General features: G+C 54.0%; 1 protein-coding gene and 1 long non-coding RNA gene across 9 annotated transcripts; one reads left to right on the forward strand and one right to left on the reverse strand.

Annotated features, from left to right (window-relative positions):
* Positions 1 to 7,678: 7,678 nt before the first annotated feature.
* Positions 7,679 to 10,286, reverse strand: LOC139008221 (uncharacterized). The gene is made up of 2 exons (XR_011471122.1): positions 10,173 to 10,286; positions 7,679 to 8,021 (listed from the first exon to the last, which is right to left on the reverse strand). It is a non-coding gene; the product is annotated as an uncharacterized lncRNA (long non-coding RNA).
* Positions 10,287 to 14,488: 4,202 nt separating this feature from the next.
* ELN (elastin) lies at positions 14,489 to 45,901 on the forward strand. Of its 8 annotated transcripts, XM_070412787.1 has the most exons (37): positions 14,489 to 14,661; positions 20,551 to 20,625; positions 21,741 to 21,770; positions 22,298 to 22,330; positions 24,638 to 24,667; positions 25,991 to 26,026; positions 26,506 to 26,595; positions 26,856 to 26,963; positions 27,046 to 27,105; positions 27,783 to 27,830; positions 28,651 to 28,722; positions 29,049 to 29,078; positions 29,588 to 29,659; positions 30,221 to 30,262; positions 30,686 to 30,745; positions 31,018 to 31,065; positions 32,472 to 32,567; positions 32,651 to 32,695; positions 33,203 to 33,406; positions 34,408 to 34,461; positions 34,975 to 35,097; positions 35,325 to 35,369; positions 35,792 to 35,896; positions 36,226 to 36,282; positions 37,334 to 37,435; positions 37,519 to 37,578; positions 38,089 to 38,226; positions 38,764 to 38,802; positions 40,422 to 40,502; positions 40,588 to 40,647; positions 40,919 to 41,005; positions 41,650 to 41,688; positions 41,897 to 41,950; positions 42,360 to 42,401; positions 42,790 to 42,831; positions 43,419 to 43,469; positions 44,885 to 45,901. In XM_070412787.1, the coding sequence occupies exons 1-37, from the start codon at positions 14,580 to 14,582 to the stop codon at positions 44,926 to 44,928; spliced, it is 2,484 nt and encodes an 827-aa protein (XP_070268888.1). In that variant the 5' UTR covers positions 14,489 to 14,579; the 3' UTR covers positions 44,929 to 45,901. The 8 variants fall into 8 exon arrangements, with proteins under 8 accessions (XP_070268888.1, XP_070268894.1, XP_070268893.1 ...); XM_070412793.1 differs by lacking the exon at positions 43,419 to 43,469; XM_070412792.1 differs by lacking the exon at positions 31,018 to 31,065.
* The last annotated feature ends 10,317 nt before the right edge of the window (positions 45,902 to 56,218 follow it).

The following is a 56,218-nucleotide window of genomic DNA, read 5'->3' on the forward strand; positions in this document are numbered from 1 at the left end:
GTGTCTGGGTGAGGCGTGTCGAGGCTATGCCCTCTGCCTGGCGTTCTAATCTGGGAGGTTCTGGGACTGTAAATCTACCAGAGAGTGACTTCTCAGGGCCAAGTGCCAGCTCCCAGGCTCAGGGCCTCAGCTGGGACCCCAGAGCCAAGAACCAGGCCAGGGTGGGCAGGGCCTTGGTCAGTCCTTGGATCCCTTGACCTGCCAGGCCCATCCTCCCCGTCTGCCCCTGTCCAGTCGGCGTTTGCCTTGGCCTGCCTCTCACCCAGCCCTGTGGAGACCCAAGCGCCTGCATTCGGTCACATCCGGCCCAGCCGTCTAAACAGGCCTTAGGGCCTAGAGCTTGCTGAGCCCAAGGGGTGCCCAAAATAACATCTGACTCAGCGTCCCTACAGACACCCCCACCCGCCGGGGCCCACAGGGAGGGGCCTAGAGGCAGCCCAGACAGGGGACTGGGCCAGGTCAGATGGCCACCTGCTCCAGTGAGGCCCTGCCAGCAATGGGCCCAGCCCAGAGGGCAGCAAGGCTATCAGGGTCAAGAGAGCGAGGCTGGGAACAGAGGGAAGAGGGGGCCCTGTCCTGGGGTTCCCGAGGGAGTCAGAGGTGTCTGCAGGTGGTGGCAGTGCGGTGTGGTCAATGTCACAGCAGAGGGAGAAATGGGGCTGGGGGGAGGGAGGAAGCCTGAGACCCAGCCTAGGGTCGGAGAACACTCCCAGAGGCAAGCAAGTCTGGAAGGATGGATTGGATCTGGACAGGACAGGGACTGAGGAACCACACTCCAGACAGGGAAGTAAAATGAGCAGGGGCCAGGCACTCAGGCCTCACACCAGAACAAGCTGGGTACCTCCACCCCTTGGCGGCAGACACTGACAGTCCAGGACAGCTCCAGCTCCAGCCCCTAAGGGCAACTCACCCTTCACACCATGGCTCAGGGCCCGGCCTAGGAACAGGGACATGGGGGAGGCTGCTGTCATCCAGGGTTTAGTCTGGAGTGGGGTCAGGGCTTGGCCTGTGGTGGGGGAGGGGTGCTCTAAGTTGTGAGACTTAGGCCTATAGGGGCAGGGGGCAGGGGGCATGTGGCCTTATCTCCCTGAATGTGGTCCTCCATCGATCCTGCCCAGGGGGTGCGGTGTTCCCACGCCCCTGGGTGGGTGGCTGGTGTCAGCCCCTTTGTTTCACAGCCCTTGGCTGCTGTGAGGTCATCCTGCCCCTCTACTCCAGGCTGGGGCAGGAGGCGGACACCTGAGTCCCCGCAGGCCTGCGGCTTAATCCCCCAGCTTTCCTGAGAACGGCTCTGCTGTTCTTGGCCAAGGGCCTCCACTGAGCCTGGCACGGCCCTGGCTTGGCCCTCACCAGCGAGTGAGGGCTTGGCAGGGGCCCAGCCAGGGCGTTGGACATGAAAAAAGCACAGAACATGGGTCCCAGGTGGGCAGCTGGGGCCCAGCTCGGCTCTGGTCAGAGGCTCTGTGGCAGGATTGGGGCTCACCTCCTGGGCCCCTCTAATCCAGTGGAGGCCCCAGCAGCCTTCTCCCAGCTTACTTGGTCCAGAAAACATTCAGACCCTGCTCCTCACGCCTCTGAAACAAATGAGGGCTTCCCCAGCGGGAAAGATGGAAGATTGAGGGCAAAATCCTGGTCCTCCCTGCATAATGGGTCTTGATTGCATCTTCCCATGTCCCCAGCCCAGTGCCAAGCTCTGGGTGGGGCACAGAGATACATTTTCTAAGGAGCCCTGAGGCCAGTCTGCACACCTCCTCTCTGCCCCGCTCTCTTGGTATAACCCCGAGCCAGTGCCCTCAGCGGGCCACAGGGAGGGCTGAGGGTGACATTTGTTGGGCAGCTACCCTAATCCCAACATGTGGAATGTGCTCCTTCACTCCTCCCCACGCCTCTCTCAGGGAGGGGGAAACCGAAGCTCAGAGAGGGTAACTGCCCAAGTCAAATAGCTCGAAGTGGGGCAAGAGGAACTTGAACCTTAGATGGTGAGCCCAGAACCTGGTGGTAGCAAGGGGGACAGGGGAGAGAGAGAGAGAGACTTGACACATGTTTGTGTTTATGTGTATTGTCCATGTCCGTGTTTGCATGTATGTGTGTGTCCTTTAGTGTGTGTGTGTGTGTGTGTACAGCGGGAAGGGGCAGGGAGAAAGGTCTGAGCGTGCGGAACAGCCCCTGAGCCGTCCCCTTTTAGAAATCCCAGAGCCCCCTGGTCCGTTTCATCAGCAATTAGGGTTTTTACATCCTTTGTTTACAGACCTCGTTTGTGACCCTCTTCCCTGAAAATTACTTGGAGAGAAACATTTCAACTCTGAAACCCCAGGTATCTACCAAGTTCTCTGTGTGTTTTTAAATTGTACAATAACCCCACTCCAGGGGCTGGGGCTGGAGGTGGATTAGCAACAGCAAGCTCAGCAGATGGCAAATGACCATCACGTGAGACCGCTGATTCACTCATTATATGTGTTGAATATGGGCATCAAGGAAGTCCTGCGGAACTCGGGATAGAACAGACTAGGCCTCACTCACCATCGTGCCTCTGTGCCCAGTGCTGAAATAGACTATGGCTGAAATGCAATAGGTGCTCAGTCAATATTTGCTGAATAAATGAATGAGTGCCTCTGTTGAATGGATGACACCTGAGCTTCTAAACCACCTCAATTAATTAATAGCTGAGTGCCCTTGAATGAGTCATTTAAACTCTACTTTGGATTAATGCTAATGAGGGACCTAGACTAGATCAGAAGCATTAAAGACACAACACGCAGGGCACAACGCCCACCTCCGCTCCCAGGCAGACGTTACCAAGCACCCGCTGTGCATGGAGATCCTCAGACTCCTTTCTAAAGCCACTTTGGGCGGCCATTGCTAGTCAAATGTGGTGGTGAAAGAACTTGTTTGCCATCCTGGGAGGGGACGAGATCCTCCAGTCTGCAAATCTATGAACGAATGGGTAGAAGTGAGGAGTGGGAAGGATGGGGTGAGGAGGCTCCTTGGAGAGTCCTTGTCCCAGGCTGAGGACCCTCAGAGTTGTATGAATGGAAGAGCTGGTCCCAAACAGGTGGGAAAAGAAGTACATACGGAGAGGGGATGGGGACCCCACTTGTTGCCTGAATGCTGACAGATTGGAACCGGCACAGCCTGAAAACCACAGGTAGCTCGGAGCTTTAACTAATTCTGGGGCTGGGAGGAAGGTCTGGGGCCAATAAAAGAGTCAGTTCCCCACCAAGCTTGGGGAGGGGGTGGGTGGCAGGCTGAAGTCTGGCTCTGCTGAGATTTAAAGTGCTCTTGCATCGCCCAGCCTGCGTGGCTCAGTGGTTGAGCATCGATCTATGAACCAGGAGGCCACAGTTCAATTCTCGGTCAGGGCACATGCCCTGGTTGCGGGCTCGATCCCCAGTAGGGCGTGTGCAGGAGGCAGCCGATCAATGATCCTCTCTCATCATTGATGTTTCTATCTCTCTCTCCCTCTCCCTTCCTCTGAAACCAATAAAAATACATTTTAAAAAATAATAAATAAATAAAGTGCTCTCGTATCAAAGTAGATCAGAAACTGAAAAGTGAAAGGTAAAACTACAAAGCTTCTAGAAGAATGTCTACCTGACCTTTTAGTAGACAAAGATGTCTTAAACAGGACAGAAAAAACACACTAACCAATAGAGAAAAGATTGATAAATTTGACTTATTTATTAAAATCAAGGATTTTTATTCATCAAAAGATAACATTAAAAGAAAGGCAAACCACAGAGCAAGATAAGATCTTTCTAACATATACAACTAACCACAGAATTGTATCAGCATAAAAAAAGAACTGCTACAGCCCTAGCTGGTTTGGCTCAGTGGATAGAGCATCGGCCTGTGGACTGAAGGGTCCTGGGTTCAATTCCAGTCAAGGGCACATGCCTGGGTTGCTGGCTTGATTCCTAGCAGTGGGTGTGCAGGAGGCAGCCGATCAATGATTCTCTCTCATCATTGATGTTTCCATCTCTCTCTCCCTCTCCTTTCCTCTCAGAAATCAATAAAAATATATTTGGGGGAGGGAGGGGGAGGAACTGCTACAAAACAATAGGAAAATATCAAACAACCAAATTTTCAACTATGGACAGAAGACTTGAATAGGCACTTCACAAAGTGCCCAAGAGGCATAGGAAAAGATGTTCGCCATCATTATTCATCAAGGAAATGAAAGTCAGAACAAAATGAGGAACCCCTATATACCCACCAGGATGGCTAAAATGTAAAGACTGACAGTTCTAAGTGTCAACAGGATGTGGAGCTACTGGAACGCTCATCCACTGCTGGTGGGGATGTAAAATGGTGCAACCACTTTAGAAACTGTCTGGAAGTTCCTCAAAAGGTTAAACACATACTTATCATAAAACCCAACAATTCCACTCCTGGCTCTATACCCATGAGAAATGAGATTATATGTCCACAAAAAGAACTATTCCTAGTAGCATTACTCATAAGAGCAACACAAAAAGAAACAACCCAAATGTACATTAACATTAAAACGGGTAAGTAAATTGTGGCACGGTTCTAAGATGGAATATTACACAGCGATGAAAAAGAATGAACACACAACATAATTACATTTCACAGACACAATATGAGTAAAAGAAACCAGACACAAAAGAGTACCTATATTGGAATTCCATTCATATGAAGTCTGTCTTAGTTTCCTGGTGCTACCATAACAAAGTATTGCAAACTCGGTGTTCAAATAAAACAGGTTTATTCTCTTCTGGTTCTGGAAACCAGAGTCCAAAACCAAGGTGTTTGGAAGGCTATGCTCCTTTGGAGGCTCTGTGCTTCTCTCTAGCTTTTGGTGGTTGATGGTCATCGTTGGTGTTCCTTGGCTGATAGGTGGTTCACTCCCATCTCGGCCTTCATCTTCACCTGGCCGTCTCCTCCCTGTGTGTCTCTGTGTTCCTGTGTGTTCCCATGGTCTTCTGATGATGACACCACTCATGGGATTTCGGACCCACTTTAATCCAATATGATGCCATCTTAATTGGATTATATCTTCAAAGACTCTATTTCCAGATAAGGTCACATTCACAGGTACGAGGGTGTAGGACCTGAACGTCCATCTTGGAAGACACAATTTAACCCACAACAGGGTTCAAGACTAAGCAACACTAATCTGTGGTGAGAGACATCAGCTGAGCGGTCATCTCCAGCAGGTACTGACTGGGAGGGGGCACAGAGGAGCCTGCGGGGCTGGAACTGTTCTACGTGTTGGAGTGGGTGTGATGCTACGGGTTACAGACCTGTAAGACTCAAACTGCACACCTAAGCTTTGTGCACTTCACTCATGTGTGTTATTCTTGCTTTAAAATGCTCTTGTGGAGTTGAGTTAGCTGTTGGGTAAGCAGATTTCACTGTGCAAATCAATATGACAACACACACACACACCACATACCCCAGACAGACTGAAACAGAGACACACACACAGACCCACTTGCCCTCACCCACACCCCCTCACCAACACCTCCCCACAGCCTCGGTCTCCTCCTCTCCTCCTCTGTGGTCAGCAGGGGTTGGAAGGAGGGCCATCCAGGCTGCCTGGTGATTTCGAGTGTGGAGTATGAGGCAGGCGAAGGATGCGTCTCCCCCAGAGTTGAAAGCTAAAACCCGTGTGGGGAACATGGAGACCACCCCATGGTCCCACTTCCTCCTCTGGGGCCTGGAATGAGAGTTCGGGCAGCTGGGTCTGCTTAGGATAAACAACGGAATGCAAACCCCAGGGACAGAGAGCCACAGGCCTGGAGCACTAGGTCCCGAGAGGCAGAGAAAGATGCCAGCAGGAACACGGAGACAGTGGAGGGAGAAAGAGACAGAAAAAGAGACAGAGACACACAGAGAAAGACAGAGAGAAGGGGACAGAGAGCAGGGAACATCTATCCAGTCACTTTCTTCCTACCCCCCAGTGTGTGTGGTGGGCTGGGCCATGGTGGTGCTGGGAACACAGAGGGGTTGAGACACAGCACCAGCCCCCAGGGAGCTCCTGGAAGTAGGAAACAGAGGCCCCAGCTATCCAGAAGGAGGGAGCCCAGCTTAGGGCAGGTCTGCCTCCTCCTCTTTCAAGGGAGTTTGTATCTCATTTGCTTCCAAGCCCCCTCAAGAATCCAGAGATGGAACAGAGCCCAGAGAACAGAAGTGATGCGCTAACCAGAGCGGGCCCTGGGCTCAGCGGGGGGAGGACCCCCATTGCAGTGGCCCAGCTCCAGGAGATGTACCTCAGCGACCTCTGAACCCCCACTTTTCTTCCTCCCAGGCCTGCTCTGGCTGAGGAGTGGGGCTAGGCAGATGCTGGACTTTGGATAAGATTCAAATCCTGACTCTGCTGTTACTGGCGGAGGGACCTTGGGTACATCACTTAACTTCTCTGGGCCTCAGTTTACTCTTTGAAAAATGGGAGAAGAATGTTTTAAAATATAGGCTTTATTATATTGGGAATGGTGGAGCCAACCCATCAGGAGACAACTGCCATTGGAAAGATAGCTTGTTAGGCGCAGCTCCCAAGTGAAGGTGGTAGCCACGTCACCACGGGCCCCACGGGGAAGCACAAGGATCGGTCAGGAGGAGAGGGAGGGGAACATGGGCAAGAGCCTTTGTTGTTGCTTCTGTGGGAAGGAACGGGCGAGGCAGGGTAAGCGGATTGCGGATTGGCTCGTCGAGATAATTTCAAACCCAGCAGGCTCTTTGGCACAGGGGCCATCTCTGGCTGGCTGATACCTGATCGTGGGGTGATTAGGGCAAGTAGGGAGTGGCCCCGAGTGTGAGAGCCCACATAGGAGGTGGTTTGGGTGTGGACTCTGGGGTGGCTGGTTTATGTATGAAAGGCATGCTCCCGGGCGAGTTGTCCGCTTTCTCCAGGGGTTAGCTAGCCCTGGGAGGGGACAGTCCCTCCAGAGGCAGCAAGACCCCAAGACATCCAGTCATCAAAACCACAGAATAAAAAGATATGATTAATACAGGGGAATAAAAGCACCTCTGCATTTGCTTGGAGGTTAAACCAGTTATTTTCATGGAAGCCCCCAGGATGGTGAGCAGGTGGCAGGAGCACAGTATAATCTGGACTCCAAAGCCACCTCTCACCTCCTCTGAGAAGCCTTCCCAGACTGACCCCACCTGGCACCTCTTCTGCTTAAAGCCCCCGTCAGGCCTGCCCACCTAGCAGCCCCTCCTCTGTCCTCAGGTTTCTGAGGAGCGTGCCCTGAAATCCCTGATCTCCCCTGAGATGTCCTCTCAGGAGCCCTGGGGAGTCTGAAGGGCTTTGGGGCTCAGGGTAGGCGCATGCTCCTCTCCAGAACAATGGCAACCAGAGCCTGGATGCCAGCACACCCCCACACCCCTGTTCTTACCAGCTTGGCAGAAGCATGACCCTGTGGCCAAGCCAAGGCAGGAGTCAGGGAAACTCACAGCAAAGGAGTCTCCCTTTCCCCAGTTCATTTGTTCACTTGTAATGGGCTCAGCCACACTGCGGGCGCCTACTTTAGAGCAGGCCTCCTCCCCACGAGTAGGACAGCAGTCCCCGTGGGAAGGTGAAAATCAACTCATGAAGAGTCATTGCAATCGTTTCTTTCAGACTTTCTGTGACGTGCAGAAAGAAAAGTTCATCATAATCCAGTGCTCACATGCAAATACATGTAATTCAGACAAAAGATTCAAGACACAAGGCTAATTTGGTCACATGTATTACACTTGCATCTATTTCATTCTGTTCCCTCGTTTTTAAATGCTGTTCCTTACCCACTACATCAGTTTTGGACCCCACCAATGGACCACATCCTGCAATATGAAAACGGCTTGAGGCATGTGGAAGGCTGAGCAGGAAGGGCTGACATCCTCCCAGAAGCAGTTACTGGTGGGCTGTAAGCAGGGCGGGGACAGCCGGGATCGGTGCTTTCAGGAGCTTGACAAGGAGCAGGCAGCCTGTGGGTGGCCTGAAGAGCAAAGGCCAGCCTCAGGCAGGGCTGCTTCAGCCTTCCTCCTTCTGCAAACATGACCTGGACACCTCTCCCCTTGAGAGAAGAGAACAGGAGTCAGCTCTGGCATCGTCTCCTCCAGGAAGCCTTCCTGACTGCCTTCTCTTGCCCAGAACACTGCAGGTGCCAGTGTCCTGTCGGTACCCCCTCCTCCCAAGGCTCGATTCCAAGCCAGACCAGGCAGCTCAGAAATGTGCAGAGTAGAATAAATGAGGGAGGAGATAACCCAGGCCCCGTGGGAGCCCCTGGCCCGGCCTCGCCTGCCTCCCACCCCGCATCCTGGCAGCTGCCCTGCCCGCCCGGTGGGACCCGCCCGGCGCCACAGGGATCAGGCCAGCTGAGGGTTCCGGGCATGGGTGGAGGGGTCTATCCAGGGCAGGGAGTGGCTGAACGTGGTGTAGGGATGGAGACCGGCTGAACCCTGGAGGAAGAGAGCTCCCTGCCCAGCCGTGTTCCCGGTTCAGGCTCTTGGAAGGGCTCCTGGGCACGGCAGGCTGGGGGAGGTGAGGTGATAAGAGAGAGCAGGAGGTTGCATGGCTGTGAACAAGGCAGCGGGAGCTTGGGCCAGGGCGGGGGCAGGGGGAGCATGGACAGCTCTGCCCATCAGGCCCCAGAGCCAGCACAGAAACCCCCGGGGTGCCTGCTCTCCAGGTGTTCGTGCACCTGAAGCTGGGGCTACTGCCCCATAGGAGGGCAGTGTGGTTGGCCAGGGTGAAGTACCCCAAAACCCTCAGCTCCAGCCACAGTGTCTTGGGGTGACCTGGGGTCAGTGTGTGTATTTCTACAGGACTGTTTCCTCACCGGGGAGCAGGGTGGTTTATTCCGTCATGAACACCTGCGTGTATCCATTCTGTATCCTGCTCCTCCTATAGCTCACCTGGCTGCAAGCCAAAGCAGTCTGAAGCCTTTGTTCTTTGAGAGACTATCCTAAAGGGGCAGGAGACTCGGGGAAGACGTCCCACCCTAGGGATGGGAGAACGCTCTGTGGTCCTGCGAGTGGATCTCTCCTCACAAGCGTCCGAGAGGCAGCCCAGGCTCCAGGCTCCCCAGCCTCGGCCCAGTCTCAGGGTACACAAAGGCACAGAGGCTCCAACAAGGGGGTCATGGAGGCCAGGGCCCTTCTGTCTCCAGACCCCACACTCTCGAGACGCCTGGATTTTGGTCCGAGATGGAGGCAGAGCCCCAGTAAACTGGGGTAGAATTTACTGCTGCCCGCCCATGTGACAGGGGCTCGGAGTTAAGATTAAATAGATCTAAGGGAGATACCGAGAGCGCTCTTTCTGGCGGCCAGAGTTTGTAGACAGGGCTCCTGACCCCGTGTTTATAAACCGGGATAATAATATCTGTGATCGCAAAGGGAGATGTGCTGTGTAAACTGTCAAGTGTCAAATGAGAGGCGTGTTCTGGCCTCCTCATCCCACGTCCCCTGGGGAGGGGTGGTCCGAGCACCCGGCTCACAATGTTCCCCCGAGACCGCAGCGGACAGCGAGAGGCGATGTGGGAATGGCACAGGGCAGGACGACCGGTCCAGGACACCCCCCCCCCCCCCCCGGCTTGCACCCGCCAAGGACCCAGACTGACAAATGACTCAGACACGCAAACACCAGGGCCTGAGCAGAGGCAGTGACTGCACAGAGGTCGCTGGATCAAAGGCAGCTCAGGGCAGGGTATCCCAGGGTGGTAGGGGCGCTGGTACTTGTGGGAGGGGCTGCCTCCCCCCTCCCCCAGCCTCAGTGGTTTGCTTCGGTTGCCTGAGATGGTGCCGTGGTCCTCATCCCACCTTTGAGCACTTGCTGTGTACCAGGCTTTTAAGACATGAGCCTTCAGTCTTGAAAAGCGTGTGCAAAGCCCTGTCTCCATTAGAGGAAACGGGGGCTTCCCTGGGTTAATGACTCTTTACACCACCATTATCAGGAACGACTAGGTGACCTGCTAATTATGTCAGTCAGTGTCAATCCCGGTCATATCACCGACCACTGGCGCCACACACCCCTGCCCCACTCTGCTCCCAGCACCCTAGCCTGGGGTTGCAGAAGCAGCCTGTCCTGGAATCCCAGCCCCCCTCGCAGCTGCTAAACCCCTCTCCACGTACAGCCTGTTCTCCCCTCAAGCCACGCCTGCATGAAGTGAGATTCAGGTGGCCCAGGCCGGCAGTGCCCCACCTCTTTTCGGCTGCAGGCCCTTTACCTCCAATGAAGTCTGACACCTGTCCTGTTGCAGGTCCCTTCTGTTCCTGCCTTCTTGCTGTCAGAGGGGTCCCGGCTGCCGCTGGGGAGACAAGAGCTACGCAGGCCTTTCTCATTTTCTAGCCAAAGTGTTGGCTCTGGGCCGATGCTGCTTGGTACCCTTCAGTAGGCGGTACCCGCTCTGGCTCGGTCACCAGCGTGAGGGCAGGGCCTCTCCCCTGAGGCTGCCTGTCGTGGGTGCGCCCAGGTCTTTCCCTGCCAGCCCTCAAGGCCATCCCTCCTGCCCGGGCTCTCTCCCTCATCCTCACACCCTTCTCACCTGTGAGCTGTGAGCAGCAGAAGTCACCATTTAGCTTTCCCTCCTCTCTTGTCCTAAGTCAGGCTCATTCTCACGAGTCCCCTCAGAGTCTCAACCTGTGCTGTCCGCCCCGGTGGCCACCGGCTACATGTGCCTTCTGAGCACTTGAAACTCAGCTAGTCCCAATTGAGATGTGTTCTAAGGGAGTACAAAACGAATGCAAAACATCTCATTAATACTTTCCCTATCAATGACATATTCAAATGATAGTACTTTAGATGTATTGGGTTAAAAATAACTTATTGCTAAAATTAATTTTATGTATCTTTTATGTTATATGACTACTAGAAAATTTTAAATCAGGGGATGAGAAGGTTCTGGCCATCTTCTTAATGCCTGCAGTTGGGTCTCAGGGATGAGGGCAGGTGGTTGAACCCATGCTACCCAATCCACATTCTTTTCTGTGGCAAACCTCACCTAGGTCCACATGAGAAAGTCACGCTCCTCCCTCCTGCACACAGAGCTGTGAATGACTGACAGCAGAGACTTTCACCTTGTAGGGAGCACAGCAGGGTCCTGGGTCTGCCTGACTCCAAGCTCTTCCCAGACTAGCCAGGCAGCCCGCGCTGATCTCTCTCTCTGGTTCAAGGTTTCATGCAGATAGAGCATCCTGCACTCAGTGGATAAAAGAACCATGTGTAGACAAGGGAAAAGACAAAAACTGCACCCCAGCATTCTGGTGGTGTCCCCATCTTCTGAAGAGCGCATCTCTGCCTATTATCAGACACGCTTGGACGACGCGGGAGACAGAAATGATTCCATCCTCTAGCTGGCTCCGCTGAAGGCCAGGCCAGCAGGGGATAAGATGAAATACTGAGTACCTATGGGCCCTCGTAGAGATCCAAGGGGCAAGGATGCTGAGGCCACAGACCTGCAGAGAGGGAAGCTGAGACCAGGGAACGTCGGCAACAATGGTCCCGTGTCCAGCCTCTAGGACAAGCCTGGCAGCTGGGAGCAGCGGCATCAACCAGAAGGGAGGCTGGCTGGCTGGCCAGGGGGAAGGAGAGTGACAGAGAAGTTGAGCTGAGTAGGGCCAAAGATTTGAAGACGATTCTCAGAGGTCTCGACTTTATCCGGAAGGCAACTGAGGGTTTCTGAGCAAAGCAGTGGCATGCTCAGGCTGGCGGCCCTGTTCTTCTGGAAGAGGTGAACCTGGAGGGGCTGTGTACAGAGACGGCTTGTCAGTGACTCACCTGGATGCCCCGCAGATGTGGCTTGTCAAGGATAATGGTGAAGCCAGGCTTACCCAGCATTTGGGGAGGCCTCTGTGGGAAGTTCATGACCTTATTTAATCCTTATAGCTATGCAGGGAGGTGGCCAGAGCAGCTGAGGGCTGTTGGCTTTCTTGAATATATGAGTGAATGAATGGATGAAAGTTGTTTGATAACTGTAACCCCTCGTCCTTACATTATGTATGGAATGCACTGGGCTAAACTGCACTGGATAATCCAGTTAATGGATGGGGTTCTGAACTGAGGCTCCCCTTTGGAGATGCACAGAGCCTTGGTGGATATGAGTTCATGGGGCTCCTGCAGTGAGTATGGGATGCTAAGAAGAAGGGGGAACACAGGTGGGGGGGGCAGGATATAGGGCCCTGGTCCCGCAGAGAGAGGCCTGGCCCAGCAGCCTCAAGTCTATCCCTGCAAGCGCCCCTCCACACCTCTCCTGGATCCCCCCACAGCAAGCTCTCTCCAGCTGGCTCCAGCTTCTCTCCCGGTCCTGGAATTAATAAAGACTCTGAGCAGACTGCGGTTTCTAAGTCTGAAAGCCGGTTCCTGCCCACGTCATTGCCCTGAAAAGAGTGGGGCCCCGCTCCGAACCAGCACCCCATCCTTCCCCCTCCTGAGAAGGGGCAGGCATGCAGAGGCACCCTCTGGTCTCCCCACCAGCGGGCACATCCCAGCACCGAGCCCCAAGCCCTGACCCTGAGCAGCCCCTACCTCCCCAAGGACTGGCTTGGGCTCATAATCTCCATCAGCTACCCCCAAAGCACCCCCAAATAACACACCCTGGAAGTAAGAGCTGCACATTTGCTGTGCAAACACAGCCCCAAGACAATTCTGCTGGCACACCCACCCCTTCCAAACTCCTGGAGCGCCACCGCCTAAGAGCGGGAAGAGGAAGGGATGGCCCAGGGTCCCGAGGTGGCCCAGCAGAGAGGCAGCCCAAGAGTTCCTCTACAGACTGGAGTGGAGCTTGCAGAACCTGTGGTAGTAACCTGGCATTATTACCAGGACTAGCACCAGGTGAGTACAGAGCATTTGGGATCTAGCCGGCACAGGACAGAAAGATATGACCACATTTTATTTATCTTTGCAATAACCCTCCCAGGTAGCCTTATTAATAACCATTTGACATGTGAGGAAACTGAAGCTCTACGAAGAGGTGACCCCACTAGGAAGTGCTAGAGCCAGATTTGAGGCCTAGGTCCCCCCGGAGTCCAGCGCCTGCCTCTGGCATCTCCACGCTGGGCCACCCCTGGTAGCCCTGCAGACTGCCGGGCGCTCCTGGCTGGAGGAGGGGTCCTTTCCCTCCTTCCCTGGAAGCTGTGGTGTGTCCTCCCCTCACTCTCCACCTGGGTGGGGAGAAGCTCTCAGACTTTGTGACCTCGACTTTTCCCCTCCAGGCTGTGATGGGGGCAAGTACCAGTGCCCCTCTCCTACCCTCTGGCTCTCAAATCCCCCCACCCCCTACCCCCAGCCCCCCAATCCCCCGGGTCCTCATCCTGCCCAGTTAGGCAGAAACAGTCCCAGTCCTGCTGGAAATGCTGGTCCCAGCTGTTTCAGCGCAGGGTCGCCCCCTCCTGGCCACCCGAGGAATGTCAGTCCTGGGTGTTCTGGGGCAGGGAGAGAACCGGCCGAAGCTCCTGTGTCTGGTCTGGGTGCTCCAGTGCTTCGTGTTGGGACAGGTGGGGGCCAAGTGATAAAGGGGGGCTGGGCCACCTATCAGTCTTGGTGGGCTCCCTAAACCCCTGTGCACCCACGGGGCACTGTCGGGGTCCAGACTGACCTTTGCCAGACACTTGGACCTGCACAAGCCTACGTGTGGGGCTGTGACCTTGATCCATGTAAATGGGACCCCTGTGGTGTGCCAGGGTCTCCCACATGTCCCCCAGATGCCCCAAGAAACAACACCAACATGGTCTTAACTCCCAGGCCATTCTCCCAGTGCAGCCCTTTGGCCTCTGCAGACATGGATCAAAGACCTGCCAACCACCGTCCCCCCCCTCCCCCCCCCGCCCCCCAGCTCCAGGCAGGAGGTTGTGACCTTAGCCCCTGCAGAATGGAGCTGTGTGGTGAGTCAGGGTCCCCCTTCCTGCTCCCAGGTGCCTCAGGGGACAATGACAACATGATTTTACCTTCCAGGCCATTCTGCCTGCAGCAACCTCCACCTCTGTAGACACTGGCCCTGGCCCAGCCCCCAGACCGGCCCAAAACCCCACTTCCCCAGATTTAAGCAGGGCCTGTCTGTGGCCAGGTCTGGGGGTGTTGGGGAAGTCTGGAGGGCCAGGGTGGGGGCAGAGGCGCGGGACAGCTGGCCTGTGTCCCCACACTGGGCCCGGGGCCCAGCCGGAGGGGCGGGGGCCTGGCCACTCAGGACTTGGCTAGGACTGGATTTTTGGCCGGGCTGCAGGGCCCTCCCTCCTGCTTCCTCTCCCGAGGGCTGTCCTGGCAGAGGCCCCCCTCACACTTTCTGGCGGGAACGGGGCCAGCAGTGAGAGAACAGCCACAGAGGGAAAGCGGGAGAGAGATGGGGAAAACTGTGTGTGTGTGTGTGTGTGTGTGTGTGTGTATGCGCACGCGTGAGCGACTATGTGTTTTAAGGAAAAAAGCCCACAGTCCAGTCCACTCAGACCCAGCCTGGGAGGATTGTGAGCCGGCCTTTCGTAATTGCCCCCCTCCCTGAGGCCCCCTCCCCCAGGCCTCCCCCTGCTCAGGCCCTCCTGCCCGCCCTCTCTCCCTCCCTTCTTCCCTCGCAGCCGAGGAGGCAGCAATTACGCTTTGGGGATAAAACGAGGCGCGGAGAGCAGGCTGGGCATTTCTCCCTGAGATGGCGGGTCCGACAGCTACAGCCCTGTGGCCTGGAGTCCTCCTGCTCCTGCTGTCCATCATCCACCCCTCGCAGCCTGGAGGTAGGCCTCACCCTGTTCCCTGAGCCGCCCGCAGCCCTCCATCCTCCCAGCCAGGTGTCTGGGCTAATAGATGAGAGGGTGCCCTTCACCCCCAGCATCCTCCAGGGTTCCCCGGCAGGAGCCCAGCAGTCACTGGATCCTTGGAGCTGCCCTTCCCAGGACCCAGCCCATGCTGAGGGGAACCTGTCACATAGATACCCCGCGATTTGGGATGGTCCCCAGAGTGTCTGGGTTCTGCCGCCCTGGGTGGAGGGAGGGCCCCCTGCTCCGTCCCTCGTGCTCTCCCGGTGGGGTGTTGGACGCATGCTGGGGAAGGACCGTTCCCATCGGGTCTGCAGGCACCTGCAGTTTGCACACCTGCGGACCCAGCCCAGTGGCACACGTGCCCTGTGGGTAGGGGACCTGAACTAGAGAGCAGCCAAAGTGACCTGTGTGGCTTCAGCAGGTTCCTTGTCCCCTGGGAAGGCAGGGACCCCTCTGAGGAAGGTCAGGGTTAGTTGATTATGGGGTTGTGGTTGGAAAGCTGCTACTGTGGTCTGTCCCTGGTGAGAAGGACTGGGACTTCTGAGTGTGTGTGTGAAGTATGCGTGTGCGTGTGCACGTGCGTACACATGCATACATGAATGAGTGTGTTGCATGCTCTTGCACAGGTGGGCATGGGTGTGTATGCCAAATATCTCATCAAATAGTGGAGAAGGTTTCCGGGATAAATGTCTGTTCACAAGTTCATCCTTGGACAGGTGTGTGTGTGTGTGTGTGTGTGTGTGTATTTGTGTGTTTGGGGGGAGGAAGGTTGTAGGGTATGTGAAATTGCCTGTTGGCATATGCAAAGGTCTGCCACCTGACAGGCTTATACACATGGGAGATCTGGTATCCAGGTGTGCATGTGAATGTGCATGTGAGTGTGTGTGTGTGTGTGTGTGTGTGTGTGTGTGTAACACAAGGAGGACAGGGAAGCTGGGTAAAGTGTCCATCTCCTGGCAGAGGGAGTGTGGCCATGGCAGAGGCTGGAGTAGACCTCAGGGCAGTCCTGGACCATCTAGGGTGTGTCCTGCACAGGTCCCAAGGGTACCCCTGTGGGGCTGCTACACACCCTGGGGACCCTGGGAATGACCCGCCTTGGTGCTCCCGGCTCTAGGAAAAGGGAAGTGAAGGTTCACAAGGCATCTGGTAGGGTGTGCTGGGTGGGGTGAGGTTCCTGTGAGAGTCCTCCTTGCCATGAGAACCAGACCTTCAGTGGGGACCGGCACGGGAGGTGCACAGGGTGGAGCAGGGCCAGGCAGGAGGGCTGGAGTGGGGGACCGGGGAGGAGCGGCAGCTGTTTCCGTGAGATTGACTTTCTGGACCAGCACTGCTGGGAATAGGAGCTTCCTGCACAGAGGTCACCGGCTCCTGGACCTGAACGGGGCTATGGGACGTGTGCACCATGAGGTGGAGCCCAGCGGGGGGAGCGAGACAGCCCAGAGGACCTGCTACCCAGCTGCCTGAGAGCAGCAGCTCTGGACCTGTCTGGGCCTCCCCTCTCCAAGGTGTGGCCCCTGAACACCTGCCTGCCTTCCCAGAACTCCTGCCTAGAGTGAGGCAGTTAATCCCCACAGGATCACCTTAACCCTGAGGGTTACCAATTACTGTCTTCACTTTACAACTGGGGAACTCTAGGTTCAGACAGGCTGAGGCACTCCCAGGGGCGTTAGTACCAGCCAGCTCTCTGCCCCGGGCCAAAGGATGAGGGGGCGGGGGCCAGGCAACACTTGGGGAAGATCTGGCCTGGGACTGAGCCCTCTAGGGTGGGCACGCCCTAGGGCAGCAGACAGCTTCTCCTTGTCCCCTCAGTGACACTGCAAAATGCTCCGCTGGCCTTGTTCTTTCCTTGCAAACATAAATCACAGCTCTGTCCCAGGTGGTGGAGGACTGGGTCCAAATAAGGGCTGTGTAAATTGATGAGGTATTCAGGGGCTTGTGCCCAGAGCCTACCAACAGCTAGAGAGGTCAAGCAATAGGGAGGCTGGACACACACACACACACACACACACACACAGCCACCGCACTCTGGCTACATTGGGGGAGCCCAGCTTCCCCCCCACCCCAAGACAGTGTCACCCCACGAGTTCCCCAGATCCAAAGAACCACGTTGTCAGTGGAGGCAAGAAGGAGAGGCTCCCCAGGATGGCTGTGCAATGGGAAGGGTTGTCTAGACCCAGTTAGGATGGGTCAAAAGCAACTTTGAGGACCAGCTGTCCCAGACCCCCAGTGCTATTTAAAGAGAGAGGGGAGTGGGGAGAAAAGAAAAAGAAATCAGGCATCTCCCCATCCCCCAGAAATATTATCACTTTTTTTCTGATTCCAGGACTGGGGACAATCTGGAAGAGGGTTTTTTTCTTTTTCTTTTTTTTGGGGGGGGGGGGGGGGGGGAGGGGTTTTCAACCCTGGCCGCACATTGGAGTTACCCGGGGAACTAGGAACAATTCTGATGTGGAGGTCCCAGCCAAGAATTCCTGCTTTGTTTGGTCTGTGGAGGGACCCTGACACGGAGGTTTTGTCAAGGGTGACTTTAGTGAGCCTCCAGGGCCCAGGACCTCTGGCTCAGGGGTTAATCCTGCTCTCTGTGTCCACTAAGGCCAAGGCAGGAGGGCAGACGTGCCCAGCGAGGGATCGAGTCACCCACTGGAGGACAGATGGTTTTTGAAAAGCCCTTGCAGCCCTTCTCCATGCCAACAACAAACAGCTTCGTGTGGTCTTATCTGCTCCCCAGGTTGGCCCTCTGGACTTGGGCTTGGCAAAGCCCCTACCGAGGACCGCGGGCTCACTGCTTGCTCCCAAACAACCTTCTCCCAGATCTTTGAACTTGGAGCCCAGGGCCCAGACAGAAGGCCCCGCGTGTGACTGGGTTCAGCTATAAGTCCCAGGCCAGGCACTTAATTTCACTGGCTCTTGGTTTCCCTGGCTGTAAAATGGGGCGAAACCTCCCTGCCCCACTATCTCCTAGGGCTGGTGGGCGGCTCCAGCAATGAAACAACTGCCAAGAATGTATCAAGGAAGAGGACTGTGGAAATGTGAATTTTTAAAACGATGTGTCTTCTTATTCAGAATTTGCCAACTTGAGCTGCTCAACCCTTGTAATTCGTGCACAGTTATAAGCTTTAATTTCCCTCCTGCTCTTCATGCCGTGGTTTGTCTAGTGGGGAGCAGAGTTCAATGGTGCAGAGAGCAGACGGGACGAAGGCAGGGGGTGCCTGGAGGAGTCCCAGGAAACTGAGGAAAGCTTCACAGCAGAGATGACATTTGAGTTAGACCTTTAAAGAAAGGTCAGTGTGTGGGGAGCTATCCTGGGATGACAGGTGAGCCTCGGTCTATAGGGCTGTGGGAGGCAGAATTAAAGAGATCGCTGGGCAGAGTCTATCTTGATAGGAGGAAGATCTCTCTGCAGGTAGAGCTGACAGCATCAGAGGTGGTGATGTTCCTGTCACTGGAGGCGTGCAAGCAGGAGTACCAGGGGATGCTTGCAGAAGGAACTTCAGCCCAGGCCCGAAGACCGTTATGATCCCTGACAGTCTAGGATCACAATTCTAAGATGCAAGAGACGAGTTCACCCTGGACTAGCCGGTGAAACAAGCCAAACCCACATAAAATAAGACAAGCGTGCTGCAGGCCAGCTAAGCAATGAGAGTCAAAGGCTGAGAGAAGGCAGGAGGGAGACTCTGAGCTCAGTCTTGGTGGAAGGGTAGGACTTGGGGAGAGGAGAAGGCATTTCTGGCAGGAAGGGCGACTGCCGCCTTTTTGAAGGCCCTCCTGTCTTATAGTCTCACCTCTCCTGCACTTGAAGAGAGAAGGCGGGGCAGGGCACCCTTTACACCCACTAACTCTTCTCCATTTCCTCAGGGCAAAATGGGGATCAAAATCCACAGCTCCCCAGGCTGTCATGGTTCAGGCCCGGGGTTTGGCACGTGCTGTTGGGATTTGAATCATGGGGGTGGGGAGTGGGAAGAGGAGATGGGGAGGCGCTGGGGAGAGAGGAAGCAGAGGAGGAGCTGGCAGGCCCGGGAGGGGCTTGGTCACAAGCGGGTGTGGGAGAGCAGAACCCCAAGAGAGGAAGTAGGGGGGTCAGCCAGGCCCAAGGTGGGAGACCCCCAGGTTGGTTGGGAATAGAACAGGATGAATCCGAGCCACAGGCAGCATCCTTGCCTCCCCTCCACCTAATTCACACATCATTTATTGGACATATCCTGTTTACCCGACCCCAAGCCGTGTGCTGCGCAGCGAGGTGGAGGCGAGGGGTCACCATCTTTCGTTTGAGCCGTCACTGTGTGCCAGGTCCAGGGCAGGACGGCTCTCTTACTTGAACCCGCTGACAAGTTGCAACCACTTTGTGAGGCAGCCGTTATCAGCCCCACCTGGCTGAAAAGGAAGCTGAGGCTCAGAGGGGTTAAGTGACTTGCCCAAGGTCACACAGATGTGGCACAGCCAGGAGGAGAGGCAGATGGGTCCGTCCTGAGCCCCTTGTTCGCTCCACCCCCGGCCCTGCTCCTGCCATGGCTCTGGAGCTGGACAGGAGGGAGAGAGGCCGAGGCAGAGAAAGGCCTGGGGCGCACCGGGGTAGGGCACATAAGAAACAGTGCTCAGAGCTGGAGACCAGAGCCAGGGACGGCATCAAAGGCTCAAGACAGGCCATGTGCGTGCTTGGCAACACATGACAGGGCCAAAGCACTCATTCCCAGCCGGCCCACCCTCTTCAGGCCACCACTCTGAGCCCCTGAGGCTTTGACCAGATTGCTCGCACGCTCTAGGCCTGGATTGCAGTTCCTGGGGGACTGCAGGCCCTGGGGGAGGAGGATGGCGCCAGGACTTTGGCACGGAGTGGCTGTGACAGCTTGGCATCCCCTGCCCTGCCGGGCTGGGGCTGAGGCTGACAGGGCCCTGGGGCCAACAGACCCAGCTGTGCAGCATCACCAGGCCACGAGGCCAGATGCTGTCCATGAGGCCTCTGGTCATACTGCAGAACTGACCGACACTGTCCCCCAACCCTGCCCGTGCCCTTTTCAGTGGGGTGGTGCTGGGGATGAGGCGTTGGCAAGGTGGCTTATCAGGGTTGGGGCCATTCTGTGGTGGTGGAGTTAGGGCCTGGTCTGCACCAGGATCATCTGTTGCCATGACCAGGCATGGGTCTGGGCCCAGCACCACAGCGTTCCCCAGTGAGTGTTTCGCCCGGCGGTGGGGACTGAACTCGTGATCTTGGCTGGGCAGACAGCCCCTGGCCTGGCCAGTGAACTCGCTTTTCCTTAGGAAACTATTCACTTTGCTCATTCATGGTGTCCCCCTCTGGGGCCCGGCGCCTCCTAAGACAGCCCTGTGTCAGACAGCCAGAACCCCACCCATCCACTGTTGCCCAGTGGCTGAGGACGCTGACCTCACGCAGTCCTATCAGTGTGGGAATGGCTGCATTTTTACTGGCAGCGGCCGCATTTCCTTACCGCTTACTTACAGCTCGGCTACAACCCTGGCCCCGGCCCATGCTGCTCAGGGCTGGAGACCGTTGGCTGCCCATCGAAAGGCGCTCAGACCCAGCCTCATGCCAGGCCCTCTCCAGGGAGAGAAATTGCCTGAGTTTTAATCCAGGCTCCATCTCTTTCCAGCTGTGTGACCCCAGGCACATCCCTCAACTTCATTGAGCCTGATTTCACATCTGCTAAGATGTAAATAATAATCCTAGCCCTTCCCACCTCGCAGAGCATAAATGGAAAAAAAATGCTTCGAAAACAAAAATTGCTTTGCAGATTTCCAACAACATCATCATTCTCATCATTCTCATCATCATCATCATCATCATCATCACATTGTTACCATGTTTTTATTAGTTCTGGCTAATAGAGGATTCTACCTACTTCCTTCCAGGGGTCCCAGGAGCTATTCCTGGAGGACTTCCCGGAGGACTTCCCGGAGGACTTCCCGGAGGAGGCTTTTTCCCAGGTAATGTACATGAAACTTCCCCATACCCAGGAGAGGAAGCTTGTGAGTACATCTGTGAAAGATGCACATTGCGGAAGGGAAGAACATTGTCATGCCTACCACAGAAGACCCACAAGTCACTGCTACTTAGAAAAGCAGTTTGCGTGACACTGTCTTACCACTAGTAAGAGCATAAATCTTCTGAAAGATGAAACAATGCTTTTGAGGCCATAGGAAAGTGAGTGCTTTCACGCACTCCTGCCATTCACAGTCTTCCAACCATTAACCCCACTTTGGAAATCCACTTAGAGGAAATAATTGAAGAGGAAAAGAATGATCTTCAATGAGGTTCATAGGTGTGGTGTTTGCAAAACTGTAAAGCAAGAAACCCACCTGACTGGAGGGTGTGATTAAGTAAACTCGGAAATATTACCCAGTTACTAAAAAGTATGATTATGTTATCTGTTGTGCAATATGGTGACATGTTTTTCAAGTAAAAACAACATAAAAGCAACGACCATGTGTAGGTGGAGACTGGGAGGCCCCCCACCAAAAGAAAATGGGGAGCCCTAACCGGTTTGGCTCAGTGGATAGAGCGTCGGCCTGTGGACTGAAGGGTCCCAGGTTCGATTCCGGTCAAGGGCATGTACCTTGCTTGCAGGCACATCCCCAGTGGGAGGTGTGCAGGAGGCAGCTGATCAATGTTTCTCTCTCATCGATGTTTCTAACTCTCTATCCCTCTCCCTTCCTCTCTGTAAAAAACTCAATAAAATATATTTTTTAAAATGGGGAAAATGTCGGAGCAATGCCATTTAGAAAAAAGCATAATGTTTTAAAGTAGATTGAAAGATCAAAGTCATATTTTTAATACTTAAGAAGCATTGGAGTGTTCAGAACTGACATGGAAGTGAGGGCAGCTGCCAGCACACTCTCAGGCACAAACTAGCACAGGGCTATTGGCCCTAGGAGACAAATGAGGAAATTGAGGTTCGCAAAAGTTAAGGCTTGCCTGAGGTCGTGTAGCTAGGCAGTGATGGATTTGACCATGGGTTGATGGGTGGCTTTCTGGCAGGGGCACTGATCTGACAGGGGCACTGATGTTTCTCACCCCCCCCCCCACCCCCCCCCCCCGCCAGGGACTGGTGTCGGAGGCCTGGGAGTAGGAGGTAAGTGCAGAAACCAAATCTGTTTCCTCACTGATGGGGTCTAAGTGTCACTCTAGCCCACACAGGTCCTTAAACCTCAGAACCCCAGAAAGTCCAAGCATCAAGGGTCCCTTGTTTTATAGACCAAGTGCCTCTCGGGGAGAGACTTGTCTGAGAACTGGAACCCACTGGCCTCCAAGCCCCTCACCCGGGCCTTCTCCCTGGTGGCCCCGCCTTCTCCCGCTTTCTTTTGATCCTCCGCACACCCCTAAAATGCTGGCTGAGCAGGTGTCCTTGTTCCCTCAGAGGCTCTGAGAAACTGAGTCTGAGAGTAAAAACCACCAATCAGGGCTGGAGCTGGGCTTCCCACCAGACGTCTAGACACTGGGCTCCCAGCAGCTCCCTGTCCGAAGGGAGGGCTGCTCCTGACAGCCCTTTTAGGACTTGGAGAGTAGGACCCCACAGTGCTCTTGCTTTGCCCTGAGGGTATAAATAGTAAGACAGGGGTGCTGGGGCTCCCCATTCACTGCCATCTCTTCCCTCTGCAGGGCTGGGACCTGGAGGCAAACCGCCCAAACCAGGTAAGACCTGAGGTCGTAGGGCACTGAGCATGGGCCAGGGGGCAGGGGAGGGGAGAGCCTACCTAGCAAGGGCAAGAGGCAGGAAGGAAGTGGTGGGCGGTACCAGTCCCCCGGTATGTGCAGGCTGGGGCCGGAGGCCGGGGACAGGAAGCTGGCAGCAGCTTGTGCGAGGAGTGTCCAGCATCTATTCTACAAGGGCCTCTGTGCCCAGCTGCCCTGTCCCCTATGCACATGGCCTCAGAAGCAGCCCTGGTGCTCAGGACCAAGGGAGGGCTTGATGCTCCAGAGGCCACCATGCTGGGAATGTCACTCTGGGACTCAGACACAGAGGGTAGGCTCCAGACCCCACCTGATGGGCCCTTGACTCAGACCTAGCCCTCTCTAACCCCAGGCCTCTCTAACTCCATATCCCTGACTCTTGATGACAATCTGAGCCCTGGTCCTGGTGCCAGGCCGAACCCTGACTCCAGACCAAGCCTGAAACTAAACCCCAGGTTGGACCCTGACTCTGGCCCCAGATGAGCATCCTCCTTGATCCCAGGCCCCTTCTGGCTGTCCAGACCGTGGAGTTTTCCAGGAAGGAGATGTGACTAGACCAGCGGTCGGCAAACTGCGGCTTGCGAGCCACATGCGGCTCTTTGGCCCTTTGAGTGTGGCTCTTCCTAAGCCTTAGGTGTACCCTAATTAAGTTAATAACAACGTACCTACCTATATAGTTTAAGTTTAAAAAATTTGGCTCTCAAAAGAAATTTCAATTGTTGTACTGTTGATATTTGGCTCTGTTGACTAATGAGTTTGCCGACCACTGGACTAGACTGTCCTAGCCCTGCCGAATCTGACACCAGGGTCCACCACCAGTTCCAAAGAACACACCCCCAGGAAAGAGGGAGGGCGTGTCCCTCCAGGAAGCACTGGTAGACAAGGAGCAGGTGGAGGAAGTGGTGTCTCTGTCCAGATGTGTGACCCCACTGGCGTGAGATACTCCACATGGGACCTTGCCCCCCCCTGCCCTCTGCTCTGTGTCTCCCTGGCTCTGAAGCCGAGGCTCCAGGACAGTTTGGGTGTCCAGCAGCTCTTACGAAACCCGCTGCTGGATGATCCAATTGCAGATGAATCTGCAAGACCCAGATTCCCCCCTCCCTGCCAGCCCATCTGGGTTGTGAAACACCAGGGTTGGGCCGGGCCAGGGGGAGGCAGAAGGACAGGAAGCCAGGGGAAGGGGTTCCTGGGATTTGGGGGTCGATGAGGCCGGAGCCCTTGGAATTCACTGCTTATCCTGCCAGAACCTGCCTCCTGCCTCCTGCCTCCTGCCTCCTGCCTCCTGCCTCCTGGGAGGGACCTTCACAGGGTCTCTGATGGTACAAAGAATGTCGAGAAGGACTAGATAAGCCAAGACTTGGAAACAGGTCTGTGCTTAGCCGAGAAGAACCAAATTGTGGAGGTTGTGACTGCAAAGATAGAGAAGGGATTGGCTGATCTCACTGGGGACACATGGCAGATTGTGATTAGACCTAGGGGGGAAGACTGAGAAAACTGCAGAGAGCCCCATAACGGGGGGCCGCTGAAGTGAAGCTTTTATTAACGATTTAGTTTAGACTTCCGAAAGCACTCTCAGGGCAGGGTGAAGGAGTAGACCCCCAAAGAGTCAGGGTGTCTCCTCCTGATGAAAAGGGGCTGGATCCCACAACCTCCCTGAGGTCATCAGGACTCAGCTACAAAAGTCCGGACAAAGCCACAGCCCCCCTCCTTCCCTCGGCAGCTCCTCACTTCCATCCGGCCCAGGGGGGTGTCCGGGCCTGCCCAGGCAAGATGGAACGGGGCATGGGCAGTGTGTGTCATGCTTAGGAACAATTAATCCCTTGGCAAGTGGAGGGTGGGTGGCCTGGCAGCTGCTCCATGTGGGCCTCAGCGCGCTGGCCCTGCCTGGGCTCTCGGTGGGGGACCAGGCAGCTGGGAGCCAGCAACACCCACACCCTGAGCACCAGCTGGAGGCCAGCCACCCACACGAGAGGACTGGAAGGAATGGGCCACACCCACTGGACACCCTGGCATATTGCACACACTAGGTGTTTTCTGCTCATTATCTTACTGGTCCCAAGAAGGGCAGGGACACAATGACCATTTCTAGGTGGGGAAACTGAGTCTCAGAAAGGTGAAGAGACTCGCTCCCACACGCATGGAGTCGGCAGGAGTAGCAGCATTTGAATCTAGAGCTCTCTGATTCCAGGACGCCAGGGGGTTGGGCTGGCCAGGCCCCTGGGCTCCCTGCTGTGGCCAGCACCTCACCCCTCCTTTCCTCCTTTCCAGGGGCTGGACTCCTTGGGGGATTTGGACCAGGTGAGTCCAAAGGAAGGAGGGCAAACAGGAGAGGGGCTGGTCGTGCTGGAGGGCGGCCTGGGGACCAGGCACCTAGGGAGGAGGCTGGGAAAGGACAGATGGCTCCAGAGAGGTTGCCTGCTTCCACCCCCACCTGCCCCAGCCCCTTGTCACTTCCTGTTCAGTTCCCATCTTCTCGTCCAGCCCCTCTGTGCTCAGGAAAGGTCCCAGCCCTGTTGGAGCTCAGGAAACAGGCCTGGCTTGAAAGAAGCCCCAGACAGAGCTGGGGAGGGGCAGGGCCCACAGTGCTGGGAAGTGAACTCCCTGCCCCCAGGCCAGGCCTGACCCACACCAGGCATGCCTGGGAGGGAGACCAGCCAGAGATAGAGACCCATCTTACAGAGGGGCTGGCTGAGCTGCAGGTGGGGCCAACTCACACAAGTAGGAAATAAGTGGGGGGAAGGGAGACCACACCCAGAGAGAGCCAGGTAGACTCCCCAGGCTTGGCAGTCCCCCATGTTTGGGGTCAGTCCCCAGAGAGGGCTTCCCTGGGCTCAGGGACCCTGGCAGCCAGGCAGCCAGACTGGTACTTGCAGGAGAGATTCTCACGTAATTGGAAACAAACCCGGCCCGCTTGTGAACTCCAACCTGATTGCCCATCCGTCCTGGCCAAAGCCTGGAATGTCTCCTGGAGGGGGAGAAGGAGCGATTGGGCCCAGATGTGAGAAGGAGAGAGCCAGAGGGACCATTTGACTTCTCATAAACATTTTAGCATCCGTCTGAAATCGAGGAGGCTCCTGGACTGCAGGCAGGCTGGATGGACACATAGACAGATGCTGGGAACTGGAGGGTCTCCAGATACAAGGGAGAGGGAATGGGCTGAGCCAGGAGACACCTGCAAGGAAGTAGAAGAGAGGTCTGGGTTGGGGGCTAATGTGGGAGCCAGGCAGGGCCTGGCCTGGGTCAGGTCTTGCTGACAGACTCTACTCAGCTTCCACCCTCAGAGAAAGCCCTGCTGAGGCTCCCATTTGTTGGCAGGCCTTCTAGGGGAAGCAAGTCCTGGCCTAGGTGCATGATGGGGGGAAGGGGGAGAATGGTCAATACAATTACATCTACACGGCACATAGTATCTGGTCACTAAATGGTAGCTGCTGTTTTATCAAGATCAGCCCCTGAGCACCAAAGGCTTGAGTCCAGCTTGGGGTCTGAGTGGCTGCACACTGACCACAGCCCTGCCTGGTTCCTGCCTGCCCATCATGAGACCCTTCCCACCCAGGATCCAGGAATGATGCCCACACACCAGTCTCTCGTCTCCTCACTGGCTCTGTCTCCTTCTCCCTACAGGTGCTGGAGGGCTCGCAGGAGTTGGCCCTGGGGCAGGTTAGTATTGACACCCAAGCAAGACGCCCATTTGGGGCCAGAGCCAGCCCAGGGTATCTGCCTGGTACGTGGGCCAGGCCAGACCTGGGCGCTGGTGTGAGGGTGATGCTGAGACCACTTGCCCTAAGCAGCTGCCCAGGACACAAGGAAGTAACCGCTGCGTCCTGGGTGCTAGTATGATGTAGTGCCAAGAGGCTGCAGGGGCCAGTGGAGCCCAGAGGAGTTGCTCAACTCGGCAAGGTGTTAGGAAGACTTCCTGGAGGAGGGGGTGTGGAAGTTTGATCCCAAGAGAGCCTGCAGCTTTGTCAGGCTGAGTAGAACCATCTGGCACATGTTGGTCTCCAACACTGATCCTGGTCCTGGGGACAGAGGCCGCTGCTTGGCGTGGAAGTCCTGCAGAGAATAGGAGAGCCACCTCAATGTGCCTCCTGGGCAGGGCTGGTTGGGCTCAGGACCTCACCCTGTCCTCCCCTCCACAGGGCTCGGCGCCTTTCCGGGGGGCACCTTCCCGGGGCCTCTACCGCCCGGGGTTAGCGCTTCTGCAGCCTATAAAGCTGCAGCCAAAGCTGGTGAGTGTGACGGTTTGGGACATGCCATACATAGTACAGACCCTCTCGCCTCCGTGGGCTCTCCACTTTGCAAAGAACATTTCCTGGGAGGCAGGCGGGATCCTCATCTCTAATCTTCTGGCTCAGAGAGGCAACCAGTCTCCAAGGGAGGTGGTGGCATGATCAGATATCATCTCTGGGCTCTCCACATGCACCAGGCCCCTCCCACCTCCCACTGCTCCTTGCATGACTCCTCGCCTCTCCCACTCCTGGCTCTGTAGGTGCTGGGCTTGGCGGTGCTGGTGGTGTTGGCGGGCTTGGAGTCGGCGGGCTTGGTGTCGGTGGACTTGGTGGTGTCGGTGGACTCGGTGGCTTAGGAGTGTCTACAGGTATGGCGGCTAACCCTGAGTTGCCCTGGTGAAGGCTGAAGGCCTGGTGACACCAACTCCGACATGGTCCCTTCCATGCCAGGTGCAGTGGTGCCGTCCGGAGTGGGGGTCGGAGCTGGAGTGAAACCTGGGAAAGTGCCGGGTCAGTGTGGAGTCCCTGGGGCTGGACAGCAGGTTCAGGGAGGGGCTGAGGCCCTCACCTCTGTACTGGGTGGGACAGGTGGGGCCTGGCTGCAGCGGGGCAGGGAAGAGCGACCGGCCCAAAGCATGGGGCCCTGTTCAAAATGGGGAGAGGGACTCCAGCCCACCTTCTGGGCCCTTCTCCCAGGATCTCAGAGATCTCAGAGACAGGCTTGTGGCAGACATCCAGGGGACAGATGGGGACACTGAGGCCCAGCATGGGCGTCAGTGCAGAGGGCCCTTGGTGGTCACAGCAGAGCCAGGGTGGCCAGAGGAGCCTTGACTCCCCATCTGGTGCTCATTCCTCTGCACCAAGCCCTTGAGGAAGTGACTTCAGGTTAAACAAAAGCCTGCCTGAGTCCACGCAGCAGGGAAGGAACATCTGGAAGCTGTTAGCCCAGAGGTGGGCTGGGCCGGCCATGTAAACAGGCTCCAGAAGACAAGATAAATCCATGCACAGAAGGGTTTGCAGATGACTCCTGAAACTCAGGGGAGGAAGGCCGTGGCCACAACACATGTCCCTGGCTGTCCTTGCCAGGCACTGGGGTGGCTGGTTTGTGAAGCCTGGAGCTGTGAAGGGAAGGCCAGGGAGGGATTCCTGTGCCAAATGCTCACGGCTCCTCCTTCTTTTGGCCACAGGTGTGGGTCTACCAGGTGTATACCCAGGTGGAGTGCTCCCAGGCACAGGTAAAATCACAGAGAAGAAGGAGATCCTCCCTATAGCCTGGAGACCATCTCCTGGTGGCCCCTCAACTCCCTGTAAGCTGAGGCCACCAGAGCATCAAAGCTCAGGCTAAGGGACACAGGGCCAGTCAGCTTCCCCTCATCCTACCAAGCTCCGACCCCAGGCCCTGACCCAGATCATTGTCGAAGTCCCCAGTGTAGCCAGCTGATTCCCAAAAGCCATGAGTCACCAGGGAGCCCGCCCAGAGCATCTGCCCAGTAGGAGACCCTCAGAGCTGCCCTCTCACCTCCCCTCCCTCCAGGCCTGGCCACCCCACCCAACATGTGATCTCCTGAATTCCCCTAAAAGCCCAGACTGGGGCTGCTCTGGGAGATTTGCTGACAGCGTCCCTCCCTCTGTCCCAGGTGGCCCAGTCCCAGGGGAGGCAGGAGAGGTGGGAGGGCCAGGCACTGGCAAGTGCGGAGTTCCTGGCCACAGCAGAGGGCTGTGTGCTCGGTTGTGGGCACGGGCTTCTCACTTCCTGCCGGCTTTTACTGTCTGCCTTCTCTGGTAAGGGTGGGCAGGGCGGCCTCAGCTCAGAGACAAGGCCAGCTGAGGCACAAGGTCATAGAGCTAGGAAATGGAATTAAAGTCAGATCTTCCGAGTCAGACAGGGAAGAGAAGCCACCACCAAACCGCCCCCATCCCACATGAGCTGTGTCGTCACTGATGGTCAGTGCAGAAAGAGGGCAACTTCCTCCCCCAGGGGTGGTGTGGGAGCCAGGTTGGGTCTTCTAGGCTTGCCTTCCCACCCTCACTGCCAGACCCCCTTCGCTCTCACAGGAGCTCGGTTCCCAGGTGTGGGGGTGCTCCCTGGGGTTCCCACTGGAACAGGAGTCAAGCCCAAGGCCCCAGGTATGTGACCAGTGGGCTGGGGACCCATGGTGGGAACCTGTATCTACCCTCAGGCCCCTATGGAGAGGAGGAAGAGTGGGGCTGGGGACCCTGCGCTCAGGGCCCTCTGGGTGGGCACCCCTTGTGCTCCAGCCTTGGTACTGGTGGCCAAGATGGACAGAACACCTCTCAGAAATCCCAAGCGTGTGTGAGGCAGCATAAACCTAGAAATCTGGGCAGAATTGGCCACTACCCAGCCCTCTGTGCTGCCTGACACCAGCCATTGGTGCCTCGGGGCCCTGCGCCCATGGTGAAAGGACTACAGTGATGGCTCCTTGTCATTGCAGGTGGAGGGGGAGCTTTTGCTGGAATCCCAGGTGAGGCAAGGAGAGAATCCCCGGTGGGTGGGCAGGCCAGCAGGGTGGCCAGCCAGGCAAGGCGAGAATCCCCGGTGGGCGGGACATTCAGAATCCCATCAGGCCTGTCCAATGCCCCTCCTGCCCATTGCTCCAGGCCTTGGACTGGCTCCAAACAAAGTGGCATCGATCACAGTTCTGCTTCCCAGTCCCAACCCCTCATGTGTGGCAGCCCACTGAGTCCAGAAAACCTGCCAGTCTGTGCCAAATGCTGCAAGGGCTGCAGGGCCCAACGGTGGCCCAAGCCCCAGGAGGGGGAGAGTTCTGCAGCTTTCTGTAGGCCATGGCCCAGCACTGGAAGGGCTCAGCTGATCAGTGACAGCAGCAGGAATGCCCTCAGAGCAGGATGGTTTCTGGATGCAGTGGGGCTCCCTCTATCTGAGCAGAAAGTGGGGAGTGAGGCTGGGGGCTCAACAGGAGCTCCTGGCTCAGGTTACTAGGGCCTGATTTTGTTCTTCTTGTTCTCACAGGAGTTGGACCCTTTGGGGGTCAGCAGCCTGGAGTCCCACTGGGGTACCCAATCAAGGCACCCAAGCTGCCAGGTAAGTCAGAAGGAGGAGTCAATAGGCACCTCTCACCAGGTCTCACGGCTGAGGAGGCATTTGTGGGGGCACATTTTTGGTCACCGGTGTCTCTTGTGGGGGGTGTCAGGAAACCTGTGTACTGAACCCCACTTCTGGTCGCCAGCAACGAAAAGGATGGGGAAGCCATTCTGCAGGTATTGGCCTCACTCACATGCACACCTGTACCCACACGCATGCACACACAGGCACAGACCCCGGATAGGAAACCATCGGTGTTGATGGTAAGAAACACTGTTCGCTGAAAAGACCCCTCGGACGTCACACAATGAGCTGTTTCTTATGGGGGAAGGGAGTAAGGAAGCTACTCAGACTCTAGGGACCTGGTGGGGTGCCCCCCCTCCCTCTTCCACCCAGGGCCTCTGCTCCCCCTGAGAGCAACCGTGGGCTGCTCATGACCCTCGGGAGGGTCTCAGGCCTCAGCAGCTGTGGGAATAGATCTGTCCACCAAGGCAGTGGGAGCCCAGCAAGGCATGGGGCTCCTTTGGGGCAGCACTTGAGCCTACCCTCCCCACCCCTCAGGTGGCTACGGACTGCCCTACAGCACAGGGAAACTGCCCTATGGTGAGTAAGGCTCTCCCAGACCAGTGGGCTTCCGGCTTTTTCCAGATGCAGGGTCCTGGCAAGAGAGCTGCAGCCCCAGCCCAGGGCTAGGAAAGCACCCGCTGGGGGTGGGTGGGGTCTTGGAAAGGGAATTCCCTCAGGAAGGAACATGGACCTTGGACTCAGACAGCTTGGTTCTCAAGCCTGGCCCTCACACTTGCGAGAATCGGCCTCTTCCTTGAGCCTCAGTGTTTTCATCTGTACAGTGGGAGTAACCATCCCCCACACATATTTGAACTTGTTTTAACTCTGACTGGGGGTGACATGGTGGAGACTCTGGGCAGCGCAGCCCCTGAATGGGTAGGGCGGGGGGGGGGGGGGGGGGGGGGAGGGCAGCTGCAGTGAGAACTGAACGGATGCCCAGTGAGCCTCTCTGTTTTACAGGGTATGGGCCTGGAGGAGCGGCTGGCGCCGGGGCCAAGGCTGGGTACCCAACGGGGACAGGTAAGGGGCCAGCCAAAGGGGCTCTGATCACCCTGGCTCCAGGGCTCTGGGGCGGGCCATGATCTGTCCAGAAATCAAGCCAGCCCACCCTGCACTCAGATCCCCGTCTGAGCCAGAAGAAGGATCCTGGGTGGGACAGCTCTATGGCCTCTGGTGGCTATGATGCCCCCACCTACACCCATATGTGAACAGATGGCTCTCCTAGGGCTGGAGTGGAGGCCTCTGGAGATGCAGGGCCACAGTTTTCAGTCTCTCCCCTTCCCCTCCCCCAGGGGTTGGTCCCCAGGCTGCAGCAGCAGCAGCTAAAGCAGCAAAGTATGGTGAGTACCTCTGAAGTCCCTAGCTGCTAGCACCCAGCCTCCCAACCTCTCCATCCTGTTATCACTGAGACCCTGCCTCACAGATAACTAATCAAGGCAGCCCACCCACCTTTGTCCAACTTTTTTGACCCCACCTATTCCTCCTTCCTTCCATCCATTCATCTCTTCTTCCCTCCATCCCTCTCTCCATCATCCATCCATCCATCCCTTCATTCCTCCATCCATCCCTTCATTCCTCCATCCATTCATTCCTCCCTCCCTCCATTCTTTCATCCATCCATCCATCCATCCACTCACCCATCTAATTATCCCTCCCTCCCTCCCTCACTCCCTCCCTCCCTCACTCCCTCACTCCCTCCCTCACTCCCTCACTCCCTCCCTCACTCCCTCACTCCCTCCCTCACTCCCTCTATCCATCCTTTCTAGAGACCAGGGACAGATAAGAGCTCTGCTGGAGGCTGGAGGCACAGTTGTGGGACTGGAGAAGAGGGAGATATTATTTCTACTGGGGGAAGAAAATCAGGAACCCTTCTCAGAGAAAATGACATTTGATTGAGGCCTTAAAATATAGGTGGAGTTTGCCATGTGGTTAAAGCAGGAAGAAGGAGCCCGTGCAGAGGGAATGGGTACTATGGTGGTTAGAATGAGCATTTTAAAAATGTAACAGTTTAGTATCAATGTAGTGTGCACTATAAAAATTTTAACTGGCTCCTCAAGCTCATGATCCCTTGGCTGGCAGACATGGTACGCCCTTCCCTGTGCCCGTGCTGTGAGCAGCATGGGCCTCTGTCCCCCTGTCCCAGGCAGTCCCAGTTCAGAGTCAGATCACTGGGGCTGAAATCCTCGCCTTCATCTCCAGTGCCAGGGGAGCCCTTCCTGTAGCCATGGTGGGACCAGCCAAGGGGGCGAAAATGTGGAGGGCAGCACTGAGCTGGAGGCCCGCCCCTAGGAGGCCCCATAGGCTGTCCCTCCAGGCCCCTAAGGGTGGAATGTGGGAGCAGGAGATTGGGACAGCGAGGGACTGCCAGAGCCAGGCAGCCAGGCGCTTGGATTACAAACTTGGCGGAGCCTTTGGAACACAAGGAGAGGAAGCCTTGAACATTCCTACAGGGGCCCCTCTGGTCCAGGGAGTGGCCGCTTGTGGTTTCTCAGTATGTGGCAGTGATTAGAATGGGATTTGTCTGAAAACATACAAGTCCCTTAATGAGCGTGTTGAAATGGACACTTTGGGGGTGAGTCAATGAACAGTGGGGTGGGGGCCTTCTCAAGCAGGCCCCGCCAGAGATGCCTGGGCCTCGTTCCCAGAGGAGACTGTGCTAGTTGAAACGCCAGCATCCAAGTGGCCTTCCTTCCCAGCCTCAGGAGGGGCCCTGGGAGCTACATCTGCACTGTCCCCACGCCCGCAGGTGCTGGAGGAGCCGGAGTTCTCCCTGGTGTTGGTGTTGGAGGTGCCGGCATTCCTGGTGGGGCTGGTGCAATTCCTGGGATTGGAGGCGTTGCAGGTAGTGTCTGTTCCAGCAGGGGGTGGGGGTGTCCTGGAGAAGGCCACAGGGAAAGGCCTCACCCTCTGTGGCTGTCTCTCCAGGGGTCGGTGCTGCTGGGAAGGCGGCTGCAAAGGCAGCTAAATATGGTGAGTGCCCTCAGGGGAGGAAGTGGGACTCTGGCCTGCCCTCAGGCCCTTGGAGCCAGCCCAGGCCTCTACTAGGCCTTGGAGACCTCAGTTCTCTAAGACTGAATGGACTTGGCCTTTGTCCACCTGTGGACACCTCCCTTCCACCTCCCCAAACATGCCTGTCTGACCACTCTGCCTGGCCCTGTCTGTTGTTCTTCACTGATTGGCCCAGCAATGGGGGACCCCTGTGGAGCATCTGGCTCCTCCCACCCTACTCCCAAGGCCAACCCATAGCTACTGCACCACCTGCCTGGGTGCTAGTGATATGCTCTGAATTTGCTTTAGACGTAGACCATGTTCTTCCCACCCACAGACCCAAACCCTTAGAACTCCAAAGGCAATGTCAGCCCACCTGGGATCCTGCACTCAGGACCTGCCACCCCCACAGCTCCCCAGAACCATGCCCTGAGAGGCCCTTTAAGGTTCCCACAGGGTTTAGGCCAGAATAATTCTTTCCTTCCACAGGAGCTGCTGGAGGCTTGGTACCTGGTGGCCCAGGAGTTGGAGTTCCTGGTGTTGGAGTCCCTGGTGTTGGGGTCCCAGGTGTTGGAATCCCAGGTGTTGGAGGAGTCCCAGGTGTTGGGATCCCAGGTGTTGGGGTCCCAGGTGTTGGAATCCCAGGTGTTGGAGGAGTCCCAGGTGTTGGGATCCCAGGTGTTGGAGTCCCAGGTATTGTGGGTAGACCAAATGAGCTGGGCTCTGTGTGTGTGTGTGTGTGTGTATGTGTGTGTGTTGTAAGAGAGAAATACTGACACTATTGCCAAGACTTTGGATTCTCCCTAACACTTCACTTATCTATCCTCTTCTCCCATACCCTTGACCATGACTCATCTTCTCTCCCTTGGGCTATAACAACCTCCTAATTAGTTACTGCCAGCATCATCTTCTCCCACTCACCTGCTCATTGCCAGTGTGCTCCTGAGGGAACGAACCATGTCTTTTTCATCTCTATGTCCCCAGTCCTTAGATGAATAGATAGATGCTCAGTAAGTGGTGGATAGATGGGTGGGTGGGTGGATGGATGGATGGGCAGATGGACAGCTGGGTATGTGGGTGAATGGCCATGTGGATAAGTAGAGGTTGAAGGATAAGAGGATGAATGGACAGAAAAAAAGGATGAATGACTACATGAATGAATAGATACATGGGTAAAATGGTGGATGAAGAGATGAATGGGTAGATGGAAAGACAAATGGAAAAGTAGATGAGGGACTAAATAAGTGAATAGACTGATAAATGGATGGGTGGTGGATGTATGGATGGGTGGATGAGCACATGGTTGGATGAGCAGACGAATAGATGCGTGGGTGAGAGGCAAATGCAAAATGGATGGTTAGATATATGAATAGATGAATGGGTAGATGAGTGAATAAATGAATGGTCAGATGGGTTCATGGATGGACAGAGAGATAAGTGGTTGTATTGAAGTCTAAGGATAGATAGGCAAATGGACAGACACGTGGGTAGGTAAGTGGGTGGGTGAATGAGTGGTTAAGTACACAGAGGACTAGATGGAGATGTGACTGGGTAGACAGATAACTAAACATCCATTGGGTTGGTTTGATAGAGAGAAAGGAGATAGACTGGACAGATGGGTGGATGGTAGGATACATATTGACCATCTTTCCTCCATTCTCTCCTGATCATTTGTGTCCCCTTGGTCTCTCCAGGGGCTGTGTCACCAGCTGCAGCTGCTAAAGCAGCCGCCAAAGCAGCCAAATATGGTGAGTGTGTTGATAGCTCTGCCCCACCCTGTTCTGGCCAGAGAAAGGGGATGACTTGCCCAGGGTTACATAGCAGGTCACTGGCTGAGCTGGACCTGTTGGGCCCCAGAATGAGGCCATGAGGCTGAGTGACAGGAGAGTCCTAGTATGGCAGTGGGGACAGTGTCCCTGGCCCTCCCCACCCCAGCCAGGGCCCCTCTCACAGGAGCCCAAGCCTGGCTGGGGAAATGGGACCTGCCCACTCTCTCTCCATAACCAACAACAGGGCCCAATCCCAATTAGAGAAGAGAAGGGTTGCAGAAATGATGCGGGGGGCGGGGGGGGAGGTACGGGGTTTCAATAAAGGTTTCCTGGAAAAGGCTGCTGGGGGCACAGGCATTCTATGGTTTCCTGTCCTTCCAGGACCAGACTTGAGGGGGGCTTGCTCCTACTCTCCTAGTCCACCAGCACCCCCAGGGCCCTCCCAGCCTCTCTCACTGATCTCCTTTTCTATCCATTCTCCTCTCTCCACAGGGGGCAGAGCCGGAGTGGGAGTTGGAGGTGGGGTTGGGGGCTTTCCGGGCTACGGCGGTCTTGGAGCCGGAGTCGGTGGTCTTGGAGCTGGAGTCGGAGGTGTCCCTGGAGCTGGCATTTCCCGTGAGCACTAGTTCCACCTGGGGAAATAGGGTGAAGGCAGGGGGCTTCTCTTCTGTAGAGCTTGAGGGGGTTGTGGGGTGTTGATTGGGCTGCACGTGCTCAGGGAGGCATTGGGGAGTGTGCAGGGAGGGCCTGCAGCGCCTGTCAGGGTAGGAGAGCAGTCAGCACAGCCCCACTGAGATCCAGCAAGGTTTCTGAGGGTCTCTCTTTTTCTCATTCCGCCATAGCTGCAGCCCAGGCAGCCGCCGCCGCCGCCAAGGCAGCTAAGTATGGTAAGTGCCCTGGCCCTGCCTGCCCCCATGCCCAGGGCAGTGTCCTTCCCTCCTGGGCAGCACTGTCCCCTCCTCTCAGAGCCTGGACCCCAGCCCTGCTCTGCCCTGGAGCCCAGGGTCTGAGCTCAGAGCAGTTCCCCAGCATGAGGACAGAGCAAGCTCGCGCTCAGGCCTCCAGGGCTGAAATGGCCTGGGCCAAGATCAGGAGCCCCTGACCCCATCTTCCCAAGCCACGCTGAACTTTCCTGCCCTTTTCAATTGCCCATCCTTAGGGTTCCTGGTGCCCAGCTTACCACCCCACCCCAAACCAGCGAGTTGAAGGTGCTCACCGCAGCCATTCTGTTCCCCACCCCACCTCCTCCCTCTGCTCCCTCAAGGAGGGGAGCTTCGTGGGGCAGCGCTGATGCTCTTCACTACTCTAGGTGCTGGAGGAGCAGGAGGCCTGGGCGGGCTGGTGCCAGGTGCCAGAGGCATTGTACCAGGGGTGCCGGGCATCGGAGGGGTGCCGGGCATCGGAGGGGTGCCAGGTGAGCTGTGTGCCCAACCCAGAGACGGGTTTGGTTTGCCTCGTGGAAGGGGCCCTGGAGTGGACCCAGGTCAAGGGCACCATTTTATAGATGGCAAGACTGAGCCCAGAGATGGGGAGGAGGAAAAGCAATGCCCCCTAGTGTGGAGGGAAGACCTTTTACGGGCCTCACAGCAGGCCTGGAACCCTTCCTTCTCTGGCTCCAGCATAACGAGGCAGCCCAGAGCACAGCACGGGTCTTCTGGAGGCTCCCTGGAGCTGTCGGGGTGGGGGAAGAGTGAGGAGGGGTGCAGGGAGCCCCACCCCAACCCCTTCTCTTTACCTCTCCAGGAGCTGGAACCCCAGCAGCTGCAGCCGCCAAAGCAGCTGCCAAAGCTGCTCAATATGGTATGTGCCCCACCCCGACTCTGTTCCCAGTGCGCATCCTATAGCACCGCGCTCCTGTCCTCTGTCCTGGGGTCTGGCAGCCTCGCAGCTCACATTCTCGCTGTGGGCCTTTGACCCATCTGTCCACTTTCAGGTGTGGGTCAAGTCTCTGATTAGGAAAACAAAGCGAGAATAGGCCCTGGTGAGACCCCAGAACCAACCTCCGCACTCTTCCCAAAGCCCCTACCGCCCCCAATCTAGCTGGGCCGCCCCCATTCTGGACCTCAAGCTGGTTCCTCTGGGTGCCCACCACCCTCCGTGGCAGTATTTCTTGCTCCCTGACAAGGTTCTCCATTTCTCCATAGATCTGAGGGCCACCCTGGCAGCCCCAAGCACCTACACCATCCTGACCATAGCCAATGGCAGTAGCCCCACCTTAGAGCTTAAATGTCTACCAGGCCTGGGCCAGGGCATCTACACGCCTTGGCTTCAGGGACCTGTGGGCAGCAAGATTCAGATCAGAAAATCTAGAGCTGTCTAGGCCAGAGAAATCTTAATTTTAGGTCCACTGACCCCCCCGAAACTCACATATGACAAACAACCCCTTTTTAGATAAAGCTGCCATTTGCTGAGGCAATCCTTACAGCAACTTCATGAAGTTGGTAGCATCATTCCCATTTTAGAGATGTGGAAACTGAGGTTCTCAGGGCTTAAGTAGCTTGCTCACAGTTACACAGCTAAATGGTGGCTGAGCTGAGCTTCGAACCCGTGTCTGCCTGTCTTGTAGAGCACCCTTGACCACATAGCTCTGCTTCCACCACCCTCAGAAGTCTCAAACAGGTCCTTGTCCCTCCAAAGGTTAAGAACTCCTGACCCTACACATGCCTCATATTAGGGACAAGGAAGCTGAGACACATAAAGAGAAGATGACTTGCCCAAAGTCCACAGCAATCTGTGCCCTAGCGGGGATGAAAGCCCAAGGCTCCTGATTCCCAGCTCACTGCTCTTTCCATTGGCTTCTGTCCTCCTCGGTCGAGACTGGGTTAAGGATTAGTTCTTCTCACTCTTGTAGGGTTAGGCCCTGGCGCTGGCGTTGGCGGGGTTCCCGGCCTTGGCGTTTTCCCCGGTGCTGGCGGGGTTCCTGGTCTTGGCATTGGCCCCGGCGGCGTTACAGGTAAGTTGTGTGAGAAAGTGGGCCTGAGGAGCCTCTGAATCCTCCATGGCTGACACCCTGACACCCCCTCCCTCTCCATCCAGGAGCAGGGACCCCGGGTGCCGCCAAATCTGCTGCTCAGTTGGCCGCCAAAGCCCAGCTCCGTGAGTGCCCTGCCTGGCTTTCCCTCCTCACCCCGCCAAGCGCAGGCTGGCCCAGCATGACCCAGGCGGGCGCTGGCCCCACAGTATGCAGGCTCTCAGGCCCACTGCCCGAGGCAGCAGACAAGGGGTTGGAAAAGCAGATTTAGCAAAGGAGAGACCCAGGTTCCAATCCTGGGCCCCACACGAGCTGAGTGACCTCTGAGTTTCCTGTCCTCGGGCATGACATGTGGGTGCTGATGGCTCCTGCTGCAGGAGGTTGTTGAGAGAATTAAATGAGTTCATCCAAGAGGGAAGAGTGGAGGTTGGGCTGGAAAGGAAGGCGGTGTAGTGAGTGTGCAGCCCTGAATGCCAGCTGGGGGAGCTCTCAGAAGGCTTTTCTGGTGGCAGCACAGAGGGTGGATTAAGGGGTCTGGCCCCTTCTCTTGGGGCCTGTCTCGGCTCCCGGGCAGGACACCCCACAGGGGCATGCTTCCTGCCTGCTGTCACCATCCCACTGCCCATCTTTCCCAGGGGCTGCCGCTGGCCTTCCTGCTGGCGTGCCCGGATTTGGAGCTGGTGCTGGCGTTCCTGGATTCGGAGCTGGTGCTGGTGTTCCCGGATTTGGGGCTGGTGCTGGTGTTCCTGGCTTTGGGGCAGGTGCGGGTGCAGGTGAGAGGCCTTCTAGCCTGGGCAGAAATGACCCCTGAGCTCAGAGAAGGGAGACTGCATGCTCCCTCCCAGCACATCCCCCAGCACCTCATCGAAGGGCTCATAGTGAATTCCCCATTAGGTTCTCCTGAGCAGTCAGATGACTAGGGTAACAGATGGGGGGCAGGCCAGGCGAGGAAGCCCCAGGCTGCGTGGGTGGGCCCACCTGGCTCGCCCCCAGCAGTACGCTATGGCCACTGGGAGTTCCAGTTTTTCACCTGGTGGTTACTGAGCCTGAAGGGGCTGGGAGGGGCAGATGGAAGGAGGAGGCACTGTCCACCCCTCACGTGCTCCCAGATCAGACTGGCAGAGACATGGTTAGTGAGCGGAGATCTACCCGGGCAGGGTGAGCTCCTGGCTGGGGAGCCACAGCTTCAGGGCTTTGAGAGGAGCAAAGAAGGCCAAGGAAGGCAGGGAGGGCTCCTAGGAGGAAGCAGTACCCCCAGCACAGAGCTCAGCTGCTGACCACCCCACATTTCCTTTTTCCTTTTTCTGCAGTACCTGGATCCTTGGCTGCTGCTAAAGCAGCCAAATATGGTGAGTGCCCCCATACTGACCACCACGGTTGGTTCCACTGCTGCCCCACCGTCCCTGATGCACTGGTCACCCTTCTCCCCTCCCTCTGGGCCAGGGCCCCATGCCCGGCGCCTGCAGCACAGGGTGGAAAAAGGCAGTTTCTAGGACACATTCATGACAGTTTAGCAGACCTGGCTCCTGCCCACAAAATGCCTATCGAGCCTCCAGCCCTGGGACAACCAAAGAGGCCCCTCACATTTCCGGCCTCCCTGGGAGCTAGTCCACCTTGGTGAAAACCGTGGTCCCCAGGGGCCCCTCTGGCCCTCAGTTTTGTGGGCCCAGGGCAGGGTTGCTGTCAGCGAGGCAGCTTCTGCCTCCTGGCCAGCAGAGCCCCGGCCCCCCGCCCACCTCCCAGTCAGCATGACTGCGCCTGCCACGAGCCACGAAGACGTGGCAGACAAGCCTGCCCCTCCACTTGGCGCTCAGCAGCCCTGGCTGGCCAGACCCACACTGTCTGTGGCCCCTGAATTCTTGGCCTTCTGAGAGCCAGGCCAGGGCCTCTGCCAGGGAAACACCAATCAGCCCGGCCAGTCCACTTGGGGCCAGTTTCCACCTCGGAAAATCCCAGTCTCCTCAGTCCCACCCCTGGCGGGCCCGGTGACCCACAAGCCTTCTCCTGTTCCTTGCTGGCTGCTCTGCCAGCCGGAGTCTAGCGCATTTTGCCAGGGAAACAAAGCAGCTAAGGGGACAGGCTCCAAAGCCACTTCCTGCCTGTGGCACCTTGAGCATATTGCTTGACCTCTGCTGCGGCTCAATGTTCTCATCTGCAAAGTGGGGATGACAATAGTTCCGACCTTTCCTGTCGCAATGAATAATAAGCAGGCTAATCTGTGAGAAGCACCGAGAACTGTGGAACTCCTGCTGCTGCTATTCGTAGCAGCTCTGCTCTGGACAACAGTTCAAAACTCAGGGTACATTCCCCGATGGTGTGTTCTTTTACTCTCCAAACACCTGTAGGGTGAGTGGGGTAAGGATCATCATCTCCTTTAAGGAGAGGTGGCAGCTCAGAGAGGCTCTAATGAGTGGAGAAAGCAGGATTGGAACCCAGGACTGTCAGTACCTGAGACTAGTCTTCCCTCCTCCGCAGCTTGTGGCCACCTGTGGCTCCAGTGCTAGCCCAGGGGGATGGAGAAAAGATGGGCAGGCCAAGGCTCAAGGAAGCTCGCTCTTTTCTTTTTTTTTTTAAATAGAATTTTATTGATTTCAGAGAAGAAGGGAGAGGGAGAGAGAGAGAAAAGTATCAATGATGAGAGAGAATCATCAATTAGCTGCCTCCTGCATGGCCCCTATTGGGGAACGAGCCCACAACCTGGGCATGTGCCCCGACCAGGAATCGAACCGTGACCTCCCAGTTCATAGGTCGTCATTGAACCACTGAACTACACTGGCCGGGCAAGGAAGCTCGCTCTTGACTGATTGGTCAGGGACATGGGCCCAGGTGCCTGGGAATGGACTTCTGTCCAGTGCTCCTTCCACTGGGTCACCTGGCCTCAACCACCCGTCTGCTTGGCTAATGCCCCTGGGTCAGGGAGACCCTGTCCTTCAGAAATGGGGGACTGACTCTCTGCCCCTCTCCTCAGGAGCAGGAGGGCCTGGGGGCCTTGGCGGGGTTGGAGGTCTTGGTGGTCTTGGTGGAGCAGGTGTCCCAGGTGGTGTGGCAGGTGAGTTGAAACCCCAGGACGGGCTGGGCAGGGAGGGAGATGGACCCGTGGAGAATTGCTCCCTGAGCTCCCTCTGTGTCTTCAGGAGCCGGACCTGCTGCCTTGGCTGCTGCTGCCAAGGCTGCTGCCAAAGCTGGCCAATATGGTGAGCACTGTGTAGAGGTGGGGGCTGCCAACAGTCCCCAGGGTTTGGGGAGCCTCAGACCATGCACTGTGGAGCACTATTCCCTGCCCTGCCCCTGAGGCCCTCAGGGGCATTGTCTTCCCGGGGCCCAGCCACCTCCTGGCCCCACAGCACCCACAAAGGCTCTGGAAGCTCAGGCTCCACCTGGGGACTGGGAGGAAAACTTCAGCTCTTCATAGACGAGCAGCAGGGGTCTCGCCGATGGGGTTTTAACACCCAGCTCTCTCCGCAGGCCTCGGGGCTGGAGGGCTCGGAGCTGGCGGGCTCGGAGCTGGAGGACTGGGACTTGGAGGTGTCCCAGGGGCTGCGGGCTTTGGAGGTAAGAGGCTGCTCTAGAATCTATTAGTTTATTGTGAGTGAATGAGTGTGTGTGTGTGTGTGTGTGTGTGTGAGAGAGAGAGAGAGAGAGAGAGAGAGAGAGAGAGAGAGAGAGCCCTTCCCATTTGCCATATCTTGCTCACTCAGGGCTGTGGTGGGCCTGCCCCCTTCTCTGGCTCCTCCAGCATTTAGAGGGGCCTGAGCAAGCAGGGGCGAGGGCTGCTTCTTGCAGCTGGGATCCGACCCTCCCTCTCCCTCTCCTCTCCTTCAACCCACATGACCACATCAAGTGGGAGTTCGTTAGGATAATGATGGTCATGCCCACTTACTGGGGAAGGAAACCAAAGCTTGGACGGAATTACTTTTCCAAAGTCTCTGCCATCCTGGGCCTTGTGTCACTCTTTCTTGGGTCGTCATTGTATCTCCCTACCTAAACCCGCCTGAAGTCCCTTCCTGTGTGCGCCACAAGACTGGACACACAGTGGGCGCTTAATAAAGACTTTTGGAAAGTTGGATAAAGGAGGGGTGGAGGGATGGCGGAAGGATGAGTCGGTGGGCAGATGGTAAACAGTGAACAGGTCAAAAGAGGGACATGACTGGAAGGGAAGGGATATTTCTGGGCTCTCATGCACCCCATCTCCCCAGGTGTGTCCCCAGCTGCAGCTGCTAAAGCAGCCAAATATGGTGAGTGGCTCCCTGCTGTCCTCCTCCTGCCCAGGCCTGTAGGCTGCTAATACGCCCCATCCTGACCATCCCGTCTCACCCACTCAGGCCTCAATCCTGCTCGGTCCTAACAGCCTGTCCAGGACCTCCCTGACCCCAGAACCCGGAGGGGAGGCTCATGGCTCCTTAGACTGTACCTTGTCGCAAACCCCATCTGCCCTCTTCTCAGGTGCCGCTGGCCTTGGAGGTGTCCTAGGAGCTGCCAGGCCATTCCCAGGTGGAGGTAGGGCCATCTCTGCTGTGCAACCCTGGGGCTCCAGCTAGCACAAGGCCACAAGGGGGTGGGGAGAGGGGAGAAGGGAGAAGGGAGAGGGGAGAGGGGAGAGGGGAGAGGGGAGAGGGGAGAGGGGAGAGGGGAGAGGGGAGAGGGGAGAAGGGAGAGGGGACAGTCCAGGAAAGGAAACATCCTGGGCAGAGGGGCAGGCCTCAGTGTCAGGGGCACCGTGGGCCTCGGGCACCAGGCTTGCAAGCTGAGGCGATGGGGCCCCACACCAGGATGCGAGGCAGGGACAAGGTTTGTGAAGAAAGCCACTCTGGCCATGGAGAAGGGGAGGGGGGTAGTGGGCAGAGAGAACGAGGGGGCGAAGATGGAGTGGGGCCTGCCCCATGCCAACCCCAAGTTCCTCCTGCAGGAGTTGGAAGACCTGGCTTCGGATTGTCTCCTATTTTCCCAGGTATGTCCGGCTTCCTACCCTGAGCCCTGTGCTGCAGCTCTGGCCCCAAGCCTTCCCCTCCCCTGCTTCATCTCCTGCTCAGGAGGGCTAGGTCAAGCCCCAGGAGGGGTCCCCTATCCTCAGGTTACACCGCGCTGGGCTCCCCTTTATTCTTCTCTTCCCCGCTTGCAAGGCCAGGGAGCATCAGCTTTTCTGAAACACCATGTTCCAGATGGGGTAAACTGAGGTTCATAGAGAACCAGGGACTGACCCAAGGTCACACAGTGAGTGAGGCAGAGCCAGGCTCCCAAGCCCAGAACCTGGCCCCTCTCAAGCGAGGCCCATGCTGCCAGGAGGCCTTGGCAACTCCCAGAAGTGGCACACTCACCGCCCCTCTCCTGTGTTGCAGGTGGCGGAGCCGGAGTCGGGGCTGGGGGCCTGGGAGTTGGTGGTGAGTCTGCAAGAAGAAGGAGGGGCCCCTCTTCAAGCAATGCTCTGAGCTCCTCTCCTGGGGTGGAGGGGGGAAGAGTCCTGTTGAGGGAGTGGCTAGTATGACCACAACCCTTGGCTGGGCCTCTGGTGTGGGGGTTTGAGGGGAATCACAGAAGCTGACAGTTCAGCCCTGGGGTGTGGGGATAGGAGGCAAGGATTCTGACTCCTAGAGCTCCCAGCCTGGCATTTGACTAGGAACCAGGACTGAGACAGAGACCTGGGTCACCCTGGAGCTTGGGGTCTAAGTGCTGAGACTGACAAGCTCCCACAGAAAAAGAAAGAAACTGTAAGGGAAGGACAAGGTCCATCAAGCAGGCAGCCAGGGGCATCAAAACCTCTCTGATACCAGCATGTTAGCTGGCAAGGCTGGGGTCTGGCTATGGTGGGAGAGGGCACCCTCCAAGCTGCTCAGACCTCTATATGCAGGATATGATCCGCAAGGCCTTCAGAACCTGTGGTGATAGGATCGAGGCCCTATATGGTGGGGGCCCTGAGAGAGGCAGGAAAGCCAGGTCCCCTCCCCAATCCCTACCTCTCCTCCCACAGGCAAACCTCCCAAGCCCTATGGAGGTGCCCTGGGAGCTCTAGGGTACCCAGGTGAGTGGAGCAAGGAAGACAGCATGGAGGGAGGGGCAGAGACGGAGGCAGAGGCTGGGCCCATCAGTCTGGGAGAGGGAGGAGCACGTTTGGATTAAGCCTGGCAGCAGTGGGGAGGCTGGAGGAGCTGCACAGCTCACCCATCCCTTCTTCTGCCTCCAACACAGATGATCAGAGCTGGGAGTAGGCCCAGGACCCCCCATACTCACCCAGCCTGGCCTGGCCTAGCAGTTCCTGCCTCCCTGCTGCCCACATGACCTCCCTTCCCCCGCCCACTTTCAGGAAGGAGCCAAGAGAAAGAGAAGGGAGAGGAGGGGGGAAGAACTCAGAGGAGCAGACACAGAGGGAGAAAATGGATGAGATGATGGGAGCCATAGGGTTCGGGAAATCTGAAGGGTGGGCAGGGTGCCCAGGCTGGGCAGAGTGGGCAGGGGCCACTACCTGGCACCGAGCCACACCCTTGCTCACAAATGCACACATGCTTCTGGAAGTGTGCAGGGTGGGTCCTGATCACCACCTCCCAAGCTCCTCCCAACAATGCCCAAGGGAGACCCAAAGAAGCCGCAGCTCCACCCCTACGGTTGCTCAGACTGTGGATTCCCTTCCACCACCACCACCACCACCACCACCACCCCCGCCTGCTTCTCGCTACACAGATGAGGCAGCTGAGGCAAGGCCAGGGCTGGAGAGGCTGAGGCAAGACCAGCCTGGCCCTTTCCAGGGTGCCTAGTGGTGCCTGTGGCCACAGCCCCTTGCTTTCCAAACACCCTGGATGAGCTTCGCACAGAGGCCTGTCCCCGCCCCACTTGGCTTCTCACTGCCACCAGGTGGCGGTAACAAGCCATGTCTATCTCCCACAGGGGTAGGAACTACTCCAGCCCTCCAACCAGAAAATGGTGCCTTGATGATTAGAAACAAGGTTTATCAATCAGACCCTCCCCAGGAGAGGAGGGCAGGGGTCCTGGGGTCCCGTCCCAAGTTAGCCACTGACTGTGGATGAGTAAGGCTCTCTCTCTGGGCCTCAGTTTACTTATTTGAGGCACTGGCTTGTTTGTCTCACTATCTCCCTTGTTGGCAGGTGCTCTGAGTCACTCACTAAAGGCTTCCCAGATGGAGTGGATTCAGAGAATAGAGACCTTGCCCAGGCCCAGTCTCTCCCAGACCTGGACCCATGGCCTGGCCTCTTCCCTTCCCTGGGACTTGGTTTCATCAACCACATCTTGAGCCCTGGTCCCACTCACCTGTCCAGTGGGAGTTTGTATGATGAGTTTGGGCTGGGGTGGAGCCCAGGCTTCTGGAGGCTTCTTGGGGCCTCTGTTCCCCATGGTGATGATGCTGGAGTTGGTCAGTGGGCAGTGGCGTGAGCAGCAACGGGGAGGGGCCAGACTAACCTTGTGTGTGCCCCTCCCACCCAGGTGGAGCCTGCCTGGGGAAATCCTGTGGCCGGAAGAGAAAGTGAGCTTCCCAGGACCCCTGACTCACGACCTCATCAACGTTGGTGCTACTGCTTGTGGAGAATGTAAACCCTTGTGACCCTCCCCTCTCGCCCCCTCCCACGTCCCCCCCTCCGGAGGGGACAGGGCTGGCCGGGCGGACTTGGAAATCCACAGGACAAGGAAACAAGAGAACGGTGGCCAAGTGGGCCCTGGGAAGCCCCTACTTCAGAGGCGAGGGGTGGGTGGGCTTGGCCCCCTGCCCCCTCCCCCTTCCCACCCAGGAGCTCCCCCTCCATACACTCTCCATCTCCAGGGGAACTCGGTGCTAAGTGCTGGTGCTTTCATCTTCCCAGGGGAGGGAGGAGGGAAGGGCAGCCCCTCTGGAAGCCCCCTCCCTGGGGCTCCTCTGAAAATGGTGCAGACACTTCCTGGGCAGTCCCACCTCCCCCTGCCCACCAGGACCCACCCCTGGCTGCGGTCCAGTTGGTACCCAAGCATCACAAACCTCAAGCTGGATTCGGTCACACCATCTCTTGGCCCCGTTGGCCCCCTTTTCCTCCACCAATCACTGTTCCCCATATCTGGGGCACCTCAGATCAGAAGAACCCCAATGGGAATAGCCCTCTTTCTCTTGTGGAATTCATCCGCCCATCTGTCCATCCATCCATCCATCCATCCATCCTTGCCCTCAGTTGTCTGCCTGGCACCACTAGCTGGCTGGGCACCCCAACCACCAACCTGGTTAACCTGTCATGGCAGCATGTGCCCTGCCTTTGCCCCACCACACACACCCCTACAAAGGGGCCCAGGGTGTGAGGGGCGGTGCCAGCTGGGGCAGCAGGAATCTCCTCCCTAACCTGGGTCCCCCCACGCAGTACTGTATCCCCCATCCCTCCCTCGAGCCACTGTACTTCACAGCATCTCCCACCTCTGCCCCGCCCATCTCTTTGTGTCTCGCTGTGATAGATCAATAAATATTTTATTTTTTGTCCTGGATATTTGGGGATTATTTTTGATTGTTGATGTTTTCTCTTGATTTTATTTTTGTGATTAATTGGAAAAAAAAAATTTTTTTTCTGATCTGGGGAGCTATATCCCCAGAAGAAAATTCATTTTAATCACTTTGGTATAACTCTGGATGAAACACACATTTTTTAAAATAAGAAAAGAGAATTAACTGCTTCAAAAAAGACTAATAAATGAAAATATTTTAAAGGAAACTGTGTCTTGGCCTCCTTTGTAATCCCCTCATCTGCCGCCGACTCCAAGCCCAGAGAGGGAACAGGGCTGGGCCTTGGGAAACCTCCACTGTTCAAGGTATATTTGGGGGGCTGTTCACCAGAATCCCCTGCTGTTGGCTTCTGAAGTTTGATCCTCCTCCAAGTTTGGATTGTCCTTTAACAATTAAAACCCCTTTGTAGGGGAAACAGGGCCAGCCAGTCGCCCCCTCAACCCTCCTCTCCCCCCCAACACACACACAGACACACACACACACACACACACGCACACACACACACACACCTGCCCACTGTGGGTCTCCTCTGGAGGTGGGCTCACCTACCTAGCCACGCCGTCCCCAGCCCTTGCCCCATAGAACTAAGATGAGCGCAGGGACTGGTGGCGGCCTCTGAGCACTGAGGGTGCGGCTGGAGGGGAGGAGTAAACAAGTGACCCTTCTATCCAGACCAAACCCTTGGCCTTGGTGAACAGCAGTATGGAAAGGAGAAAAGGGCCCAACTACGAAAACTAGAAGACGCGTTTTCCTCCGAAACACCCACTCTCACACATGGCCAAGTGAGGTACCACTTCACTTCCTTAGAAAACATAACAGCCCTGGCCAGTTTGGCTCCGTGGATAGAGCGTCGACCTGTGGACTGAAGGGTCCCAGGTTCGATTCCGGTCAAGGGCACATGCCCAGGTTGAGGGCTCGATCCCCAGTGGGGAGCGTGCAGGAGGCAGCCAATCAGTGATTCTCTCTCATCATTGATGTTTCTATCTCTCTCGCCCTCTTCCTTCCTCTCTGAAATTAATAAAAATGTATTTAAAAAAACACACACACACACTAAAACTTTCATTTAAAAATAAAATAAAATAAAATATAACAAATGTCACCTGCAGGTGGCACTGGGAGACTCAGTACCACTCTTAGATGCACCCATCTGCAGAGACATCCCCCTCCCTTTGGGGCCAGAAATCCATGGGGCCTGGGGCCATGCCTACCACTCCCTTCTAGACTAGCTCTGGATACCAGATTCCGGAATTCCTTCCCCAAACCACCAAGTCCACTTCAGGGACCACATGGCCTCATGCCTACATCTGACCTCCTGGGGCAGACTCGAGGGCCAGTGACACACCCCTCAGTCAGAAGGGTGGCTAGGCAGCTATTTGTTGGGAGTGTGGACGGAGTAGGCAGACTGGACTCTCCTGCATTTGTTCGAAAGGACCTCTGCAGTGCAGAAGGAGTTGGGATGGAAAGAGAAAGAGGATGGGATGATGCTCAGAGAGAGCTTCCTACAGGCTAGTAGAATGCAAAAAGCAATTTATCAGGCAAAGAATAAAGCCGGGAGGAGCGTCGTGCCTTTCAAGCAGGGAGAGCAGCCTGTGTAAAGGCCTAGAGGGCAGGACAGTGGGAGTGCCCTAGTGAGCCAGGGCAGAGCTAAGAAAAGATGGAAGGTGAATCTGAAGTTGGTAGAGGGGGTGGGTTCATGGAGACCCACAGGGGGCTGCTGTGGCCATCAGTGAGGGGTGACAGCTGCCCAAGAACAGTGGCAAAGGAGATTCATTCATTCATTCATTTATTCCTTCAACAAAAATATCCCTTGTGATCCCTCTTCGGTTCTCTGGCCTCCGAAATTTGGCCAGCCCCAGCTGGGGGCGTCATCGCTGCTTTGGTTTCTTATGGTTCATGGCTTTAAATACAACCCATGAAGTGGCAACTCCCAAAGTGATACCTCCAGCATAGAACTCGCCCCTGAGCTGCAGCCTTGCACACCCAAGGCCAGTTCTTATATCTCTACCTGGAAGTCTCAAAGGCATCAATGCATAGCATGGTTCCCCACCCCACACCCCGCCCCACCGTCCCCAGCTCAGTAGATAGCAGCTCCAGTGGATCAGGCTGGCAGCTTGCAGCCATCTCTGGGTCCTCTCCTCCCACTCCCCATAGCAGATTCGCCAGCAAGTTCTGCGACAGATCTATCTTCAGAAGATATCCAGAGTCCAGCCACTTCTCACAACCCCCAGGGCCCGCCAGCAGCTAGTGCCTGGAATTACTACACAGCTTCCTAACTGGCTCCCTGATTCTGCCCTGGCTCTCCAAGCAGCCTTCTCTCCACACAGCAGCCAAAACAATTCTCTCAAAATGTAAGTCAGTTCAGGTCATGTGTCTGCTCAGAATCCTGCAATGGCTCTCATCTCGCTCAGGCACAAAGCCAGCAGCCTTTCAATGGCTCAGAAGCCCCTACCTGAGTTGCACCAGCTGTTCTGACCTCACATCCTGCTACTCAGCCCTCTACCAGGCCATGCGGTTACACCAGGCCATGCGGGCCCTCTTGTTCTTTCTGTGGGCAGCCGGCCCCCCATTGCAGGCCTCCACGTCTGCTGTCTCTCCTGCCCAGAATGCTCTTTCCTCAGCTATCAATGCGCTTGGCTCCCTCATCTCCTTCAAGTCTTGACTCAAATGTCACCTTCTCAGAAGGTCCTTCCCTATCCCCCCAAATTGCAACCTCTACCCTCCCCTGTGCAGCACCCTCTCACTCTGCCCCTGCCTTCTTTTTCTCTAGATTTTCCTTCTTTTTTTTTTTATGAACTCTCCATAGCAGAATGTAAACTCCTTAAGGATAGACACTGTTTTAAGAACAAAATCTATAAACTCCCTGCTTTCCCTAGTTATATACTCTGGTAGACAGATGGCAAGCAAGTGTACTGATAATAGCCCCAAAGATATCCAGGTCCTAATCCCTGGAGCCTTATAAATACAGTGGAGCCTTGACTTAGGAGTGTCCCAACTAACGAGTTTTTTGAGATACCAGCTGTCTCTCGGCTGATTTTTTGCATTGAGTTGATAGAGTAATTTGAGTTAACGAGCTCCTTAATGAGCTCGGTCTCCGAACGAATTAAACTCGTAAATCAAGGCCCCACTGTATTACTGTATTAGTCTGGTTGGGCTGCCATAACAAAGTACCACAGACTGGGGGGCTTTAACCACAGAAATTTATTTCCTCAGTTCTGGAGGCTGGAAGTCCAAGATCAAGGTGTTGGCAGGGTTGGTTCCTTCTCAGGCCTTGCTCCTTCACTTGCAGATGGCCATCTTCTCCCTCTCTCCTCACATGGTCTTCCCTCTGCATTTCTGTGACCTAATTGCCTCTTCCTATAAGGACACTGGTTTTACTGGCCTCGGTTCCACCCTAGTGACCTCATTTTAACCTAGTTGCCTCTTTAAAGACTTCATCAACAAACATAGTCATATCCTGAGGTACTGGATTTAGGACTTCAAAGTATGAATTTGGGTGGGACATAATTCAGCCCAAATGTGATTAAGTTTTGAGCTGGAAAGATTATCCTATTTTATCAGGGTGGGCCCCAAGTGCAATCATGTATATTATTTTTTTTTTTTTAACTTTGGTTAACCTTTATTTTAATGATCTCATTTCCCAGTTATGGGCTGGTTAGAGAGGCCAGAGCTGGAGAAGGTCCTATGCTGGTTACTAACAAAGCTGGGCATTGCAGTTCCATTGCCACCCAGGCTGATGGGCTTTTCAGGTTCATCGACATCTCACTTCTCTCTATTCTATCCTTTTCCTTTTCTCTCAGTTTGTGCGTCGGGTCCTCTTCAATCATGTATATTATTATAAGAAACTGAAAGAATTGCATGGCAACAACTTGGATAACCTACAAGAAATTGATAAATTCCGAAAAACATACAACCTACCACCTGACCAGCTTGGCTCAGTGGTTGAGCATCAACCTATGAACCAGGAGATCACAGTTCGATTCCTGGTCAGGGCACATGCCTGGGTTGCGGGCTCAGTCCTCAGTGGGGGCCGTGCAGGAGGCAACCAGTCAATGATTCTCTCTCATCATTGATGTTTCTATTGCTCTCTCCCTCTTCCTTCCTCTCTGAAATCAATAAAAATATATTATTAAAAAAAAACAACCTACCAAGAATGAATCAAGACTGAAGAAGTAGAAAATCTGAACAGACCAATAACAAGTAAGGAGATTAAATCAGTAATCAAACATTTCCCAATTAAAAAAAAAAAGCCAGGATCAGATTTCTTCACTAATGAATCCTACCAAACATTTAAAGACAAATTTAGACCAATCCTCTTGAAACTCTTACAAAAATTAAAAAGGAGAAAACACTTCCAAGTTCATTCTAAGAGGCCAGCATTACCCTGATACCAAAGCCAGACAAAGACACCACAAGAAGAAAAACCTACAGAGATGTGACATCAGCAAAATGGCTGAACAGGAGGTCTTCAGCCTACATCCCCTTACAGAAACAATTCTAAAATGCATATGGAACTACAAAAGACCCCAAACAGCTAAAGCATGAAGAACAAAGCTAGAGACACCACACTTCCTGCTTCAAAATATATCACAAAGCTATAGTAATAAAAACAGACATATAGACCAATGGGACAGAATAGAGTACAGGCCCTAGCTTGTTTGGCTCAGTGGATGGAGCGTCGGCCTGTGGACTGAAAGGTCCCGGGGTTCAATTCCAGTCAAGGGCACATGCCCAGGTTGCAGGCTTGATCCCCAGTAGGGGGCATGCAGGAGGCAACCAATCAATGATTCTCTCTCATCATTGATGTTTCTGTCTCTCCCTCTCCCTTCTTCGCTGAAATCAATAAAAATATATTTTAAAATAAATAAAATAAAATAAAACTTCTTCAAAAAAAAAAAAAGAATAGAGAGTGCAGAAATAAACGCATGCATTTACAATCAACTGATCTTCAATGACGGTGCCAAAATCACACAGTGGGTAAAAATAGTCTCTTCATAACTGGTGTTGAAAAATTGGATACTGGATATTCAGGTGCAGAAGAATGAAAATGGACCCTTATCTCACACTATATGCAAAAGTTAAGTCGAAATAGATTAAAGACAAACAGAAGACCTGAAAATATAAAATACTAGGAGAAAATATAGGGAAAACTTCTTGGCATTGGTCAGAGCAATGTTTTGTGTGTGTTTTTAATATGACTCCAGAAGCACAGATAATAAAGCAAAAATAGACAAATAGAATTGCATCAAACTGAAAAGTTTCTGCACAGCAAAGGAAACAATCAATAGAGTGAAGAAACCAACTGTGGATATTCTTCTGCATCTGAATATCTAGTATCCAATTTTTCCAGCAACCTATGGAATGGGAGAAAATATTTTCAAACCACACGTTGTATATCGGCTAATATCCAACACACCTAGGAATTCAAACAACTCAACAGCAAAAACAAAAAATCATAAAACCTGATTTTAAAATGGGCAAAGAACTCGAATAGACTTTTCTCAAAAGAAGACATACAAATGGCTAGCAGGTATATGAAAATGTGCTCAGCATCATCCATCACCAGGTAATGCAAATGCAAATCAAAACCACACTGAGATATCACCTCACACCTGTTAAAATGACTATTTAAAAAAAAAAAGATAACAAGTGTTGTAGAGGATGTGGAGAAAAGGGAACTCTTGGACACTGGTGGTGGGAATGTAAATTGGATCAGCCACTATGGAAAATGGTATGGAGATTCCTCAAAAAAATTAAAAATTAACTCTTATGATCCAACAATCCCACTTCTGGGTATACATGCAAAGAAAATTAAATCTAAAAGAGATATCTGCACTTCTATGTTTATTGCAGCATTACTGATCACAGCAAAGATATGGAAACAACCTAAGTATCCATCAACAGATGAATGGGTAAAGGAAACATGTTGTGTATATACAATTATACTAGAATATTATTCAGCCCTAAGAAAAAGAAGGAAATCCTGCCATTTGCAATTACATGGACAAACCTGCAGGACATTATGCTAAATATAATAAGCCAGACACAGAAAGACAACTATTGCATGGTATCACTTACATGTGGAATTTTTTAAAAATCGAAGTCATAGAAGCAGAGAGTAGAATTGTGGTTGTCAGGGGCTAGGGAGTAGGGGAAACAGGGAGATGTTGGTTAATGGGTCCAAAGTTTCAGTTGTGAAGTACGAATAAGTTCTGGAGATCTAATGTACAGCATGATGACTATAACTAATGATACTATATTGTATACTTAAAATTTTCTAAGAGAGTGGACCTTAAGTGTTCTCACCACACACACACACAAAAGCAACTATGTCAGGTGATGAGAATGTTAAAATGTTAATTAGTTTGATTGTGGAAATCATTTCACGATGCATAGGTATATAAAAACATCCTATCATATAAAAAATAAAATATGCAAACTTTATTTGTCAATTATACCTCAATAAAGCCAGATATCTTAACTGATTGATTGATTGATTTTTGAGGGGAAAGAAAGAAAACTCCAGACCAATATCCTTGATGAATATTGATGCAAAAATTCTCAATAAAACACTAGGAAACTGAATTTAACAGCATCTTAAAGGATTATATAAAATGACCATGGATTTTATTGGGGGGAGACCAAGATGGCGGCGTAGGTAAACACCGGAGACCGCTGCCGCAAACAACCATTTCAAAAATACAACTAAAAGACTGAACGGACATCACCCAGAACCACAGGAAGGCTGGCTGAAGAGAGACTCTACAACTAGAAGGAAAGAGAACAGCAAATCGAGGCTCAGAGGCGGCGCAGTGTGGAAAATACAAAGGTACCGAGGTGCGCGCGCAAAGCGGGCTGGTGGCTGAGGGCGCGGTTGTCGTTTTCTGTCGGGAGTGAGTCTCAGACTCTGGGCTCCAGATCCGGGCGAGTCTCTAGGGACCCAGACTCAAACGGGAGAAGCGGGATTATCCGGCATCAGTTGGAACCTGAGGGCAGCTTTCTCTCCGAAGTTTGCAGCGGCTGCCGGGGTTCTGAGAAGCAGAGCCTCTGGGAACGGGACTGAGCGTGGCCATAACTGCTCCCTCCGCCCGCCCTGTTGAGCCCGCCCCGCCCAAAGCCTGCGCACAGCCATTTGCCGATCGCCTCAGGCAAAGGCTGGATTAGCGCCTCCCCAGAAGGCAGACGTTTTCCATACAGCTGATTCCTATAGCCAGTCGGCCTGGTGGTCAAACCCCTCTAGTGTTAACTACAACAATTAAGGCTTGGCTAGAACAAGACTGCGCACAGAGACCACAAGGGGGTGCACCAAGAAAGCATAAAAGATGCGGAGACAAAAAAACATGACAGAAATGGAGGATATGGAGCTAAGAATCGCAATTTTGAGGGCTTGCCATAAATTTGTGCAGAACCTCACGAAAACTAATGAGACCCTCGATGCTACGATAAAGAAATTAGAAAGTAAGCATACACGGACTGAAATAAAGAATATTATACCCAATAGCAGACCAGAGGAGCACAATAATCAAACCAAAGATTCGACAAAAAACACCCAATTGGAAAAGCAAAATGAAAAAAGAATCCGAAAGTGTGAAGATAGTGTAAGGAGCCTCTGGGACAGCTTTAAGCGGTCTAATATCAGAATTATTGGAGTGCCAGAAGATGAGAGACAGCAAGATATTGAAAACCTATTTCAAGAAATAATGGCAGAAAACTTCCCCCATCTGGAGAAAGAAATGGACTTACAGGTCCAAGAAGCGCAGAGAACCCCAAACAAAAGGAATCCAAAGAGGACCACACCAAGACACATCATCATTAAAATGCCAAGAGCAAAAGACAAAGAGAAAATCTTAAAAGCAGCAAGAGAAAGAGACTCAATTACCTACAAGGGAATACCCATACGACTGTCAGCTGATTTCTCAACAGAAACTTTGCAGGCCAGAAGGGAATGGCAAGAAATATTCAAAGTGCTGAATACCAAGAACCTACAACCAAGATTACTTTATCCAGCAAAGCTATCATTCAGAATTGAAGGTCAGATAAAGAGCTTCACAGATAAGGAAAAGCTAAAGGAGTTCACCACCGCCAAACCAGTATTATATGAAATGCTGAAAGGTATCCTTTAAGAAGAGGAAGAAGAAGAAAAAGGTAAAGATACAAATTATGAACAACAAACATGCATCTATCAACAAATGAATCTAAGAATCAAGTGAATAAATAACCTGATGTACAGAATGAACTGGTGATTATAATAGAATCAGGGACATAGAAAGGGAATAGACTGACTATTCTTGGGGGGAAAAAGGGTGTGGGAGATGCGGGAAGTGACTGGACAAAAATCATGCACCTATGGATGAACACAGTGGGTGGGGAGTGAGGGTGGAGGGTGGGGTGGGAGCTGGAAGGAGGGGAGTTATGGGGAGAAAAAAGAGGAACAAATGTAATAATCTGAACAATAAAGATTTAATTAAAAAATAAAAATAAAAATAAAATAAAATAAAATGACCATGTGGGATTTATTCCTGGAAGGCAAGTATGGTTCAACATATAAAAATCAACCAATATAACACAACATATTAACAGAATGAAGAACAAAAATCACACGATTATTTCAATAGATTCAGAAAAAGCATTGGACAAGATTCAATACACTTTCATGATAAAAACCACTCAACAAACTAGGAATAGAAGGAAACTACCTCAACATAATAAAGTCCATAAATAATAAGTTCAGAGCTAACATCATACTCTCTGAAGAAAGGCTGAAAGTTTCTCCTCTAATATCAGAAATATAACAAGGATGCCTATTCTCACCACTTCTACTACAGAATATTATCCAGAACAATTACACAAGAAAAATAAATAAAAGGAATCCAAATTGAAAAGAAATAAAATTATCTCTGCTCATAGATGACATGATCTTATATGTAGGAAATCCTAAAGATTACACATACACATGCACACACACAACCAACCTGTTAGAATAAATGAAGTCAACAAATTTGTAAGATACAAACTTAACACACACAAAAAGCAGATGCCAAAAAATGTGGGAAAGATGTTTAATTAAATAAAATAATTAAAAATAAATCAGTTGTACCCTAGCAGGTTTGGCTCAGTGGATAGAACTGCTGACCAAAGAGTCCCTGGTTCGATTCCGGTCAAGAGCATGTACCTCGGTTGCAGGCTCCTCCCTGGACTGGGCCCTTGTCAGGGTGTGTGCAGGAGGCAACCAATTGATGTGTTTCTCTCATATCAATATTTCTCTCTGTATTTCCCTCTCTCTTCCACTCTCTCTAAAAATCAATGGAAAAATATCCTCAGGTGAGGATTACAATAAATAAATAAATAAACAAATAAATCAGTGTGGTTTTGTACACCTACAATGAACAATCCAAAAGGATATTTTAAAAAACAATTCTATCTGCAATAATGCTGAAAAGAATAAAATTTTTAGGAATTCAACTATGGAAATGAGACATCCATTAAAAACTACAAAACAGTGCTGAAAAAATTAAATAAGACACAAATATATGGAAAGATCCCATATCCATGGATTGAAAGACTTAATATTGTTAAGATGTTGATACCACCCAAAGCAATCTACCAATTCAATGCAATCTTAATCAAAATTCCAAAAGTATCTTTTGCAGAAATAGGAAAATTCATCCTAAAATTCATATAAAATCTCAAGGACCAAACAATTTTGAAAAAGAAAAATAAAGTTGGAGGACTCACATTTCCTGATTTCAAAACATATTACAAAGCTATAGTAATCAAAATAATGTGGTACTGGTATAAAGATAGATAAATAGGCCAAATGGAATAGAATATAGAGCCCCGAGAAATTTTCAGTCAAATTATTTTCAACAAGGATGCCCAGAACATTCAATGGAGAAAGGCCATTCCCTTCAGCAAATGGTGTTGGAAAAACTGGATATCCACATGCAAAAGGAGTTGAACCCTTTATCTTATACCATAGACAAAAATTAATCCAAAACTGACATAAACCTAAGACTCAAAACTATAAGTTCCCTCTAGGAAAATTCTATGTTTCCTAGAAAAAACATAGGGGAAAAGCTTCATGATATTGGACTTGGCAATGATTTTTTAGATATGACAACAATAGCACAAGCAACAACCACAAAAAAAGACAAATGCAAATACATCAAACTTAAAACACTTGTGCATCAAAGATAGACAGAGTGAAAAAACAACACATAGTGGGAGAACATATTTGCAAATCATATACAGAGGTGGGTAAAAGTAGTGTACAGTTGTTCATATGAAAAATAATACAATAATTA

Source organism: Myotis yumanensis, unplaced genomic scaffold (genome assembly GCF_028538775.1).
Source record: "Myotis yumanensis isolate MYYU_CA2020_CCGP unplaced genomic scaffold, mMyoYum1.0.hap1 SCAF_4, whole genome shotgun sequence".
Taxonomy (NCBI): Eukaryota; Metazoa; Chordata; class Mammalia; order Chiroptera; family Vespertilionidae; genus Myotis; species Myotis yumanensis.

What these genes read in the sequence shown, in the direction of transcription:
- ELN (XM_070412787.1), top strand. Translation starts at nt 14,580, where the DNA reads ATGGCGGGTCCGACAGCTACAGCCCTGTGGCCTGGAGTCCTCCTGCTC. An exon ending in AGGCAAACCGCCCAAACCAG is followed by an intron (nt 22,331 to 24,637) that starts GTAAGACCTGAG and finishes CCTCCTTTCCAG; the next exon opens with GGGCTGGACTCCTTGGGGGA. An exon ending in TGCCAAAGCTGCTCAATATG is followed by an intron (nt 36,283 to 37,333) that starts GTATGTGCCCCA and finishes TCACTCTTGTAG; the next exon opens with GGTTAGGCCCTGGCGCTGGC.